Source organism: Lactuca saligna, chromosome 6 (assembly GCF_052625555.1).
Source record: "Lactuca saligna cultivar CGN05327 chromosome 6, ASM5262555v1, whole genome shotgun sequence".
Taxonomy (NCBI): Eukaryota; Viridiplantae; Streptophyta; class Magnoliopsida; order Asterales; family Asteraceae; genus Lactuca; species Lactuca saligna.
In genome coordinates this window covers 58,294,320-58,366,408 of record NC_136422.1, presented here as the reverse complement: position 1 = coordinate 58,366,408, position 72,089 = coordinate 58,294,320, and the positions used below count along the sequence as shown (strand labels likewise).

The 72,089-nt window shown below is 37.5% G+C and overlaps 3 protein-coding genes, 3 long non-coding RNA genes and 1 pseudogene across 25 annotated transcripts in view; 6 read left to right on the top strand and 1 right to left on the bottom strand.

The window, feature by feature from the left end:
- The first annotated feature begins 6,511 nt into the window (after positions 1-6,511).
- Positions 6,512-9,160, top strand: LOC145002608 (receptor-like protein EIX1). The gene has a single exon (XM_078961847.1). It carries the CDS (start codon positions 6,512-6,514, stop codon positions 9,158-9,160), a length of 2,649 nt encoding a protein of 882 aa, XP_078817973.1.
- Positions 9,161-12,345: 3,185 nt separating this feature from the next.
- Positions 12,346-16,968, bottom strand: LOC145001038 (uncharacterized). 19 transcript variants are annotated; one of them, XR_013661460.1, is made up of 10 exons: positions 16,696-16,967; positions 16,503-16,602; positions 16,189-16,327; positions 15,558-15,625; positions 14,342-15,489; positions 13,718-13,816; positions 13,367-13,623; positions 12,975-13,013; positions 12,773-12,844; positions 12,346-12,589 (listed from the first exon to the last, which is right to left on the bottom strand). It is a non-coding gene; the product is annotated as an uncharacterized LOC145001038 (long non-coding RNA). The 19 variants fall into 19 exon arrangements; XR_013661462.1 differs by having other exon boundaries at positions 16,189-16,313; XR_013661459.1 differs by having other exon boundaries at positions 16,189-16,354; positions 16,503-16,581.
- Positions 16,969-26,848: 9,880 nt separating this feature from the next.
- LOC145002606 (secreted RxLR effector protein 161 pseudogene) lies at positions 26,849-27,526 on the top strand (annotated as a pseudogene).
- A 12,526-nt stretch (positions 27,527-40,052) lies between these two features.
- On the top strand, positions 40,053-41,916 carry LOC145001973 (uncharacterized). 2 transcript variants are annotated; one of them, XR_013661764.1, is made up of 3 exons: positions 40,053-40,090; positions 41,201-41,288; positions 41,751-41,916. It is a non-coding gene; the product is annotated as an uncharacterized LOC145001973 (long non-coding RNA). The 2 variants fall into 2 exon arrangements; XR_013661763.1 differs by lacking the exon at positions 40,053-40,090 and having other exon boundaries at positions 40,921-41,288.
- A 4,257-nt stretch (positions 41,917-46,173) lies between these two features.
- On the top strand, positions 46,174-48,575 carry LOC144999882 (uncharacterized). The gene is made up of 3 exons (XR_013661030.1): positions 46,174-46,721; positions 47,740-47,827; positions 48,289-48,575. It is a non-coding gene; the product is annotated as an uncharacterized LOC144999882 (long non-coding RNA).
- Positions 48,576-69,422: 20,847 nt separating this feature from the next.
- Positions 69,423-71,511, top strand: LOC145001372 (uncharacterized). The gene has a single exon (XM_078960743.1). The coding sequence runs from the start codon at positions 69,448-69,450 to the stop codon at positions 71,128-71,130; it is 1,683 nt and encodes a 560-aa protein (XP_078816869.1). The 5' UTR covers positions 69,423-69,447; the 3' UTR covers positions 71,131-71,511.
- A 3-nt stretch (positions 71,512-71,514) lies between these two features.
- LOC145002605 (receptor-like protein EIX1) overlaps positions 71,515-72,089 on the top strand; it is a 660-nt gene continuing 85 nt past the window's right edge. Inside the window, exon 1 of the mRNA XM_078961846.1 lies at positions 71,515-72,089. This exon is cut by the window's right edge and continues 85 nt beyond it. Within this exon, the coding sequence (XP_078817972.1) occupies positions 71,515-72,089 (575 nt within the window).

Below are 72,089 nucleotides of genomic sequence, written 5' to 3'. Positions count from 1 at the left end.
ATTCGAGCATTGGTATGCCGCCCTTTGAGCTGTTATATGGTAGGAGGTGTCGGACTCCCATATGTTGGGGAGAGGTTGGGCAAAGGGTAATGGGCAGTACAGAGATCGTGAATCAGACGTCAGAGCAGATACAGCTGGTCAGGCAGAGGTTATTGACCGCTCAGAGCCGTCAGAAGAGTTACGCGGATAGACGCCGGTCCGAGCTGGAATTTCAGGTCGGCGACTTTGTTCTCCTGAAGGTCTCTCCTTGGAAAGGAGTGATCCGGTTCAGGAAGAGGGGCAAATTGGGACCCCGATTTATTGGCCGTTTCGTGTGATCGCCAGGGTGGGCCGGGTAGCCTATCGGCTGGAGTTACCAGCAGAGTTGGGACAGATTCACAACACTTTTCATGTATCGCAGTTGAGGAAATGTATAGCCGATGAGTCGGCAGTGGTTCCACTTGAGGATATTCAGGTTGATGCGAGCCTGAATTATGCGGAGAGACCAGTGGCTATTAGGGATCGGAAGATCAAGGTTTTGAGGAACAAGGAGGTACCTCTGGTATTGGTTCAGTGGCAACATCGGAAGGGATCAGAGATGACCTGGGAGCCGGAGGGTATGATGCGTGAGCAGCATCCGGAGCTGTTTTAGAGCGGGACTTCGAGGGAGAAGTCCAGTTCTAGTGGGGGAGAGTTGTAACATCCGGATTTTACCAGGTATAATGTAAGTTTAATTGTGTTATTTTGTGAGATGGACTCGGCGAGTTGGGGCTCAGACTCGCCGAGTAGGGACGCGGGATTGATCGAGGGTGCGCACTTGGACTCAGCGAGTCCAGGGTATGGACTCGGCGAGTCTGCGCTGTGTTATGAAACCCTAAATCTCCGGGTTTGTGGCCTATTTAAGGGGCCTTATGGCCGTCATTTGCGCTCACCCAACCCCCAGAGAGTGTCCCTAGAGTTCTTGAGCGTTTTGTGAAGGAAAGAGAGCCAATCTTGATCTTGTGTGTGTTGTTTAGCAAGAAGAAGGAGGCCCTAGGCAAGAGGAAGCAAAGGAGGTTGCTATTTCGTGGATTTGGAGCTTGGATCATCACTCTAGAGGTATTATTTTCGGACCATTTTCTGTTTGGTGAAACTTGATGCAAGTTAGGGCTTAATATGATCATTTATGGGGTGATTTGGTGCCCTTTGGTTCCCTCTTTGAGTTGAGACCATGGATCTGGATCCATAGAGGTCCAGAGGGCCTCACTCATCAAGCTTTATGGGTGGAAATGGAGTTCTTGGCCTTGTGTTGAAGTAGTTGAGTCAAAAACATCATTTGTGATCATGTAGTGGTTATTTATGCATCAAGGTTGTGACTTTACGTGCTAAATAAGCATGGGGGGACTGGATCTATGGATTAGTGGACTGGATCTGGCCTTTAGAGCAAGATTGAGTCAGTGCATGGCACGGACTCGCCGAGTCCGAAGAACAGACTCGGCGAGTAGCTTGAATGCTGCACGACCACTCAGCGAGTGGCCTCGCCGAGTTGGGATGAGTGAACTCAGTGGGTCAAGGGGGAGTCAGGATGGACAGGTGGACCGAGTCAAACCGGACTCGCCGAGTTGTTCTTGAGACTCGGCGAGTTGAGTCGTGGTGGCCCCACAACTCGTGCCAGGTGGAGCTCGTCGAGTTGGGAGGGGATGCTCGACGTGTCAAGAGAGGATTCCAGGGAAATTGGTGAATGCGCTCAGACTCGCCGAGTCACTATAGTGCACTCGCCGAGTCCGGTCAAGTTGACCGTTGACCAGCGTTGACCTAGATTGTCCTGTTATGGTATGGTCAACCCTAGTTGGGAAAGTGTTAATTAGAGATATATTGTGCTATAGGGGGACTTCAGCTCGGCAGATCGAGTGTTTAGCGATTTCAGGGTTACGGTTTACCGAGACACACGAGGTGAGTCTTCTCACTATACTTTACCTCGAGTAGGTAACCAGAGTTATGTGATAGAGTATTTGTATGCTATGTATGTTATGTGTTGTACTGCATTACTTTTATGTGTTTGATGCTGTGCATGTTTACAGAGTTAGAACCGGAAGGTTCACAGAGTTAGAACCTGAGGGTTCACAGAGTTTGGGTGCACGGACCCACAGAGTTATAGCCTCGAGTGGCTAATATGTGTTATATGCAGTATTTTGGGAAACTCACTAAGCCTTGTGCTTACAGTGTTGATGTTATTTGTTTCAGGTACTAGTGACGACCGTGGGAAGGCGCCGGCTTGATCCGTACACACACGTTTGGAGCTTGACATTTTGATCTTGGGATTTTGTACTATTTTGTTGAACAATTAAAAAGGGTTATTTCTATGAATATTGATGGAGTTATGTTATATAAAAATCGAAAATTTTGTTTGAAATATTAGTGTTACAACCGGGGTTCTCTAGGGTGAGAAACCTAGTCTTCTAATTCTATTTATGTGTAGTTCGCTAAGTTGTTTGTACTGTTCTGGTATCTCTATAGGTGTTTAAACTATATGGTGACCTGTTTACGGGAGTCGTACTGGGTTCTAAGTTTGTTCACATGACGATGTGATTACTCGTAGGCTTAAGCAGTTCTTCGTCCTGAAGTTCATATTAGAATTCATACATGGTTTCACAATCACAATTTCGGGTATACGAGTCGCATATGATTAAGGCTGAAAAGGTAGTCGAATAATTGATTCTTCTTTAAGCTCACATCCCATCGAGGAAAAAGAAGTTAAAGTGGAATCATCAATTCTAAACCTGTAGAAGCTTGATTATATATCGCTCCTATATATACCTTCCTTAGTGATAGATCAATCGCATGAATGCTTGGATTAAACTTGACGCATTGCACGAGTGGTACCTCGGGGATTTCTTCGGAAAGAAAATAACTAAGAGGTACTTCTGGCATGAGTACTTCGGTGTTCTGATATGACGGATTCGCTGGGAAAATTATCTAGAAGAAAGAGATGTACGTATGAAGCTGTTTTTGTGAGGATCAAATTGAATCGAGTTGTATGATAATGTCGGAATCATACTGAAACTTAAAGACATTAGATTTGAACATAAGACGTTTACAGACAAAACACAACCGTGCAACCATGAACAGAGTTACAATATCATTTATTGACTTATCTATCTACACCAAACCCATTGAAGCTATTAATGAATTGTTGCAGTTTTTTGTTAATTTTTGTATAAAATAAACTGATGGGTGATGAGTCTTTGCTTCTGTTTGTCTAATTTTTTATTTTTATTGAGTGATATGTTCCTCCATTTTGATTTTTATAGATACAATCATCGGAAAGATGAAAACCATTGATTATTTGGTGTATTTTTGGTTAATAAACTGTTGCAGGTTTTTGTAAGTTGTTTTTCTCTGTGTTTTTGGTGTTTTTTTTTTTTTTTTTTTTTTTTTTTTGTATGTCTGTAAGAACGGTAAGTTTAGTTTATAACACATTCGGCCTCCCAAATTAATTGTTCAAGCTCCGCCACTGTTTATGGAGATAACGGGTTATGTTTGGCTTAAGGTGCTTAGGCATTTTATTGGCCATTTCATTGTTAAAATCCTTACACTCCACTCATACCTATAGTTTGTAAATTGGTTTCATAACACTAAAAGCTGGAAATAGGAATTAAAAAAAAGTTAATCAATGATAAAAAAAAATTGTTGTTTTGAGTTGTAGTGTTCTAATATTTTTTGTGTTTTAATGTTACTGATATAAATAGAGGTTACTACATAATCCTTCCTAATAAATAATTTTTTTTTTGTCATATAACATGCTCTCATTCATTTTGGCAAAAGTCAATTTCTAGTAATTTACAATTAAATTATTTCCACTTGTTAGTATATAAGACAATGCCACCTAATAAAAACGTATATGATCTAAATTAAGTAAATTAAATAAATCTAGAAATTCAACCAACTTTTTTTAAACATATATTAGGAAAATCTTCAATCAAATCTTGAATTCAATTATGATCCTCCAACAATCAAGCATAAATTATAGTGTTTCTTTACAAATTTAAGCTTGATTTCATGAATCATTTATATTTCAAAACCTTTATTTGATTTGTTTCACAACTTTTACTTTATTTTTTTCAAATCTGTCAATGAAATATTTTTGTTTCTATATAAAAGAAATTATGTTCAAATTGGAGATTTATATTCAAAGAAGTATTTGGAAATTGATGATTTTTATAAATTATTTAGAATATTTCATTAATGGTTTTTTTTTTATTCAATTACATACTTATTCAATAAAGTCTTTAGTTGTATGTATTGTATTATTTTAATAATCGGTTGATGTTCAAAATTTTATATTAGTTTTTTTAACAAACCTTGTAATACACAAGTTTTATACCTAGTTTAAAAATAAACGAGAAGTCAAAATATGGTTCTATTTTTGATAAGTGAATAATAAAATATTGTATTATAAACAAGAAGAAACCCAATTGACATCTAAGAAATTACTTCGTTTGAATGGATAAAAATATTTCTGAATTAAAATTGAAAAGTGAAAATTACTTCGTTTAAATGGATAAAAATATTTCTGAGTTAAAATAAAAAGTGAAAATAGATGTCCACAATTTTTTTTTTCCGTAAATAAGTGTTTTCTAAATGACCTTTACTATTACAGTACTAGTTGTGAGATCCGTATGATATACGGGTTGAATAAAACAAAAACTAAATATAAAGGTTTAAATAAAAATTTATTTAAATTTGAAATTTAAAATTTAAAATTTGAATTTAAAAGGAAACATATTAAATACTATATGAGTTGTAGTATTGTAATTTACTGACCAATTTTTCAATTAAGGTAATTATTAATTAAGGAGTAAATGTGATGTGTTAATTAAGAAAAAAATTAAAAAAGATAAGAAAATGACAAATGTAAAATACATTTATTCGAAAATATCAAAAAATTACATGTGTCAAAGTTAATAAGAGAATGACATGTGGCAAAATTATTTTCATTTATTAAGGAGGATACTAGTATATAGCTTGCTTTTCATGGGCCAGGAGCTTGCATAACCAGCCCATGTCATGCTGTTTGTGGGCCGGGTGGCTAGCTGAGCTCTGCCATCAAATTTACACGAAAAACACTGAATTCTGACTAAGTGCACCGGTGAGTCGGTGACTGTGAAATAGAAGCTGCCAAAGAGGAATCAACACTAAAAGCCCCAAATTTAAGCATACCGTTGAAAATATTAATAGCAAGTCTCTCGTCGAAAATTCGGTATTATCTCTCTCAAATTTTATGTTTTTTTTTAGAATTAGAGGTCGTCTTCCAAAATCCATGAAGAATAACTTATGTTCATCGGTTAATTGATGCTATGAGAGACTCTTAGTTTGATTTATTGTTATATATTCCACTCTACAGCGCTTATGGATCTCATGATCATGTTCATTTAGCTTTAAGAGAATGTATCTAATCTAGCTGTTTTTCTGGACGCCTCTCTTAGATTTTAAGATCAGATCAGGTAAATCTGTCTAGAGCATTTCTTCTTACTCTACCATGGCAACCAGCTACACAATTCATTAAAAGTCTTGTTGTTCTCATTACATTGTCGAACCAACATTTTGTTCTTTTTACATATTTAGTCAAACATTTCATTCTTTTATATGAAGTACATCACATTATGGGATGTTCATATTGTGCAAGGACAATGATATGACTAAACATCTTTTATGGTTCCATGTTCTGAACTATTCATTCGTTTATATATAACAATTAAAGGTGTACTAGTGCTGTTGGCTCTTTTATATTGTTTTGTGTGTGAAAAGAAAAAAATTAATTTCTTTAACTTAATACCAATGCTAGGGAGGTGTAGAAACTGTGGTCGTCTATTCTTTAATTTTAAAGATGTTCAACTTTTTAGCATAGACTGGTTAATAAAAAGAATTCATTCAATTATTTGACAAAATATATAAATTGCAAGTTTGTTAGTGCTACCCTCTTGTTTTAGAGTCACTCCTAGTGTAGCACTTTTTACAAAAAAAATTGTTATTTTTAACCATGTAGGAGACCATGGATTATAGTTGAAAAGGACCAACTTGGCTTGTTTCTAACAAGTTTACCACTTAGTTAATTTAAGTGAGATAAGTTCATTTCATAGTCATTAAATTCTTGGACCCAAATGATATCATATCACTAGACTCACTGATATCTACTATATTTGATTCCATCAGCTCATTTTTAGGGGTTCGTTTCATATAACTAGAGGATCGAAACTATCATAAGATGGGAAAAGATATAATTCATAAATACAAATTTCCAAGACTTGTAATCTAATTTGGGCAATCTGTTTTTCCATTCATCTTTAATTTGTCTTACATTTTCATTGAAATTTCATAGAAATTACGTATCCTAGGACCCACACAAATAGGACACCAGTTTGAGGCTATTCATTCGAATCTTTCGTCTTCACAGTTGAGACTATATAAACCCTCATGAGGGGCAGTTTGAATATGCATCCCTACCAAAAAAATTAAAAAAAAAAAAAAAATCACAAAGATTTGCATTAACATAATGAATCCTTGTGTTTTTGTAATTTTCTCACTTCTCTTGCTAGATCTTGAAACTACAACTTCCAACCAATTGGGAGGAGGAGATGAAAATGGTGTTATTATGAGAAAGTGTTCTGATATGGAGAGACGTGCTCTCCTTGATTTCAAAGCTCGCCTCCAAGACCCTGATGAAACTCTTTCTACATGGAGAGCTGAAGAAGAAGAATGTTGTAACTGGAGTGGAGTCACGTGCAACAACCAAACTGGTCGTGTCATTGAGCTAAATATTAGCTCCGGTGGCCTTGAAGGTGAGATAAGCAATTATTTGCTTAACTTAAGCTATCTGACTCATCTTGATCTCTTCTCTAATTCTTTTCATGGAATTATTCCCACGTTCATTGGTTCCATGACTCGTTTAAGGTACCTTCACCTTGGTTCGAATCATTTGAATGGAACCATTCCCAGGTCTATTGGTTGTTTGACAGAATTAAGGGAGCTTTACCTTTCTGATAACTCTCTTTATGGAATCATCCCTCTAGAGTTTGGAAACCTCACAAACTTGCAAGTGCTTAATCTTGGATCCCTTGGAAAGTGTAGAGCTGGGAACCTAGAGTGGTTATCTCATCTTTCTCATTTAGTGGCACTTGAAATGGCTGGGATTTCTCTAGCCAAACAAAATTATTGGGTGGATGTGATTGTGAGTCTCCGGAAACTATCTTTTTTAAGCATAGGGGGATGTGAACTCTCACAGGTCATGTATCCATATTCTTCTTCATTTCTCAACTCCTCTTCATCTATTCAATCCCTTTATCTTGGAAACAATAGTCTCAACTCATCCATGTATCGTTGGTTGTTCCCATTAACCAGCAGTAAGCTTCGTTGTCTTGATATTTCTAGAAACATGTTAGATGGGATACCCAAATATCTTGGTAACCTCTGTAATTTGGAACGTTTGTATTTCTATAACAACTTCGCTGTTGTCAAATTTCCTGATTTTCTCAACAACTTGTCTGGATGCACATCTCTCACATTACAAGGGTTGTATGTTGGACATAACCGATTGATAGGGACACTCTCCAATGAGACCTTAAGATTTAAAAATCTTTCCATTCTTGGTATGAAATCTTGCAATCTAGGGCCTCACTTCCCCAGATGGATTCAAACTCTGAAAAATATTTCATATCTTGATATTGCCAATAATAGAATTTCAGACACAATTCCTCTAGGGTTTTGGGACATGTGGCCTTCTCAATTAACATATCTGAATCTCTCTTCCAACAACATCAGCGGGAAAGCACCAGATTTGTCATCAAAGAGTGGCTACATTTCAATGATAGATTTGAGTTCCAACAGATTTTATGGCCCAATAACTAATGTCTCTTCCACTCTGACATCACTACATCTTTCTAGAAACAAATTCTATGGTGGAATCTCCTTCTTATGCCAAATTAACCAGGGGTTTTTAGTTATTCTTGACCTCTCCCATAATTTTCTAAGCGGACAAATTCCAGACTGTTTGTGGCATTTCAAAGAACTAAAAATTCTTAATCTAGAGCACAACAATCTATCTGGAAGGCTTCCTACCTCTGTTGGATCTTTGATTAAACTTGAGTCATTGGATCTATACAAGAACAATTTCTCTGGAGAATTGCCTGTGTCTTTAAAGAGTTGCACGAGCTTAAACTCATTGAATTTGGGGGCCAACAAGTTTTGTGGTAATGTGCCTCTTTGGATTGGGGAGAACTTACTGAAATTGTATGTTCTTATCCTAAGATCAAACAACTTCTTCAGAACCATCCCTTTACAATTATGTCAACTTGAAGGTATTCGAATTCTAGACTTGTCAGTGAACAATCTCCATGGAACAATCCCCTTGTGTTTGGGTAATCTTACAAGCATGATTCAAGAAGGATTTCTACCTACACATAACGTGCATTCCTATTCAGTTAAATTTTTTTATTCTGGAGGTTATCTCTATGATGAACGTGATGATAAGTATATTGACCATGCAGTGATTGAGTGGAAAGGATATGAACGTGAATTCATTAAAAATCTGGGGTTGTTGAAGAGCATTGACTTGTCAAGCAACAACTTAACAGGACAAATCCCATATGAAGTTACCAAGCTCTATGGACTGCGTGCACTCAACTTGTCACAGAATGGTCTACATGGAGAGATTCCGGAAAAAATTGGTCAACTGAAACAACTTGAAACATTGGATTTATCTAGAAACAACTTGTCTGGAGAGATGCCATTAAGCATGTCTAGTATGAATTTTTTAAATCAGCTAGATGTGTCATATAATAGCTTGTCAGGGAGAATTCCATCCAGCACTCAACTGCAGTCTATTGATCCTTCAAGATACATTGGAAACCCGAGACTATGTGGACCTCCCCTTACTAAAAAATGTCATGGAGATGATGAATCAAAAGTACCACATGTCATTGGTGAGAGTGAGGATGGTGGGGAAGACACGGATGAATTTTGGGGGTGGTTCTATATTGGTGGAGGCACTGGTTTTGCTACTGGATTCTGGATTGCATGTGGTGCTCTACTTCTCAATCGTCGTGGGAGACATGCTTTTTTTCATTTTTATGATAGATGCAAAGATTTGGTTTATGTGAAGGTGATGGTGTTCTTTGCAAATCTGCAAAGGGTTGAACATAGATAGTCTTGTAAAATTATGCTTCACTTCTATTTGACATGGTTTTAACTTTTAAGTCCCTAATATCAATAAAATTACCACCAAAACCATGGGTGGCCTTTCTCCATTTGTGTCAACTAAGGCAACCTGAAAACTTTATATTTTAAATCTATTTAATTTATGTTGTATATTTTTAATGAACAGTTTTATAGGACAAATCTCAATGTAGGTTATCTGTGGAAGTGATACTGAAAAATGGTCCATCCATATACACTTGTTACTCACATGCTTTAACTTGTGGTTAACTTACAAAATATTGGCTAAACTGGACTAATAGATCGATAAACAAATAACATGAACTCTAAATTTGGGATTTTCAGTATAGACTTTCTATGAAAGCAAGATTTGGTTATATACTAGAATAATTATGTCTTTTTGATTGAATTTAATTGGCATACATTCGGTTTAATATAGAACTCCTCAAATCAGAGTATATTTCATACATATTATGAGGTTAAGATGTCTTTCTATGTATTTTCTCAAATTACACTTTGTGTTATAAGGTAAGAATGTTTATTGGAAAAATATATCCAAATTCCAAGTAACAATTAGATATCTGATTAGATAGCCATCATTCTAGTTATAATACCTCCCAAAAAAGTTTATTTTTTATTTTTTATTTATTTTATTGCATTTTTTATATGATACAAGTTTTTAATTTACAAAATAATAACAAACAATAATCTTAAAATGTTTGAATTTACTATTTAATCCATCATAGCCAATATTTTAAAAAATTGGATTGGTCATCTTAGTGGTTCCATGGTCAAACAGTCGGACCGGTCCAAAAACCCGGATGACATCATTATTATATATAATTAAATATAAAATTATAAAAAAAATACAAAATATAAAAATAACCTTCTTGCAGCCGGTGGATGAAACTTTCACAAAAAAAAAAAAAAAAAAAAAAAAAAAAAACTCCAGATATTGTTTTATAAGAAGAGTCATCTTTACATATTTCTATATAATGTGATTAGTGTAGTTATAAAAAAAAACATGTGAAGAGAGATCAAAGGGCATGAGATTTGTTTCAGTCTTGGTCGCTGTGATTGTTAAACGACTTCTCTCCCTCAAAAGGGAAATGTCCAAATGGTGTGGTTAAACCCATAGAAGAAAAACAGCAAACAAAAAAAATACAATGGTATGGATAAGCTCAGGCCCACCTCAAATTTTCAATTTTTTTATTTTATTTGCTTTTATAAAGGGAAAATGATTTAAAAGCTCAACGAAGTTTTCAAACCGTTTAAAAAACCTCAATCATGTTTTGTCTGTTCAAAAAAACCCAACAAACTTAACATTTTATCTAAAAAGTCCCACTAAGTTACACTTTCTCGAAAGTCAAATAAAAGAAACAGATGACGTGGCTTATTACCGTATCGGAAAAATGACTTGTTAGACCAACGAAGTTTTCAAACCGTTTAAAAAACCTCAATCATGTTTTGTCTGTTCAAAAAAACCCAACAAACTGAACATTTTATCTAAAAAGCCCCACTAAGTTACACTTTCTCGAAAGTCAAATAAGAGAAACAGATGACGTGACTTATTACCGTATCGGAAAAATGACTTGTTAGACCAACGAAGTTTCCAAAACGTTTAAAAAACTCCAATCATGTTTTGACTGTTCAAAAAAAACTCAACGAACTTAAACATAACAAAATTGGAATGTTCTGAACGGTTTAAAACTTTGTTGGACTTTTTAGATAAAAGGTCAAGTTTGTTGGGTTTTTTTGAACAAACAAAACATGATTGGGGTTTTTTGAATGGTTTGAAAACTTCGTTGAGCTTTTAAATCATTTTCCCTTTTATAAATAAGAAACCATTTGCAATTTATTTAAAAAAAAAACATTTGCGAGTAACCATGTGTATTTATTATTTAAAATAGTTTTGTCGGCGTCCACTCAGTCGAAAATGCCAAGGCACTGATGTGGCACGCCTACCTGTACTTTACCTTCTAAAAACTCAAAATGGAAAAAAGTGTGCAAAATTAAGACATTGAACATAAATTTCAATTTAAGGTAAAACCGTCCATATCTACAAAACTTAAAAGCTTTTATGAAAAAACTTTGGTTCAACGAATAATATTAAGAAAATTAATAGGCAAAAAATTGTCGAAATATGAATTTGTACAGTACCTTTTTATACAGAAAATCCTTAATGTTTGGAATTTACTCAATTACAAAAGCAATAAAAAGAACATTACTTCAAGAAATGTCGTATACATATAAACCACTAAATCAGATAATTAAGAAACAAACCCCTAATATTTAAATAAAATCTAAAGCAATACCAAAAAAAAAATCAGATAATTAATGTTTGGAATTTACTCAATTACAAAAGCAATAAAAAGAACATTACTTCAAGAAATGTCGTATACATATAAACCACTAAATCAGATAATTAAGAAACAAACCCCTAATATTTAAATAAAATCTAAAGCAATACCAAAAAAAAAACCCGATGGACATCTTAACAATTAATCCATGTTTTGAAAACCGAACCGGCTGGTTCGACCGGTTTAACCGGGAACTGGTCCCGGATCCGGTTCTTAAAGGCCAAAACTGGTATTCGTGTGAACCGGTGAAAACCGGTAAAAAACCGGTCGAACCATTAAAAACCGGTCCGGTAAAACCGGAAATTTTAAAAAAATATTTATTTTTTTTCATTTTTTGTATTTTTTATATAATTAAATATAATTGTGACATCATCCAATTTTTCCGTTTTTTGAGACTGGTCTGACTAGTTGGACCACTTGAACCGTCGAACCAGTAAGACGACTGGTTCGGTCTCCGATCCGGTTTTCAAAACCTTGCAATTAATGATTTAATTCGTTTGAAATGATACAAATATTTTTTAATCAAAATGAATATAGAAAATAGATATACATAGATTTTGTTCCATGAAAAAATGTTTTATACTAGTACTAGTTAATAACCCATAAGAACCACTTTTACAAAATTAATTAAATTTTCATAGTAAAAACTCAAAGTTATTAATAAGTTATTTTAAATAAATTATTAATTAAGAGATATTTTTTTAATTATATAAAATTATAATCATTAATTTAAATAAATACGTGACTTTATAATATATATATATATATATATATATATATATATATATATATATATATATATATATATATATAATAATTTTATCTTAATTTTTATTTTAATGTTATTAATTTAATATAATTAAAAAATTTAAAATTTGAATGAAAAATCGATATATTGATAAATGACATGATATAACTAGATGAGTAGCCTTGCTTTGCGGGGATGGATTTGGACAGCTTCGATCATTTTGGCCACTTCGCACCCCTCCTATTTTCCATGAAAACTTTGTCTGTTGTCTCTATCTTTGAAGTAGTTTGGTACACACCCTGCACATGTATTCCTGCATAAAAAATCACACCAAATAATATGTTCGGTTTGTGAAACGGCTTGATCACTACGTAAACATAAATCTGTTGTTATTGTTCCTTTGTTCTCGTTTTTTATTTTTACAAAACATTTTTTGTCCCCTGCTTCCATTACGTAAAAATAAGATAACAATACTAATGCAAATCTTAAAACACACCTGAAAAACTAATTACTTCATTTCATGTTGTTTCCCCTTCTTCAAACCATTTCTATGACATTAGGAATCAACCTTAACAGTAACAGTAAAATGCATAAAAATTCCAGAAACTGTATTTCTTACATATGATTATAAATTATAAACGATAACAATCACTATTCACCATACATGAATCATTAGAAATGAAGAATAATAAAGCTACCTGCTTTCAACATAACTGTTTGTTGACATTTCCTCAAATCTGTAATCAAAGAAAAAAGAGTATTATAATTTATACACATTCTAAAAAAATTATAGTTGATAATTGACTATATCACCCCATTTGAAGGAAGCATTGAACCTTGTGGATCCGAAATTGTATAAGATAATATCCTAATTTCTAAAGTAACATGTTAATAGCGTCCTACTTTTAAAGTAAATGCATGATATAGAGAAAATACATACAAAATAATGTTTTATGTCAAAAGTACATTTATTTTCGTAATCAAATGTGCATTGCGTGTTGTAAGCAAATTTCATTCTTTCAGTCATTAGATTTATGTCAAAAGTACACTATGGTGAATCCATAAACAAAATACTATATGTTATAATTACCATCGTTTATCTCTGAAATGGATTCTACTCTCAATATCGGTGGCCCATTTAAATCCTTAGTGTTATGTGGGATTGCTTCTACTCCTATATCACCACTTAAAAACACCTACTTTAACATTAGTAACACTACACCAGTTCCTTCAACGTATCCTTAACTTTTTCCAGTCCTCTAAATCATCAAATGTTACTCCAATGTCACTGGGAAGAATCACATATGCTACAAGCCTTTTCTCAAACTCCTTTTCCATTACAACATCCTATCATTATTATTATTATTATACAAATCAAAACTGTCAGCAAATTTCATATAAACTCCAAATCTTTTAAACAATAAGGTAAGAATAACATCACCTTGAAAGATTTCTTCAAGCTCTTGGATTCATTGTGAACCGCTTGCAGATGTTCAATACCGTATTGTATGCTGCCAAATTAATGGCATAAATTGACCCCCTACAAAAACCGATAACAAATGAGAAAGAATTGCAAACACACTCATACACAGGAGACCACTTTTGCCAACTCCTTAGGAATTTAATTCTTACCTACCTCATTCTATCTTCTAATTACTATATATACTATTACTAAAGAAAAGGAGAAAAGGGAATAACAGCTTAGCGAGGTGATATCCCCACTACTTTGAATCACTACTACCTCTAACCTGCAAAATAAATAAAAGACCAAACAACCCTCCATACACCCATTCTGGAAGTAGGCTGCAGAAGATTAGACTTTGGGCCCCTTATACAATAAACTAAGAGTCCATGGGGCTTATCAGTCCACCATAGAAGATCCAATTTATAATTACACAAAAAGTTTAATTCTTTGTACTTTTCAAATCTTTTCTTGTTAAATCAATATATTATCGAAAATCTATCCAGTTATAATTATTAATTGGTGATTTTTCAAATTAGAATGTTGTATTAAGAAAATCTGAAAGTGAAATGCTAAATAAACAAATTAATGAAAGTGAATTACCTTATTGTCATCAGATAAGCCATAATTTGAAGCTTCTCCTTCACTTATAGCCAACTCTTTTACCCCATCATATAATATCTTTTTAAAACATGAGAAAATTCACATCAACACAATAGCCAAAACATTTTCAAATTTCAACATTACAAAGATTCAAGCAATTTTTAAACTTTGAAGCGTGTACCTAAACACACCCTTTCAAGTATTGCTTACTTCTATTGTCTGATAGAAAATTTGTATTGATAACTGAGGTGTAGGTCTGAAGCTCTTTCTCATCAAAGTTGGTTTGACCTTTGAAACAATAGTTTTATCTACCAAAAAAGTTTCTCCATTCTTTAAATAGAAAATTTAAGATAAAGATTATTGCATAATGATATGCTACGTGCTTGAAAATAGTAGAGACGTCCTTGGCTCTCCCACATGTAAGCATTGTTATGTTCAATCAAAGTGCAATTTCAACTCTCATCTAATATCCATGCATAAGCTGGGTGTAAGTGAGCCGAGCTACTCGTGAGCTACTCGGGATCGACTCGTTAAAAGCTCGACTCGAGATCGAATTAAACGAGCCTGAGCCGAGCTCGAGCCTAAATATGAGGCTCGTTTATTAAATGAGCTCGAGCCGAGCTTCAATTAATGGGCTCGCGAGCCTAAACGAGCTTAAACGAGCCTCTCTCTCTCTCTCTCTCTCTCTCTATATATATATATATATATATATATATATATATATACACACACACACACACACACACATACATACACACACACACACATAGAGGCTCGTTTAGGCTCGATTAGGCTCGCGAGCCCACTAAATTATTCATGAGCCGAACTCGAGCTTCATTTTAAGGCTCGAATCGAGCTCGAGCTTCCTCAAATTAAACGAGTCGAGCTTGAGCTTTGTCAGGCTCGGGCTCGGCTCGGCTCGTTTACACCCCTACATAAGCAAACAAATCTTTCTCCTGATTTTTAACACAAAATTAGCAACATACTTTTGGTTATTTGTATATTGTAGTAGCATTCTATATTCATACATGTAACTTAGCCTCCTTTTTAAACTTATGTATTTATTTCCGAGATATTTGGCCCAGAAGGTGTAGCAATCTTCCTGAAAGTGTCGATATTCCAGAATACACATGGCAAACCTGCAAATGCTAGATATAAATTGTTACATTCACATTGGCAAATTATTCAATGAAAGAAAATAAAGTGTTACACTTACAATAGCAAGATTTAGCCGGCTAAGACAATCTTCTCTTCATTATGTGGCATCCACTTCTCAGGTTTATACTGTGAGCGAGAAATATTAGAATAAAAAAACTTATAAAGTAAAAAGAAATCTATAACAAAAGGCAGACAACCGCTCAAGCATTTTAGCAAACAGATAGAGGGCAAAAAGTAAACACACAATACTGATGAAATAATAACCTAAGTTGGAGAAACAACAATCATAAAAGTAAAAATCTCATACCCTACCAATCGATAACTTAAGAAAAAATTGGAAGAATCAATTTGAAGAAATTATTTAACTATAGGGAAGAAAGGGGAATCAAGAACAGTTTTCAGAATATTAAGAAAGGGTACAATTGGTCGGGGTGCAGAAACAATATTACTTCTTCTAAGCTATCGGCTTTTGGAAAAATCCAAATTAAGCCTTCAATAAACCTCAAAATCGACGAATAGAAACAAAAATTCCAAAACTACCAATAGTAATCAAAAAGCAGAAGCCAACGCAAAGAAACACAAACAAAACAACTACATACAATAATCAAATCGACATAGGAAAACCCAAAAGAACCCTAAACCGAACCAAGCATACGACACAATAAAAACAAAAATTAAACAGCAAAAACCTTTAAAGAATGCGATGAAGAGCAGAGTAGTGGAAAAAAATGGTATGACAACACCCAATTTCGGAGAATGGGAAGAAAAATGTTGATCCAGAAGTCGAGCTGCCTACTGTTGTTCGTCTCTCTCACTGATAAGAAGGGTCTGAAAGTGAGAAACTGCTTTCTTAGACTGAAATTAGATGGAATTCGATAAGGATTGCGAATAATGAAAAGGGAAGAACATGCTAGCGGAAGAGGTGATCGGAGAAGAAACAGAGAAGAAGCCATTTTCAATATGTATAACTAAAATCACAATAAAGCCAAAATAGAAACCATACCTAGATGAAGGATCGGGTTGTCCCTGCCAAGAAATAGAGAAACGAAGTCGCTTAAAAGAAAACCGGAAATATGTCTGATCTGAATCGGAACAGCAGCATACTGTTCCTCCGGTTAGTCCGTTATAGTAAAACAAACAAAATCAAAAACCACTGTGTAATAGAGCAACAAAATCAAATCGGTATTGGTCTGCACCTAGGTCGATGTCGCGAGAGAGAAGGGAAGCAATTGGAGGCGGTGACGAGTTCGTTTGATGTTGAAGATCGATGAGTCTGATATTGAAGAGGTTATGAGGCGGTGGGTTTCTGGGATAATGGAATGAGGAAGAATCGAGATGAGGCGGTGGGTTAAACCGGATGAAGTGGGGGCGGTTAATGGAATAAAAACGGTGATAAGAGAGATGGTGGGAAGAATCAGGATGCGGTAACCATGGTATAGAGGAGAGTAATCGGACGAACAGTACCTGGTCAGGTACTGTTCCTAAGGATTGTCCAACTTTAATATATATATATATATATATATATATATATATATATATATTAGGGGACTAATACGGCGAAAAGAAAGAATAAATCTATTTTTTTTATTAGAGTAGAATGATATGTACGGCTTGCTTTCTATGGGCTAGGACGCTTGCTTAAACAGCACAGGTTATACAGTTTGTTGGCTGGGCGGCTATCTCTGCCACGAAAATCGTTGAATTCCGACTGCAGTACAGAGGCGTCGGAGACTGTGAAACAGAAGCAGAAGCAGTCAAAGGGGAATCAATACTAAAAGCTCCAAATTCAAGCGTATTGTTGATAATATTGATAGCAAGTCTCTCGTTGAAAATCCGGTACTATCTTTTTCAATTTTTTTTTTTTTTTTTTGTTTGTATAATTAGACTCCGCCTTCCGAAATATATGAAGAATAACTTATGCTAATTGGTTAATTGATGCTATGTGAGGCTCACAGCTTTATAGATCTCATGATCATGTTCAGTTAGCTTTTTTTTTGAACGGCGAGCAAATATTATTAGCACAAAGAGAAAAAAGAGACTTAAGCGAGCAGTTGAAGCCTGATTACAAGAGAAACACAACAGAGGACACATACACCACATATACCAATCAAGATTACCTGACTTAACCCTATTTTTATCCAATTAAACGTACAGATACTAATATCATGTTCAGTTAGCTATAGGAGAATGAATCTAATCTAGATGTTTTTCTTGATGTTACTCTTAGATTTTAAGATCAGATCCAATATTGAGATCAGATCCAGTTAATCTGTCTGGAGCATTTCTTTTCACTCTAGCAGGGCCACCAGCTACACAATTCGTTAAAAGTCTTGTTGTTATCATTACATTGTTGAATCAAAAATTTTTTCTTTTTACATTATTAGTCTAACACTTCAATCATTTATAAGAAGTACATTACATTATGGTTGCATGTTTCTGAACTATTCATTAATTTATATCTGTTTTATTGTTTTGTGTGTGAAAAGAAAAAATTAATTTGTTTAACTTAGTACCAATGCTAGGTCACAATCTTCTCCTTAATATTTAGAGATGTATTTTCCTTTTATAGTTCCTGATTTCATGTTGTACATTTGGTATATATTGCTTGTAACGTATTCTGAATGAATCAATTGAATTCATATACACAAAGCTCTCTGATTCTTCACATGGTATCAGAGCTAGAATCAGATCCTCCTTCTACAAAAACCTCTTCATCAAATACACCATTAATCTCCAGAACTTCCTCATCATCACCAGGAAGCATGTCCGACTCAAACTCTCTCACTATCAATTCTTCCATGAAGGATTTGATCATCGTTAATCTTCCACCAACCCTAAAACTCACCTCCTCCAATTACCTTTCTTGGAAAACTCAAGTAGAGGCCTATCTCTACGGTCTCGATTTATACAAATACATCGACGGGATATTCCCGTCTCCTAAACCTACCGTCGGCACCGATGGTGTTCTTGTACCCCACAAAGACTTTGCTCAATGGTTTCGTCAGGACCGATTGCTCTACGGAGCTATAGTTGGAAGCTTATCCCCTCAGATTGTTCCATTGATCACCAACGCATCTTCATCTCATGATGCCAGGGAAATTTTAGCCAAGACCTATGCCTCTCCAAGTCGCGGTCACATCAAACAGTTGAAACATCGACTTAAACAAACCTCAAAGACCCCTACCCAATCCATCACAGAGTATATGCAAGCCATAAAAATCATTGTTGATGAACTTGCCATCCTAGGTAAAAAGATGGACGAAGAAGATGTCATTGATACCATACTAGCTGGACTTGATCATGCATCTTACAAACCAATTCTGGATGCTGTTCATGCCCGTGACACCCAAATATCATTCAACGAACTTCATGAAAAGCTTATAAATCATGATTTGTCTCTGGCTCAACAGGTTACTCCTGGAAACATTCATCATCCTTCTTCTGTTTTCTACATGCAACACAAGGGAAACAACAAGTCGTGGACACCTCGACAAACAAATCACTCCGGAAACAATTTTGGAAACAATCCATCCCACTCACAACATGTTGCTGCTGGTATTCTCCCCACTCCATCTGCAGGTGCTAAACCATTTCTTGGAAAGTGTCAATGGTGTTTTCAGAAAGGGCATTCTCTTAAAAAATGTTCTGTCTTCCGAACAGCCCATCCACGTGTTATAATACCCTCCTTTAATCGAGGTTCACAGGGAAACAAAGCACAGGTGCACATGATGACTACAAACAATGGTTCCACAACCAATTGGCTTTTTGATAGTGGTGCCTCTCACCACGTCACCAATGACTTGAACAACTTATCTCTTCACACCCCATACGACGGCACTGAGGAACTTGTCATCGGTGATGGTACATGTCTCAACATCACTCATATCGGTTTCCTTGTTATTAAAACTCCCAACACACCTCTAATTCTTAAAAATGTCTTGTGTGTTCCTTCTTTATCTCGCAATATAATTTCAATATCTCGCTTATGTCTTGATAACAATTTTCTCATTCAATTCTATTCTTTTATATTTGTTATCAAGGATCGGAACTCCAACATTCCACTACTCAGGGGCACAACAACACAGGGAATATATGAACTACAATTTTCTAAACCATTTTCACCTTTGGTTTGTTCCATGCATCAGACCGATTCCATGACCTGGCACCATTGACACGGCCACCCGCATAATAAAGTTTTTAAGTTTTTATCATCCTTTGTCTCCTTCAAATCTAGTTCTATTGAAAATTGTAATTCGTGCCATATTAATAAAAGTCATCGTTTACCTTTCTCCACCTCTTCTTTATCTTCTAATGCTCCCTTGGATTTAATCTTTTCTGATGTTTGGAGTTCCCCTGTTACATCCTATGATCACTACAAGTACTACATCATATTTGTTGATCATTTCACCAAATACATTTGGCTTTATCCCTTACAAAGAAAACCAGATTCCTTAACAGTTTTTATTCGTTTTCAAAACATTGTTGAAAATTATTTTAATCGGAAAATCAAACAGTTTTTTTCCGACAATGGTGGTGAATACATTAAACTTTCTTCTCATCTATCTTCCTCAGGCATCTCTCACCTAACTTCTCCGCCACACACCCCGGAACGGTTATGCGGAACGTCGTCATCGTCATATTGTCGAAACCGGTCTTGCCCTATTATCACATGCACAACTACCGGTCACATTTTGGCCTTTTGCATTCACCACTGCTGCATATCTAATCAACTGCATGCCCACTCCCACCTTAAATCATTCCTCTCCTTATTTTCGTCTGTTCCAACGTCACCCCAACTATTCAAAACTTTGAAGCTTTGGGTGTGTATGTTACCCATGGCTCCGACCCTATTCTTCAAACAAATTAGATCCAAAATCCATTCCTTGTATTTTTGTTGGATACTCTTCCACTCAAAGTGCTTACCATGCTCTTGATCCCATCACTTCCAAACTCTACACTTCACGCCACGTAACCTTTGTAGAACATGAGTTTCCTTTCACTAAACTTACCAACTCCACACATTCTCCACCTGAACCTTTTGTATGGAATCCTCTCATACTTCTCTCACCTCAAATTTCAACTTCATCAAACATGCCCACCTCCCACCTCTCTCAAAATACCCCACCTGAGCCCACATATACATTGTTACCCTCCAACTCTCTAGACACACCTTATTTCAACACTCCAAACCCATTGTCACCCCCACCCACTCCTCCTTCTCCTCCACATCCACCACCCACTCCTCCACATCCAAACCCACCACCAAAACCCACCACCAGAGCTCAACCAAAGCCAAACACCCACTATCACAATTCAGATTTTATTTTATACACCAGCACTGTTTCCGTTCCACCTGACCCGCTCACCATTACTCATGCACTTAAACAACCATTATGGCGCCATGCCATGCAAGAGGAATTTGATGCATTAACACGTAATCAAACATGGTCACTAGTTCCTTCCAATCTTGCTCCTAACCTTGTTGGCTCCAAATGGGTCTTCCGAACTAAATATAAACCTGACAGGTCGGTTGATCGACTCAAAGCTCGCTTAGTTGCCAAAGGTTTCACCCAACGTCCTGGTATTGACTATCGTGAAACTTTTAGTCCCGTTCTTAAACCGGCTACCCTTCGTCTTGTGCTTTCCATAGCTGTCTCTCAACGTTGGTCCCTTCGCCATCTGGACATTAACAATGCATTTCTCCAAGGCACGTTAAACGAGGAGGTCTTCATGGCCCAACCTCCCGGTTTTGTCGATCCTTCCTTCCCGAATCATGTTTGCAAACTAAACAAAGCAATCTATGGTCTTCGTCAAGCATCTCGTGCATGGTACGATGCGCTAAAATCATACCTCATTTCTCTTGGTTTCAAATCTACAATTTCTGACCCCTCTTTATTCATTCTCACCACCGGACACTCTCCCATTTATGTCCTTGTTTACGTTGATGATATCATTGTTACCGGTCCATCCATAAACCATATTGATCGTTTCATTCATCTTCTCGCACACAAGTTTTCTTTAAAAGACCTCGGACCTCTCTCTTTCTTTCTCGGCGTTGAAGTTCTCCCCCACTCCCATGGTCTCTTTCTTTCTCAAAAGAAATACATAACTGACATCCTTCATAAAGCTAATATGAGTGATTGCAAGTCTGTTTCCACACCGATTTCTTGTTCCGATGTGCTCACTTTACATGGCAGTAACCCGCATCCTTCTCCATCAGAATATCGCACACTTGTGGGAGCTCTACAATACTTGTCTCTCACTAGACCAGACATTGCCTTCACTGTCAACAAATTATCTCAATTTATGCATGCTCCTACTTTTCAACATTGGACTGCCTTAAAGAGACTTCTCAGATTTTTACAAGGAACCTTACATAGAGGCCTTCTCCTACGCGTGACTCTCCATTACATTTACATGCATTTACAGATGCAGATTGGGCTGGTGACAAAGACGTTTACCGTAGTACCACTGGTTACATCGTTTATCTTGGTTCAAATCCTATATCATGGAGCTCAAAGAGAGAAAGTACCCTTGCACGTAGCACTACTGAGGCTGAATTCAGGGCCGTTGCTTCCACAACAACCGAGGTCCAATGGCTATCCTCTCTTCTGTTTGAACTCGGCTATACACAATCCATTACACCAACTATATACTGTGACAATCTAAGTGCTACAACATACTCGGCGAATCCCATTTTTCATTCTCGAATGAAACACTTAGCTTTAGATTTCCATTTTGTGAGAGAAAAAGTTCAATCTGGCACCCTACGAGTTACTCACATCTCTGGTTAGTTGACTTACTCCCCAAACCCGTGCTCCGACCACGTTTCAACCTACTTTCATCCAAGATTGGTCTCACTTCAGGTTCATCCATCTTGCGGGGGAATGTTAAGTCTCAACCCTTGAACCACACCCAAAACCCAACAGATCAACAACATTCAGGGACTAAATTGAAATAACTCCAATTATTTCAATCATAGTATTCTGGTTACAGGCTGTCACCAATCAGTAGGCATCACAATCTTCTCCTTAATATTTAGAGATGTATTTTCCTTTTATAGTTCCTGATTTCATGTTGTACATTTGGTATATATTGCTTGTAACGTATTCTGAATGAATCAATTGAATTCATATACACAAAGCTCTCTGATTCTTCACACTAGGGAGGTCTAGAAACTGTGGTCGTCCATTCTTTAATTTTGTAGTTAATAAAGATGTTAAACATTTTAGTATAGACTGATTAATAAAAAGAATTCATTCAATTGTTTTTCAAAATATATAAATTGCAAGTTTATTACCCTCTTGTTTTGGAGTCAACTACTAGTGTAGCACTTTTTCAAAAAAAATGTTATTTTTAACAATGTAGGAGATCATGGATCAAGGCTGAAATCGACCAACTTGGCTTGTTTCTAACAAGTTTAGGATTTAACTAATTTAAGTGACATAAGTTCTTTTCATGGTCATTAAATTCTTGGACCCAAATGATATCATATCACTGTTCTCACTGATATCTACTATATTTGATTCCATCAGTTCGTTTTTAGGGGCTCATTTCATATAACTAGAGGATCAAAAACTACCACAGCATGGGAAAATATACAATTCATAAATACAAATTTGTTGTCAAGACCTTATTGTAGGATATGATTTATTTCCTCCCAATTTCCTTGTTTACAGGACAAATTAGCTGTAACTAGCTGTGTGTTTTCTATATTTGTGTATAAATTGTACCTTCTTCCAGAGACTGAAAACATACTGAAAATCATTCTCGTATTGAATTCTCTGTTCTTCATGGTATCAGAGCAATACCGAAAATAGAGATCTTTCTTTTCTTTCTCGAAACCTCATAACACTTGAAAAAATCTGCGCCATGTCTGAGAAAGAAACCCCTTCTGTCATTGTTCAGAATGTACAAGATGCGCCATTTCCATCCGGAATCATCTTGGATGATAAAAATTACCCATTATGGTCTCAACTCATGGAGATGCGAATTGGAGCAAGGAACAAATTAGGGTTCCTCACAGGTACCAACCCGAAGCCAACAGATGAAAAGAAGATGGAAGCGTGGGTTATTGATAATCACCGTGTTAAGAGTTGGCTCATTGATTCAATGAGTCCACCCCTGATGCAGCGATTTATTAGACTTCAGACAGCTAACGAAATTTGGGAAGCAGTTGCAAAAACCTTCTATGATGGCAACAACGAAACACAACTATTTGAATTGAATCAAAGATCCTTCACAACGCGTCAAAACGGAAGAACCCTAACTGCTTACTACAATGAACTAGTAAGTATATTTCAAGAGATTGACTCTCGTATTATGAATCAAGACAAAGATGATGTTACTGATGTCATATCACTTCACAAGACCCTAGCCCGTCTTCGAGTACATATCTTTTTGGCCGGACTTGATTCGGAGTTTAATCAAACTCGAGGTGAAATTCTCCAAAAAGATCCGCCCCTGGATTTGGAATCGTGCTATGCATATATCCTTAAAGATCAAAACTAGAGACTTACCATGGAAGAACCGAATGGAATGGTCCACCTAGCCACCCAAAATCGCCCTTTTAAAGGGAAGAATCCCAACACCAAGGGAGGCAACTAGACTTGTACCCACTGTGGAGAAGAAGGTCACTCCAAGCAAAGATGTTATGAAATTATTGGGTACCTTGACTGGTGGGATTTTTCGAAAAAACCAAGGAAGAAGATCAGTTGCTACTGTAGCTGCTTCAAAATCTGAAGAAACCTCAAAACTTGTGGCTACTCATGTGAAAAAAGTAGATGATACTGAGAAATCAAAAGGTAATCTTAATAATACTTGGATTATTGATACAGGTGCATCAGACCACATGACTAATGATTCCTCAAAACTAACTTCTTTGTGCTCTCCATCACAATCCAATATTCTCACTGCTAATGCGGGAGAAGCAAAGGTCATCTGTGAGGGATCTGCTCATATATCCAACTCTATGAATTTGGATATCGTTTTAATTGTTCCATCTCTATCCTCAAATCTTCTATCCATCAATCAGATCACAAAAACCACGAACTGTTTTGTAACATTTTCGCCTGATGAGTGTGTTTTTCAGGACATTTCGACTCGTTGGATTCTTGGCTATGGTATTAGGAGAGAGAAGTTGTACTACCTTGAAGGAAAACCACACGGTGAAGCTTACAGTACTAGAATAAATCAAGGAAGTAAAGAGTTAGCATGGTTATGGCATCGTCGCTTGGGTCATTTATCATTTAGTTATCTTCGAAAATTGAAACTGTATTTGTTTTTACATACAAAAAATATTGATTTTAAGTGTGATGTTTGTGAAATGGCAAAAAAGCCATAGGATTTCATATGATCCTAGTTTTAATAAAAGTTTATTTCCCTTCATGACTATTCACTCTGATGTTCGTGGACCGGCTCGAATCCCCACACCTACTGGTGCTCGTTTGTTTGTCACATTTATTGATGAGTGCACAAGAATGACCTGGATATCTCTTCTTAAAACCAAAGGAGAAGTTGGTTTGGTGTTCAGGAACTATATGCAATGGTAAAATCCCAATACAAATGCAACATACACGTCCTACAAACTGATAATGGGGGTGAGTATGTGAATCATGAAATGGAGTGTTTTTGTAAAAAAAAAAAAAAACTCCATTAAACACCAAACTTTGTGTGCCAATACACCGCAACAGAATGGATTGGCTGAACGAAAGAATCGACACATTCTTGAAATTTTTCGAGCCTCCCTATTTGACATGAATGTTCCATGAGAATATTGGGGGGAAGTTGTTCGCTCCGCTACATACCTCATGAATCGAATTCCATCTCAAGTCATTGATTTCAAGACACCCATTGAAAAACTTCACGAACAAGTTGTTACTCCAACGACTCTAAACTTGGAACCACGCGTGTTTGGATGTACATCATATGTACATCAGAACATAGGAAAGTTAGAGCCACGAGAAGTAAGATGCGTATTTCCTGGATATGCTGATCTCAAAAAGGGTTATCGGTGTTATGGTCCTAAAAGAAAAAAGATGTATGTCTCCCGAGATGTTGTCTTTCATGAGAACATCGCATTTTTCAAACATGAATGCTCTCTTCAGGGGGTGAAAAAACCTAACACTGAAGAAGAGATCACTCATGAACATCCCTCAGAAGTTGTTCAATCAACCGACACTATGCCTGTTTCCAACGATATCAATTTTGAACCTGTGTCTCCTGTCCCTTCTTCTGACTCTCCTGATGATGCTGAGTTTGTGGAAAATAATGATGAAGAAAGCAACCAGCACCTTAGTGAAGATATGGGTCAGAACGATCATCATGAACATCACAAATGTACAACTTCCTCAGCTACTCCTATTACCATCGAGAATCTGGAGTCTTCACCTCAGACCAACTCCCCTATTTTACATGATCAAATTCATGAACCAAGGTATCCCACCAGACAAAATAAGGGCGTTCCAAAGAAACAATACCACCCAGATCTCAATTCTAAGGCGAAATACCCTATAAACAATTATGTCTCATCTCATCGCCTTTCGAAAACTCATGTCTTTGCTGTGAATCAACTATCATCCGTATCTATTCCTAGTGATGTACAGGATGCTTTGAAGGAATACAAGTGGAAGGAAGCTATGAACGACGAAATGAAAGCCTTACAAAGGAACCATACATGGGAATTAACGTCACTCCTACCGGGAAAGAAGACTGCCGGATGCAGATGGATATACTCTATAAAGCTTGATTCAAATGGAAATATTGATAGATACAAAGCAAGGCTTGTCGCCAAAGGGTACACTCAAAAATATGGAATTGATTATGGAGACACATTTGACCTAGTTGCAAAAATGAACACCATTCGTATTCTCATCTCCATAGCAGCAAACAAAGACTGGCCCTTGAAACAATTTGACGTAATGAATGCATTCCTTAATGGGGTTTTAGAAGAAGAAGTCTACATGGAACCTCCTCCAGGCATAAATTTTCATGGAAAGGTGTGTAAGTTGAAGAAGGCATTATACTGTTTAAAACAATCTCCGAGAGTCTGGTTTAGAAGATTTTCAAACTTCATGAAAAAAAATTGGTTATAAACAAAGTGATGCAGATCACACCCTCTTCGTGAAGCAGAATGGAAAAAAATTTGACTACCCTTATAGTGTATGTGGATGACATGGTAGTTACAGGAGATGACCCAGATGAAATGACCAACCTTCAAGAAGTCCTCACAAAAGAGTTTGAATTGAAGGACCTAGGAAATCTGAAGTATTTCTTAGGTATCAAAGTAGCTAGATCAAGCAGGGAATCTCCATGTGCCAACGAAAATATGTGTTGGACTTACTCACTGAAATGGGCATGCTAAATTGTAAACCTATGGAGACTCCTATTGAAGTGAATCATGGTTTGACTGTTCATCTAGATCAGATTCCAACTAATAAAGAGAGGTATCAAAGGCTGATTGGGAAACTCATATACTTGTCTCACACAAGACCAGATATCGCATATGTTGTAAGTATCGTAAGCCGATTCATGCATGCACCAAGCGAAGATCACATGCGAAAAGTCTACTATATACTGCAATATCTTAAATCATCACCAGGAAAAGGGTTGTTTTTTGCTAGGAATCGAAGTGAAGAGATAAAAGGGTATACAGACGCAGATTGGGCTAGAAGTAAAACTGATGGTAAGTCCACTTCAGGATACTTCACTTTTGTAGGAGGTAACCTGGTGACATGGAGAAGTAAAAAACAAAAGGTTGTTGCTAGATCAAGTGCGGAGTCAGAGTTTCGAGGAATGGTACATGGAGTGCGTGAATTACTTTGGATAAAAAGAATCTTGAGGGATCTTGCAATTAATCAAACTGATGCAATTATGTTACACTGTGACAACCAAGCAGCTATGAAAATTGCAAATAATCCCGTGCAACATGATAGAAGAAAACATGTAGAAGTTGATCGACATTTTATTAAAGATCATCTTGAAAAAGGCTATTGGTGGGGAATGATAAACATCCATTCTCCACCTTGAGGGGGAGTGTTGTCAAGAGATTATTTTAGGATATGATTTATTTCCTCCCAATTTCCTTGTTTACAGGACAAATTAGCTGTAATTAGTAGCTGTAATTAGCTGCGTGTTTTCTGTATTTGTGTATAAATTGTACCTTCTTCCAGAGATTGAAAATATACTGAAAATCATTCTCCTATTGAATTCTCTGTTCTTCAAAATTTCCAAGACTTGTAAGTCTTTAAACGTCTAATTTGGGGCAATATGTTTTTCAATTCATCTTTAATTTGTCTTACATTTTCATTGAAATTTCATAGAAATTACAGATTGTAGGCCCCAAACAAACAGGCCACCAGATCAGCATTATCAATAGCGACTATGTGGACCACCCCTTACCACAACATGTCCTGGAGATGAAGAATCGGAAGTACAACCTGCCAAAATTAAGTGAAAGTGATGGTGATGGGGAAGACATGGATGAAGTGTGGGGATGGTTCTATATTAGTGGGGGAACTGGTTTTGTTACTGGATTTTGGATAGCATGTGGCACTCTACTTCTCAACCGTCATGGGTTGTGTGAAATAATTCATATTTAGGCAGCATATAAACACGAGATCAAAATGTAGTTAACCTTGTATCTTTTAATAAACTATTTTTCTATAACAATTCTTGATGTAGATTATTTGCAAAATTAGTGCTTAAAACTTAAAAGAGATACATGCATTTTTTACTTGTTACTATGATGCTTTTGTTTGTAGGTTATATAAAAAAAATTGGCCAAAATAAAGAGGGAAGGTGAGAAAATAACAGCTGACTGAAGTTCTTTAAAAGGGAATAATTTGACCGATCTACCTCTTCAAGCGGACTAGCCTGTCCATGTAATTCACACCATTAAATCTAGCCCAATAAACTTTTGGAAGATGGTCTTTACGAATTATCTCTTGATTATGATCTAGTCAATTGTTATCTCTTGATTGAATATGATCTTTACGAATTATCTCCTAGATAAGAGCTAAGATTAGATATAGTTTCCATAAATATTTATGTTTTCTAGATTAGAAATTTATGGAGATTGTTTTTAGTTACAATGATTTGTGATAAATCAAAAAAGCAAAGACTATTCGCCATTGTGTTCTTCGTGACATACCGGTTATTGTTGCCACATCTTTCTGTCATTAAGGGCATCCACAATCCATTGAACTCTATAGAGTTCAGTGGATTGCCACATCATTCATTAAACATCTATACAACATCACTCACAACCCATTAAACACCTATTCAATCCTAATCACCATTTTATTCCTTCTATTGAACCATTCAATGATCATTGAACTCCTCCATTCAACTCTACTCCATGTCATCACCCACACTCCATTCAACTCTTATTCAATTCTAATCACCACCCTATTCAACTCTTATACTACTTGCATTGTGGATGCTCTAAGTTGTATCAGAGCCAATAAATTAAATTTCATTTTCTCTTCATCTTTATTCATTTTTACAGTAATTTATAGTGCATAATAGCAGCACATAAGAAGTTTTGGTGCCTACAAATAGAGATCTTGATAATAGTCACCACAGTCAGTTAAAAACTCTAAAAATCATGCTACCAACATCCAAAAACGAACTAAACGAAAAATTCTGTTGATTCAAGAAACAAAACCATTATTAATTCAATGACATGTAAATGTAATCATATACGCTAGTTGACACTTGCTTACATAGATACATAAATCACCATATCAACTTATCAAGCATACAATCATTTATTTTAACTAACTTTCACTCGAGCATTTCTACAAACACATTGTATGCTTATCAAAGTTCCACAAGACCTAAAATGTTATTCATACAATTGCCACAAAAATGTATCGAGAACACATTTAATTAGTTAATTTTGTCTGAAAAAAGAAAGAAAGAAAGACTATGTACCTTCTGAAATCGCAAATATGCAATAGATTGTGTACTTCTCAGTCACTTCTCATCTGTGAATGTGTGAGGAATATTAAACATGAAACATTGAAACCTTTTGGATGAAAACAAGAACAAAAGGAAGAACTACCGACATGCCAAATCAATAGGCACTTCTTTGAAATGACCTAAAAGCAGATTATAAAGGTTAGAACTAGCAGCATCAACATGTATTAGTGATACTAACAATAACCAATAAATAACTAACTGCTAAATGAAGAAGCAATCCATAAGTAAGAACGACATAGTGATTATTAGTGCTTACACATTTTTGGTTCTTTGTGTTGGGGATGCAGTAAGGTGATATATAACATCCATCTAGCTTCATTTCCTCAGCCTTTCCATTCATTGTAAAATCGTTTCCAATCATGCAAGAAATCCAGAATGTGTCTAAATGATTGAAAAAACAATTTATTAGCAACCAAAGAGAAGTGTATGCTAGGCATTTTTAAATTATTTGATAAGAGTTTAGGCCTAGAAGGACTCAAGCACCGATAACTATTTACGAATAATAAAATAGGGTGTGTGATTGTAACCTATGTGTATGTTTGGTGTTTGTTTAGCTAGTACGAACTTAACCTAATTCTATTTTTCTTCATTAATTCATTTAACTAGGTTTTGTAATCTTGATTAATTCCTATGCCTACCTTTATGAGTTTTACTTTGTAATTTTTCATATGGTGTTCTTTGTTTATCAAATTACTTGTGCTAATTAGAGTTTGTAACTTTGATGGTGAATATAATTTTTGTATTGAGTTGTTGATAATATAAAACATGTTTCTCATTTTCATTTTGTCTTTCGCTTGAACAATTTGCCCTGATATTATTAACTAGTATATAGAAATGTTAACGAATTGTTTGTGCATACATCAGTTAAAGTTCTATGTTGGTTAAATGAATTATATTTATAATATTTTTGGTTATATAATTAATACAATATTATGTTTTAAAAATGTGCCATTCATATATATATATATATATATATATATATATATATATATATATATATATATATATATATATGCCTAGGTTATAATATGGATGGTAAGTATTGTGTGGATGTAGGGATGAATATGTACCAAGAGTTTAAAATACACATTCTAATAGAATACATATTTTGATTGAATACAAATTCTGAGAGAATACATATTCTGATTAAATGAACATCTTGAAGACTAACAAATTTTTGAAATATGAGTTGAAAAATAACAACATTCTTAAAGAATAATCATCTATTATTAATATTATTGAAGAATCTAAGGTCCAAAAATCAACAAAAAATAGTTTTTATTGTTACATTCTATAAAAATACAATGTCATCTTTTGAATTTTTGCCACGTTCTATAAGAATACAAGCTGTATAGTAAGTCGTTCTTAAAAAGATATTCATTCTATAAGAATACAGTCATTCATGAAAGATTCTTCATTCTCATTCTTCTTAGAAGGGAATTTATTTCCTTTGACTTTAGATCTTCAACTAACGAGTAAAACAAAGCCCTTTATTAAAAAAAAAACAGAAATAAGCATGGGAATATGATTATACAAATAACATGACTATTATATTATGATGTGCTTAAAACCAAATATGTTCAAGCAAAAGGAATCAAGATATTTGAAAATTAAAGAGACAGAAAAAGACTAAATCACATACATTAAACTTAGGATTAAAAAAAATAGAGAAATGCTTGTAGAGTTTAAGTAGAGAATAAGGGACCAACCTTGTTTGTAGATATTTTGAATTCATTATCACTATTGAATTCTCATCTGTGAATACTAAATCAACCCTTCAGAACTTAGGACTAAAAAAAGAAATAGACAAATGCTTGTATCAAATTTATCTCCTACATACTCATTCCAAATCGATTAGAGAATATCACTTACAAAAGTCAATTTCAAATAATAAACGGATTTCACAAATGATAAGAAAAGCAATAAAATCGATTTCAAAAAATCAATTTTTAAGAAGAAAGAAATTGATTCCAGAGATGGAGAAAATCAATTTATGAAAGTAAAGTCATGTTTTGAGAAAAAAGAAAATCGATATTATCGACAATGGCAGAGGAACTCATGATACTGATGGAGGCTAAAGCATTGTTGGAGACACACGTCGATTAAACGAGCCCTGGAGTATTGGTTCCCGATTCAGATTTCGATTTTGAAGTTATTCCCTACGACGATCTTGTCATCTTCGAATGCATATCAATTGAACGAGCTCTGAAGGGTTAGTTCCCAATTTTGATTTTCGATTTTGAATCCATTCACTCCGATGATCTTGACATCTTTGATGGAAGCGGGAGGCGATTTTGTGGGTGTGGATGAAACAGACGGTAGGATTTTAAATAAAGTAATTTCCCTAAATTAAAGGGTAAATGATTTAATTAATTATTTATTAAAATTAAAAAAAAATACTTGACCCAAATTAATCCTTGCATCCACACAATATTTGTTAATCCACATTTGAACCTACCCCTCTCTCTCTATATATATATATATATATATACACACACACACACTAAAGTATTACATCTTTAGATCTTATATTTTAGTACTTTTACTAATTTATTGAAGTGCAGATATAAATTATATTATTTGAGACAATGAAAACTAACAAAGGAAATGTTTCATGACTATCAGGCTTTTTAGCAGTTTCGTGAACAGATATTTACCATTTGTTATTTTCTTGAACAAGTATGATATCGAATCATGATGTAGCGTACAGCTCATGCTCTCATAATACACATGACAATCTCTTCTAAGTTCATGTTGATTCAACAGTTACTTTGGATTTGGGATTCACAAAATTTGGAAATAAACATCAACTTTCATAAAATTGATGAATGACCATCCAGATTACAACATCACCACCTTAGTAGGAATTAATAATTTAGACGGCCTAAACTACTCCATGGGCCGGACACAAGCCCAAAAATATCCCAAAAAAGATAAACACTTCTACAACTTCATTTAGGTGTTGTTTGTTTTTTTGAAGCAAAAATTCATAAAGTCTGTGGATTACCTCTACAACTATATAGAAAAGGTAGACCAAATGGCTGCAAATTTTAACAAGAAGCGTGTTTGTTTTTTAACATCTATATGATGCTGCAGATATTAAAAAAATAAAATAAATTGATTTTATATAACGAAAATAATTTTTTAATACCAAAAATTTAACAATGTATGAAATGTCAACAAAAAAAAAATGACATTTCAACAAAAAATAATGATATTTCAGCAGGAAATTATCATTATTCAATATAAAAAAACGAAAAAAAAATCAGTTAGCAAGAATAAACAAAAAAACGAAAAAAAAGAAGATGAAACAAGATTTCAACAACATATAATAAAAATCCATCAAGATTTCAACAAGAAAAAAGAAGATGTTGGAAGAGACAATACAAGTGATGCTTCAAGTAGAACACACGCAAAAGTTTTTTACTCCGAAGACTTCTAAAAAACAAATAGTGTGAAATGAAAAGTGTTGCGTGTGTACTGCCCCACGCAACAATAATTGGTTTGAAGAGATTTTTTTACAAAAAATAAACAACACCTTAGAAATTGTAACATCCCAATTTTTTACAATAAATTTTTTATTTTTAATAAGATAAATACTATTTCAGAAAATCATAATCAAGATTAAACCACTTGTTCATAAAACCATAATCCAAAATCCAAGATCAGAGTATAAATAAAAATCATTGCAGAAGTCTCAAAACATAAAAGTTATTGATGTTTAGGTAGAGTCACGTCTTTGCCTCCCGCCTCCCCTTTCAAAGGATATACCTAAAAAACATTTAATTCACAACTATAGTGAGTTCCCAAAAATACCTCATGTCATAATACACATACATTGCATGCAAGTAATGGCCTTTATCACATGGTTGGTCCACAATTGGCCTTCAATATATAGTTGGTCAACCCCTTGGCCTTCAACATATAGTTGGTCCACCCCTTGGCCTTCAACTGATAGTTGGTCTGCCCTCAACCTCCAAATATATTATGTGAACATATACAAACATAAAGATAAACTTCCAACAACAATAGGCAAATGACTAAGTTACTCGACTTACATAACATCATATCTACAACCTAACATACAGATACATAATGTAGCATATAGTGTCCTGAGTAAACTCACTTGAGCCCCAGATGGAACTCAACATCATCCTCTGAGATGAAACAACAAGTGAATGGTTAATACTTAATTCCATCAAGGTTTGACCCAAAAGTCAAGCCGGTCAAAAGCCAATGGTTAATGCTCAAATTCAACAACCCACAAGTGAATAGAAAATATCACCCCCGCGCGGGGGGGGGGGGGGGGGGGGGCGCCCTTTCTTGGATGGCCATAGTTTACAAAATGACAAAGTAGTTAACTTCAACTTAAGTCTGGCGTGATTTAGAAAAACTCAGAGACACTCCACAAACTTCATAAGTTCACCTCCCTTTATATCTAAATTTTATTTTGACTTAAACCATTAAGCCAAGGGCTTGAACTATCAAATCTAATTCCTACTATATTGTCAGCAAGTCCTAAGTGAGTCGACTAGAAGTACAATGCTAACAAACATGCATATCCCGGGGTGGTTCAATAATCATCACATAACATGAATACAATAAATCACATTGCACATCGTCACACACTTCGCAATTTCATCATATGAACTATCATTATGGCCTACTTGTAATGCCCGTAGATTCGGGCTAGTCAATTTACAGATACTAAATGTGAAAATATGACTCTTTGATGGAAGACTATTTAGAATGAATAATCTTAACCAAGTTATAGCATATGTCACAAGGGTTCCGCACATATAAAGAACGCCGAAATCCGAGTTATAACGAAGAAGTTATGGCCCATCGAAGTTTTACGGCAAAACCGACGCAACACCGCGTAACGTAAAAAATGAATTTTTGATAAACTACTTTTTAGCCTTAGAGATCTAAATGAAATTTGTATTATACATTAAACCGAGAGCGTGCAAAAAAAGAACGCCCAAATCTGACTTCGTATGAGGAAGTTATGATTTTCTAAGATTTGGCATGGCAATGTACAACCCAGAATTCGAATTTTAGATCAATCCATTTTTAGCCAACGTAACCTAAATGAGGATTTAATATCTGATTAATAGGAGCTCAACGATAAAAAAACAGACGAAAACTGAGTCTGTATGCAGAAGTTATGAATTTTACGCAGTCATTTAACAGTGTAATTTCTCATAGTGTTAAATTTAAAATCGGTCGAGAATTAGCCAATGGAGTCAAAAGGAAAGTTGTAGATCCTGTCTTTACCTATGCGTGGATATAAAGAACGTCAAAAACAGATTTCGTATGCGAAAGTTATGAATTTTTAAAGATTGGTTGTTTTACTTGCATCATGTGCCACATGTTTGCACTAGGCTTCGCCTTAGTGCCTACGCAAGGATCACAACGTGAACACCGTTTCTCACGACATGAGAGGCTCCAGACAGCCTAACAATAGAGTCGTAAAGCACCCCCAAAACTCACACCAGAACCATTCTTTCTCTCCCATTACCCCCAGACCTCTTTTCCTTTCCCTAGCACCTCCTAGGTTCTAGAGGCGAGTCCCGGGGAGCAAGAAGGCTCTGAGATTAAGAGCTTTCGGCTGAACAGTTCTACCACTGCAGAGCCTGGCTCCTAGCCAAACCCCCTCATAGGTAAGATATGCTTACCCTGCTTTAAGTATAGCTTATATTTAATATTAATATTGTTATTATGAACTTATAATAAGTATTTGTGCTATTATTGTGGCTTATATAAGTGTCGTTATAATATCTTTTCAACTACTTGTGGTACACGGAATCTGGTTTGAAGGGCCGCCTGGGTTGTTGGATTTCAGAATGGATTAATTGCTAAAATGGTCCTACCCTCCGGTGTTTCATGTCTGGCCCCTGTCTGTATATGGTGGTTGAAAAGTATTGTTTAAATGCTTATATAATAATAATAATAATAATAATAATAATAATAATAATAATAATAATAATAATAATAATAATAATAATAATAATAATAATAAGACTATTAATTAGTCACGATGAACATCAGACTAAAATCTAGTGGTAATAATACTAGGTTTCATCGAACGAAAATTGTTTTTAAGAAAGAGAAGCGTTGTTTGAGTTCAGAATCACCGCCTTTACAGGTAAGTGCATAGCTATTTTCATCTTACACATAGATATCAAATATGTTATATGAATTACGTGCTATGTGTGCATATTATCTATATACTTTCTATCTATTTGGATGAACAATTTTATACATGTTTTAAATGATTTAAATTGTATATGTATTTTATATCTACAAAATGTGTTGGGTAAAACATGGGTAGATGTAATAGTTGCTGTGTGATGAAATAAAATAATGAGAGGCCTCGATGTTCTTGTTGATCCAGTCATCTAGCGGAGTATAGATGACGACTACGGACATCTCTAGACAGTCCAATAGAACGCTGGCAAGCTCGCAACCTGTAGATGTTTATTAGAACTCAGTGTTCGCCAGTAGTACTCCAACCCCCACATGGTTGCCTTATTTGACATAAATTGCTGAGGAACCCCCAAAGTAGTGTTGTCGCCCCGCTGAAAATCCTTAGGCTAGGTTCCTTGTACTAGATGTTTTAGGGACGTAAAGTGAGGATAACGGGAACGGGTAATTGGGTTTGTTTGGTTGATGAAAATAATAAACTTATTTATTGTGGGTTGAAAACTCTATGTGCTCACCAGGTTCCCAAGCCTGACCCACTCAGTTTCATGTATTACAAGTAGTGGAACGAGAACATAGTTGGATGACTTGATGAGGGATAAGGGATTATACCCTTGTAGATACGAATAAACGTTGTAAGGCTTATATTGTACTGTTTATGCTTTTGATCTGTATCGAATATGACATCCTGATGTTTTAATATAATGAAACACATTTCTTCAGAAATGCTTTGATAAATCTTTATCGTATTTTATTTTGTGAACAAAGTCCGCAACACTTTTATTTAAAATGTTACTCTGATTTTCAAACAAAGCATAAACAAATCAGTATTTTCTGGTCGTGAAAATGAGGATGTCACACTACCTTTATTATTCATTTTATTAATATTTATTAAATATTAATTATCATTATTACCTCACATAGGCCCATCACTAACCCAAAAGGTAGACACCCACCCGTTGGTCCGTCACAAATCCAAAAGCAATGCCCATGCATTACTAAGTCACTGTCACACCCCAGCCGAGGCGGCGGAACATGTCGGGCTGTGCGACTTATTTCATGGATCTCAGGTAAATTGAATATTTAGCACAAGTACAACGATAAACAAAACAATAATTATATTCCATCTTGAAGTTTGAATACAAGGTTTTTACAGATAATAATAAAGTACATGGATTACCTTAACCAGATAAGCAGATATTACAAAAACTAGAAAATTAGGTCGCCTGAAATCCATGACAATTCCTTCATCTGAAATGTTGGTTTAGAGATTTCCTGAGAATACAGGTAGTTTATAAGTTCAACAAACAGTTGGTGAGAGTTACAGGTTTTTTCTGCTAGCAACAGTAATGATACTTTTAAAATGTTCAAAAAGCATTTTTTTTTGTAAGTAAAACCATACTTAAAAAGTGTTTGTAAAGATCCTTTAAATAACTTTGAAAACCAAAAGGTGTTTTCCATAAGTAAAACCATACTTATAACTATTCTGAAGTAAGAGAAACCAAGTCCATGCTTTGTGGAGAGAGAGAGAGAGAGAGAGAGAGTTAATGTTTATAGCGAGTCCTATAACCTAGCTATGTGATTGAAGTACTCCCTACAATGCTTCATTGGACGTCGTAGAAATGAATAACATACTAATAAACCAAATTGAATGAGAGGTTGTGATGTTCGAATTGTGCAATAGCAAATGATAAAAGAGAGTGACACAATGGTTTACAAGGAAATCCCTTGATCCTTGCTAGGATCTTCGGCACAAAACCTTGGGAGGTGACAATGGTCACCTGCCATGATGATTTTATTAATGTAAAATAACAGTTACAGAGAATACTTTAGTGAGAACAATTGAATGATTTCGTAAAGTAAGCTCAGAGAAAAAACAGTGTGTTGTGTGTGAGATACATGTAACGTCCCGAAAATCTTAACAAATTGAAACTTTTCAAAGCGATCCTTTTACTAATAAAATGTTTACAAAAATAGTGTTCTCAAACATCATTTGAAAATTAGAGTCTCCCAAGATCCAATCTGTTGTAAAACCAATTATGTGTACGGTCACGCCTTCGCCTTGCCAAAATCATTAGGAGCACCTAAAACAATAAACTAAAATGTAAGCGTAAAGCTTAGTGAGTTTCCCCCAAAATACAACCACACAATAGATAACATATACCAACAAACAAACAACATGCATATAGATTCTACAGTATGATTGATCCACCCTCACCGGGCTTGCAGTTTATCTGGCCCACTCTCAGAACCTTAAGCATGTCTGGTCCGCTCTCCTGGGCCTTTAGCCTGTCTGAATGATTCTCTGGGCCTTCGACCTAACTGATATGCCCTAATGGGTCTGCAGTCTATCTAGTCTGCCCTGGGTTTGTTAGCCTTCAACACAAAGCAGAACCGCCTCAACCCAACCAAACACAATATGTCAACATATAAACAATCATGATCAAGTGGGCATATAATACAGGCAAACAACAATCATACAGCTCACTATTGCCTACTAATCCTCTCACAACATACAATCTCGCTACCAGCTAATCCGCATAGTATGTGTAACCATAAGTAACAAGAGGTGAGGTAGCCACCCGAATAGATAGTCATACTCTAGAGCCACAACCAAACATGGAACAAACAAGAGAGCCTAGACCAAGAGTTCTTAGGCTATCCTACATGACCACCGATAGTCCCTAAGGGCACTCCATAGATGATAACCAACAAGCACATCTAACATACAGTTCTACATGTTATTACGACAAAGCAACAGACCCCATACCAGGAGATAGATCTAACCGATCACTACAGCATATCAGCATACTCAATACCAGAACACAGATCTAGCACATCACTACTGCATAATAGCATACTCAATACCATAACACAAATCTAATAGATCACTACAACATAACAACATACTAAATATCAACAATCCAAAGAATGCATAACGGTATATACTCAGAGGTGAGATAGTCACCCATATAGGTGATCCTACTCTAAAACCACAACCAAACAAGAAACATGTAAGAAAGCTTAGATCAAGAGTCCTTAGTCTATCCTACATGACTATATACAATCCTTAGAGCATCCCTCTACTAGCAGATAATCAATACTAGTGGGCCGGCATTGGTGTCTTCGACCCACGGGTACAGTGAGGCGAAAATCACCTCGATGTGCGTGTTGAAACCACTATAGCAATGAAGGACTCTACCAGCTTCTATGTAGGAAAAGATAGGATGCTACCATGTAGAAATAGTATTTGTATGCCAACGATGTAGAAATGGTATTAGTATGCCAACAATGTAGAAATTGTACGAGTGTACCAACGATGTAGTCACTTAGCAGAGTACACATGATAACCAACAGACTATTCATGATCATCATGTTAAGCATAGGAAGGTTTATAACCTGTAAGTGATGGACTTCATGGTCATTTGATGTACTCTACCTTACTGACCCATACTACGGAGAAATCCTTGTAACAATACTATGAGTAATGATGATTAAGATGATCCTTAGGACAGATCCTTATGAAAAAAAATAGAAAGAAACCTACTGATACGTATTTTAGGGAAATCCCTCTAACAATATTGTCAGCAATGATGACCGTTTGGATAAACCCTTAAGAAAGAATATGTAACACCCGTTTATTTATTAAGTTAAATAAATAAATTAATGAATGAATAGTAGCCCTAAAATAAATAATTATATAACAAGGTGTTGTTCTCGAAGAGCTAATTGCCACCATTTTAGAAGTCGAGGGTTAAAAGTGTAATTTTCGAACTCAGTTTATATTTATTTATGAAGATAGGGGCTATGTGGTAATTATTTGAATTTAATTTAAAAGGAATTGAAGGGGCAGGGTTTAAATGGAAATTTATAGACTCTTAATGAAAGGATTTATGTGAGGAGGGGCTGAAGATGGACATTTGGATTAAAGTTTAGAGGAACACGGGATCTACACGGTAACCTCTTCATTGCAAAAATCCTAACTCATCCCTAACCCTATTCACGTATGAAGCAGCCGCCACTTCTCTCCACCCTTATGCCCCCTCACCGATGCCGCCATCATTCCGGATCCTTCCTACCGCCGTTCGTCAACCTCTAGCCGACATCATTTGTTCTTTGTTCGGATCCGACGAGTTCCAGCCCACTGTTGTTGCTGCTCACCTCCGTGAAGAAGACGAAGATCGAATGAACGCCCTCCTCCGTCGCTGATGTTACTGTTGCTCGTTTCATTCTCTCTTCTCGGATCTTCGGTGCTTCACACAGTCATGACTCGCCGCTGTCGCCTGTGCAACTCTCATGTGCTCCGGTCACCATTTATCGCCCCAAAGGACTGCCATGATTGTGTTTCTCATGTGTTCGAGTGTGCTGTTGTTTCAAGTCCGAGTAGTGTGCGTTATTTCGTGGGTATGTAGTCGAGTGTTCATGTAGTTGTTGTATTGTGAGGATTATTGGAGCGATCTTGGTCGGAAAACCCCCTGCCGCCACTCGCTACCGCCGGCCACCATAGGTGGTTGTGTGTGTGTGTTTAGTCTAGTTATGTGTGTGTTATTTTAGAGATTAGCATTGTAAAATGTAACCGGAAAGAAAAATAATGAAAAGAAACTAAAAACCACCACCGTAGGGTGGTGGCTGCCGCCACCGGACGCTGTGTCGGGTGGCGGTGTGCTTGTCTTGTGAGTTGACTCGGTTGGGGATGCTAGAAACCTAATGGGCCTTGTTAGCCTAATGGTCCCAATGAAGCCAAATGGGCTTAATGAAAACCCTAGAGTCTAATGGACTCTAATTGGCCCAATAAAACCCTAATGGGCTCAATGATATTCTAGTGGGCTTAGTAGGCCCAATAAAGCCCTAACTAATAATGGGCCAACAAATTAATAATGGGCTAGTATTTGTGTTGGAAAAACCCTAATGCCAATAAATCTTAATTTGGGGAATTAAGCGTGACACACGAGAATTATTTAATAACTTGGAATATTAATTAATAATCATTGGCGGATACTAATCTAAGTAATATTGGACTTAATGGATTATGTCCTTAATGGATTAAGTCCTTAATGGGTTAAGTAGGAAACTTAACCCTAATCATCATTTTATGTGAAACCCTAATTTCACTTGGGTTTATTGTTGGGCCTTTCTATTGGTCCTTGATGATCGGATTAATAATGGGCCATCCAAGAATAATTATATGGACTAAAATGATTTAATGGGCCTAGGGTAAGTCCCACGTAAGGGGTTGGGCCCAATTTGGAAAATTGGGCCATAGATGGACCATAGTTGGGCCTTAATGATTGTATGATGTTGGGCCTTAGAATAAGACCATGTATAGGCCTGGGCCCAATTTGGAAAATTGGGCCATATGTTGGGCTTTGATTCCTAGTTCGCTTTGGGCCTATGGTTTGGGCCTTGGACTTGAATAAAGCCAATCTTAGGGTAATGTAGTAATTATCCAAGTATGTATTTATGGTTATGTGTTGGGACCCAATTATTAATTGGGTGTTATTTTGGTGTTGACAGTTCGGGAATCTGTCCTTCAGCAGCTGGGGTTGAGTCTGCGGGACTTCAGCAGTGTGAGGTTGTGTCTACGGGACTTCATCAGTATGAGGTGAGTTTCCTTCCAGTAGTAACGGGTCTAAGGCACCAAGGCCGGCCCCGTATAGACGAGACGTTAGTATTAGATTGTGGGTCGAGCCCGTATCTCTTAGTTGAGTTGATTATGATATATGCCAGTATGATAGAGTTATTTACACTTGTTGTCTGTGCGATACTTGTATGATATGAGTTGACGGTTGAGTGTGGGCAAGGCCCGTATCTCTCCGAGAGTGGAGTGTGGGCTAGGCTCGTATCTCCCAGATAGCGAAGTGTGGGCGGGGCCCGTATCTTCACGAGTGTGGGCGAGGCCCGTATCTCCCAGAAAGCGAAGTGTGGGCGGGGCCCGTATCTTCACGAGTGTGGGCGTGGCCCGTATCTCCTAATTGAATGTTGTTTGTTATATGCTTGCATGGTATGGGGTATTATGGGGGAACTCACTAAGCTTCGTGCTTACGGTTTTCAGTTTTGGTTTCAGGTACTTCGTGTTCAAAGGAAAGGAGCCGGCTTGATCGCAACGCATCACACTATGGTTTTCCGCACACGAGATCTTTGGGATTACACTCTGATATTGTTTTATGATAACATGTTTAATTATCCCTACTTTGGTTTTGACATGACATGACATTACAAATGTTTTATTACACTGTTGGTTTTCTAATGACGTATTTAAAAGTGAAATTTTTGGCTTGTATTTTTGGGATGTTACAAGTTGGTATCAGAGCCTTGGTTTGAGGGATTCGGACATACTCTCGGGCATGTTTGAACTCAAACTAAGGGATTGGTACAAAAGTTTTCAAAAGTAAAACCATTTTTTTTAAAAGGAGTTTGAAAAGGATCTGAAAAGAGAAAAGAACTTTGAGAAGAACAAAGTGTGTGATGCGTGCAATCAGCCGAGCTCAAGTAAGTTTTCCCCAAGATACCCATACATGTTATGATATGATATGATATGATATGATATGCTTATGAGAACTGCATGCTAGATTAGGGCTAAGGATCTAGGAGGATACCTTATATGCCTATTATATGTGAGCTTGTAGACTTGCATGCTAGTACTGATCAGTCAGTGATAGGATAGCCTATTTAGGTTATGCCTGAATGTATGAGCCTTTTAATTGCATGTACAGATTCCTGATTAGAGGATAAAATGATTTGATTGGAATATGATGGTTAGATTTTTTCCATTGTCTGAATGTTGCTTGTTTTGTGCTTTGTGGGACTCTTAGTGATGTGAGTTAGCTATTAAGTGAATATGCTAAGTCACATGTGACACAGGCTGGATAATCTCAAAGTGATAGATTTGATCCTATTGCGCAGCTCTCGTTTGAGTCTAACCGTTATAGGGATGAGTATGTTACTTGAAGGATTATTTGATCTCTGTTGCATGTGGCTATATTCATGAGGTAGCTAATTGACATTACTGGGAATCTTTCAGCAGCTGAGGACTGGGTGAGTTCGGGAACCTAGGGAAACCTAGGATATATTTAAGTGAATTAGTAGTGAGGCTCAGTTAGACTTGGGTGTACCAGTTGAGGAAGTGACTTGGAGGATCCAGGAGGATTGCTGAGGAAAGTATGGATAGGTGTGGAAGGTAGTATTGGGCCCGTACTACTGAAAGAACAGGATCCATGCTCGAATCAGTGAGAGTCTTGGAGAATCTAAGAAGCTTCAGGGAAGAGTTTGTGACCCAGTTTGGGGACAGAGGATGTTCCAGTTGTTGCATCTTAGCCGTTGGCAAGCGAGCTAGTGAGCGTGATAGGGTGTCAGACCCTGAAGGATATGATTTCTAAGAGTTTCAGATGCGAGATCGATTTGGGAGCACCCTGGAAGGAAAGGTGTGTGCCAGGTGCGTATAGTAGGGGTCTCGGGAAGAGACCCATGATTTCTGATCATCGGGTAATGGGCCAGCATGGTCAGAGTCAGTGTAGCACGTACATGATAGTGTACAAGGGAGTTTGTCACTCCAAGGGTTTAGTCTGCTACAGGGTAGCGGGGTTAATCATGTCAGCAGAAGGTGATCAGTATTCCTCCAAGATGTTGTGGGTATGTCATCTTCTATTGCTATTAGATGGACGTTGGGAATACGAATCGCGTTGGAGTTATGAGTAAGTTTGGATAAGTTAGATCTCGGGTCGGTTTTTCTACTCGTGTTTGGTTACCAAGGATCACATATGCCATCTTGCATGCCAAATGGTCCTTGATGAACCCAAAGAGGGACGCATCTTGCGGAGTGGGTTCCGCACATACCGTTATCATTTCGGATCTTTGTCGGGATCTATGCAGGAGTATTATTTAGAGGATACTCGATCAGGGTTGGAGTGATTGTTCTCCGATAAAGTCAGCGTTCAGAGGTTCTATCATTTTTCAGGTATGGTCGGTAATTGTTTATGGATGAACTTTGGAGTTCAAGGCACTACCGTTGCTAGGACAGAACTGGTGACAGGAAGAGGGTAGTATCAGTCGCAGGTGCTAGATGCATAAGTGGTTGGTCATTGGATGTTCAAGAGGATTGTGTTTTAGCATGGGCTGTGTCCGGTCAGAGTTCAATGGTACTACAAGAATGGGAGTGGGAACGAGGATTCGTCAGCTAGAGTGAAGATTAAGGTCTTCAATTGACAGTATGTTAGATGGATCGAGGTGTCAGACTGGATCAGATTTCAAGAGTACTCATCGATATTTTCAAGGATAGGAGATCTCAGGGTTTAATCGGTGATTAAACGCTAGCATTGACGAGCACATGTGGTCATCAGTGGTATATTAGAAAGCAAGAAGGATTGGGAATCCTTCAATTCTCATGTACTGTGAAGACTTAGTCGAATCTAAGTGGGGGAGAGACTTTTTATAAAGTTCTCCCAACTGTGACTTATGGTTGCGCAAGGTGCAATCTCTTGGCCACCTTGTCAACCAGAAGGGTATTCTAGTTGATTCGGCCAAGATAGAGGCCGTGATGTAGTGGGAGATTCCGAGGTCTCCATCTGAGATTCGGAATTCCCTGGGTATGGTGGGTTATTGCCGGAGATTTATACGGGACTTCTCCGAGATTGAGGTTCCTTTGAACCGACTGACCAAGAAGTCGGTGGCCTTCCGTTGGGGGCCTGGGCAGCAGGCAACCTTCGAGACTCTCAGACAGTGGTTGTGCGAGGCACTGATTCTCACTATGCCAGAGGGTGTAGATGATTTTGTGGGTTAGTATGACGCTTTGATCACTGGAATGGGTTGTGGTACTGATAGAGTGGGGTCATATGATAGCAAGTTTTGGGAACCAGGTTAGAGTCATGGTTAGGACTCAAGTTCAGTGGTATGTTAGGACGAGTGTGTGTTCGACCCGGTTTGGAAAGTGTTGTAAGACTACGGGGGTAGCCATAGCATTAACTAGCGATCAGGTAGTATGGAAAGTGTTGTAAGTCTGCGGGTGTAGCCGTAGCATTCACCAGGCAGTCAGATAGTGCTAGATTGTTGTAAGTCTACGGGTGTAGCCGTAGCATTCACTAGCAGCTAGATAGTGATAGAGTGTTGTAAGTCTACGAGTGTAGCCGTAGCATTCACTAGGTTGATAGATGGCATGAGCGTGTTGTTAGAATGAGGAAGGAACAGCAGTACCCACCAGTTCGGGTGCAGTAGTGAGGATAAGGAAATCCACGGATTGGATTTCGGAATTACCCAGATGGATTAGATCTGGTTGAGTCAGTGATAGGACTGTAGGAGCGTCACTACAGTTACGGGATCAGGAAAGCAATGGACTGTACAAGATTGCGTGTGAGATAAGGCTACCATTGGTCCGGTAGCAATCACTTCCAGTCTTGGATTTGATGATGAAAGGATTCGATGTATGGACCCGATCGGTTAGATCAGAAAGTAGTAGAGTCACACTAACATGATAACTAGTGGCAACTAGTTCCAGAGAAGGATCGTTCAGAAGTCGTGTGAGGCGACTAAGTGGGGAGTCCTTTGGCTCCACAGTCGGGTGGAAACCCAGTATTTCAGAGGTTTGGCAAGCGAACTAAGACCCAGGAGGTCTTGGTAGCTTTTGGTAAGCAGCTACGTAGCAACATATGCTGCCTTAGGCGGTTCAGTGTACGACCAGTTTCAACGTTTGGGCAGTGATAGTATGTGTGTTTTAGTTGTATATGCGCACGGAATAGCTGGCTTATTGGGGAGTGGCAAGTCACCCACAGTGGGATTAGCTGAGCCTTAGCTGAGAATAAGTGATCTGCAGAGGTAATTGGATTTGTCACCTAGGTTTATGGCGGGAACCACATGCTATCAGAAGTTAAGTAGTCAGTTGAGGGACGAACAGACTAGATTCATCGATAATAATTTGGTATGAGTGGTCTGTCAGGGATTCAGACCATCTCGAGATAACAGATTTCGGATAGATTACATGTGGTCTTGTTGCAAGAAATTCGTTCACCTACATATTGTAGGGCTTTAAGAAGATTGGTCACGACTACCCTGGGAAGGCTAGGGTGTGCCCAGGAAGATGATTATGTTACTAGAATGATTGGGTGTGTAAGGAATGGTAAGGAATGATTTCGAGGACGAAATCTAATTTAAGTGGGGGAGAGTTGTAACACCCGTTTATTTATTAAGTTAAATAAATAAATTAATGAACGAATAGTAGCCCTAAAATAAATAATTATATAACAAGGTGTTGGTCTCGAAGAGCTAATTGCCACCATTTTAGAAGTCGAGGGTTAAAAGTGTAATTTTCGAACTCAGTTTATATTTATTTATGAAGATAGGGGCTATGTGGTAATTATTTGAATTTAATTTAAAAGGAATTGAAGGGGCAGGGTTTAAATGGAAATTTATAGACTCTTAATGAAAGGATTTATGTGAGGAGGGACTGAAGATGGACATTTGGATTAAAGTTTAGAGGAACACGGGATATACACGGTAACCTCTTCATTGCAAAAATCCTAACTCATCCCTAACCCTATTCACGTATGAAGCAGCCGCCACTTCTCTCCACCCTTATGCCCCCTCACCGATGCCGCCATCATTCAGGATCCTTCCTACCGCCATTCGTCAACCTCTAGCCGACGAGTTCTTTGTTCTTTGTTCGGATCCGACGAGTTCCAGCCCACTGTTGTTGCTGCTCGCCTCCGTGAAGAATACGAAGATCGAACGAACGCCCTCCTCCGTTGCTGATGTTACTGTTGCTCGTTTCATTCTCTCTTCTCGGATCTTCGGTGCTTCACACAGTCACGACTCGCCGCTGTCGCCTGTGCAACTCTCATGTGCTCCGGTCACCATTTATCGCCCCAAAGGACTGCCATGATTGTGTTTCTCATGCGTTCGAGTGTGTTGTTGTTTCAAGTCCGAGTAGTGTGCGTTATTTCGTGGGTATGTAGTCGAGTGTTCATGTAGTTGTTGTATTGTGAGGATTATTGGAGCGATCTTGGTCGGAAAACCCCCTACCGCCACTTGCTACCGCCGGCCACCACAGGTGGTTGTGTGTGTGTGTTTAGTCTAGTTATGTGTGTGTTATTTTAGAGATTAGCATTGTAAAATGTAACCGGAAAGAAAAATAATGAAAAAAAACTAAAAACCACCACCGTAGGGTGGTGGCTGCTGCCTCCTGCCGCCACCGGACGCTGTGTCGGGTGGCGGTGTGCTTGTCTTGTGAGTTGACTCGGTTGGGGATGCTAGAAACCCTAATGGGCCTTGTTAGCCTAATGGTCCCAATGAAGCCAAATGGGCTTAGTGAAAACCCTACAGTCTAATGGACTCTAATTGGCCCAATAAAACCCTAATGGGCTCAATGATATTCTAGTGGGCTTAGTAGGCCCAATAAAACCCTAACTAATAATGGGCCAACAAATTAATAATGGGCTAGTATTTGTGTTGGAAAAATCCTAATGCCAATAAATCTTAATTTGGGGAATTAAGCGTGACACACGAGAATTATTTAATAACTTGGAATATTAATTAATAATCATTGGCGGATACTAATCTAAGTAATATTGGACTTAATGGATTATGTCCTTAATGGATTAAGTCCTTAATGGGTTAAGTAGGAAACTTAACCCTAATCATCATTTTATGTGAAACCCTAATTTCACTTGGGTTTATTGTTGGGCCTTTCTATTGGTCCTTGATGATCGGATTAATAATGGACCATCCAAGAATAATTATATGGACTAAAATGATTTAATGGGCCTAGGGTAAGTCCTACGTAAGGGGTTGGGCCCAATTTGGAAAATTGGGCCATAGATGGACCATAGTTGGGCCTTAATGATTGTATGATGTTGGGCCTTAGAATAAGACCATGTATAGGCCTGGGCCCAATTTGGAAAATTGGGCCATATGTTGGGCTTTGATTCCTAGTTCGCTTTGGGCCTATGGTTTGGGCCTTGGACTTGAATAAAGCCAATCTTAGGGTAATGTAGTAATTATCCAAGTATGTATTTATGGTTATGTGTTGGGACCCAATTATTAATTGGGTGTTATTTTGGTGTTGACAGTTCGGGAATCTGTCCTTCAGCAGCTGGGGTTGAGTCTGCGGGACTTCAGCAGTGTGAGGTTGTGTCTACGGGACTTCATCAGTATGAGGTGAGTTTCCTTCTAGTAGTAACGGGTCTAAGGCACCAAGGCCGGCCCGTATAGACGAGATGTTAGTATTAGAGTGTGGACCGAGCCCGTATCTCTTAGTTGAGTTGATTATGATATATGCCAGTATGATAGAGTTATTTACACTTGTTGTCTGTGCGATACTTGTATGATATGAGTTGGCGGTTGAGTGTGGGCAAGGCCCGTATCTCTCCGAGAGTGGAGTGTGGGCTAGGCTCGTATCTCCCAGATAGCGAAGTGTGGGCGGGGCCCGTATCTTCACGAGTGTGGGCGAGGCCCGTATCTCCCAGAAAGCGAAGTGTGGGCGGGGCCCGTATCTTCACGAGTGTGGGCGTGGCCCGTATCTCCTAATTGAATGTTGTTTGTTATATGCTTGCATGGTATGGGGTATTATGGGGGAACTCACTAAGCTTCGTGCTTACGGTTTTCAGTTTTGGTTTCAGGTACTTCGTGTTCAAAGGAAAGGAGCCGGCTTGATCGCAACGCATCACACTATGGTTTTCCGCACACGAGATCTTTGGGATTACACTCTGATATTGTTTTATGATAACATGTTTAATTATCCCTACTTTGGTTTTGACATGACATGACATTACAAATGTTTTATTACACTGTTGGTTTTCTAATGACGTATTTAAAAGTGAAATTTTTGGCTTGTATTTTTGGGATGTTACAGAATAAATAAGATAACGGGGATGGATAATCGGGTTAATTGTTTGGTAATTAAACATATTAATTGTATTATTGTGGATTGAAAACTCTATGTGCTCATTCGGTTACCCAACCTGAACCACTCAGCATCTAGTATCACAGGTAGTGATACAAAGTTACATGCATGATGAGAGATTCAAGGAAATGTAGACTGATGGTATAAGATAACGTAAGGCTAATTTATGCTTATGTTTTGTATTAGTTGTGACATTACAAGCTTTTATAAATCAATGAAAACGTTTCTTATGAAATGCCTTTATTTGATATTATATCATGTCAATGATATTTTTGGGACCAATTTCGCAATAAAAGAAATACTCTGTTTTAAATAAAGTATAAACAAAAGGTTTTAAAATAGCCGTAAATTTAGGGATGTCACACCATTTGAGGTAGGATAATACGTCATTTCTGAGATTGAGGTTGAGTAAGGCTCTTAAAAATGTTTTTGAGACATTTAAGCAACGAAGATATTGTAAAACTTTGATTATATGATGTAGATGTGGTGCCGCTTCAAATGCAGAGGAGTGGGTTATCTTCTAAAGGCTCATGATAATGATTTTAATGAAAGTCCATATTAGCGCTCTGTGAGAAGTTAAAGATGGCAGATGATGTCTGGGGGTAAACCGAGGAGGTCACAATATTCTTGGTTTAAACTTATAAGGATACCAGATATTTAGTATCCTCTTGTTTTTCCACTTAAACAAGTGTCTAATCTTTATGACACCCAAGTGACATCATCCGTAAGAGCAAAATGAAACCTTCCAACTTAATGGGGGGTGTGTTGGAAATTGTAGTGGGAAATGCAAGTTGGCTAGTTTTAATTTATCCCACATAGGTGGGGAAGAAACATTAAGTGGGTTGATAATGATTTTCTGTTAATAAGACTTCAAAGGATTTAAGTGGATCAAGAGATTGGCCAAGCCTACACATGCGTCTAGCCTAACTGTCCGCAAACGCACAAAATGGCACGATGTAGGTGCACTTGGGACTTGGCACGACACATTGGTAGATGTGAGCTGTGGAGATTTTATTTTTCACAGGTTCGGGATCAGTCAAGGTGGACCGACCTGATTCATGGATTCCGCATCACAAATGGTGGGCTTTACCCTACGTCCTGTATCACACAAAAATGATACACAAGAATTTTCTTGACGACCCAGAAAACATGTTGCTTGGTGAGTGAGGCATCACACTAGAGTTTCTTAGGGACGACCATATGGGAGGTTTTTGGTTGCCTTCTAGAGACGTATTCCTGCACCGAAAAATTCATTTTCTCTCTCTCTCTCTCTCTCTCTCACTCTCTCATCTTTGATTTTTGCAACTATAAAATGTAGGGTTCTTCAACTTTTGTAACATCCATAAAATTCGAGCCAATTTAAAACTTTTTAAATTGTTTAAAACCATTCAATTATTACAATTTGTTTTCAAAATAGTTTAAACAACAAAGTTCCCAGAAATTATAATCGTCAATCGAGGAAAAGGACGGTCACGCCTTCTCCTTCGCGCGGCCATCTGCTGAACCTGAAATAATAAACTGAAACTGTAAGCCCGAAACGTTAGTGAGTTACCACCAAAATACCAACATCAGACTGATAGCCATATCATATAAACATATAAGTAACAGAACAACCATGCATTACGAGTCTACAGTGTGACTGGTTCGCCCGCACCGGGCCTTCAGTCCACCTGGTCCACTCTCTGAGTCTATAGTATGACTGGACCGCCCGCATCGTGACTTCAGTCTATCTGGCCCACTCTCCAAGCCTCGGCACGTCTAGACCGCCCTCTCCAGGCCTTCAGCCTACCCGGACCACTCCTCGGGCCTTCGGCCTGACTAGGTGCCCTCCTGGGCCTGCAGTCTATGCGGTCTGCCCTAGGTATATTGGCCTACAACACGAAGCAGGACCCGCCTCAACCAATCCCCCATACTAATCAAACAATCATTTGCACATAAATATCATACGTTGGTATGTATATAACAAATAATCATACCAATCTAACAGATCACTAACACAGTAGCCATCCTATAACCAAGATACCGACCTAACCGGTCACTAACATAAAATCATCCTATGTACGAGGACACCAACCTAAACCAAGCCACCAATATAATACCATCCTATCTACCAGCATGTAGATCTAACATATCGATAAACATATCAAGTAAATACCCAGATCCAAATCCGATAAAGGGTCGGCCTTGGTGCCATAGACCCTGTTGATATAGTCAGGATAACTCACCTTGCAATGCCAGACTGAACCACAAAATCACGCTCCCGAAACACTTCCCCAAACTCCAACACCTATAACCATCAATGATCTAATTCATAAATACCCGCTAACCAATTATCCTCAAAAGTCAAACCAGTCAACCCTTGGTCAATGTCAAAGTTAACGGTCAAGGTCAATAGTCCATGTTGACCTCAACTCGTCGAGTACCCTTAGCTACTTGCCGAGTTCCTTGCATAACTATCCAACTCGCCGAGTCACTAGAGTGACCCAGTTGAGTTTCCAAGGTTGGAGGTCGTAAACTCATTGGCCGACTCGTCGAGTCTCCCTTCCAACTTGCCTAGTTCATACATGTCTAAAGGTTGGGAAAACCCTAGCCAACTCGCTGAGTCACTCATCTAACTCGTCGAGTCCACGATAATCTTCATCGTACATGTCGAGTTGACCATGCAACTCGCCGAGTCCCATCAGTTCTTCACCCATATAGAAGCTTCTTCGTGAAACCAAGGCTCCAAACTGTAGATCTAGACTCCTAAGGTGTTGTTATCATGTAAAGTTGCTAACTTTACGTGCATGCAAGGCTCTATGGAACTAAAACACTCATAACTAGCATTAGGAGAGGGTTTTGGACATGAAGGAGGGTCAAAGCTTCATAAAGCTTGAGGCTTTCTGTCCACAAAGCCTAAGGGAGTTAAGATCTGAAACTTTTCCCTTGTGACAAGCTCAAAACTGGAAATGACTCTATCTTGCCCTAGAAATGACCATTTTCTTCCACAAAGGGGAGATCTAAGCAGTGAAAAGTAAAGGTGGTAGCTTTATACCTTAATCTTGATGCCACAATACTGGAAAGGCTGGATCTACAAGCTCTTTCTTGTCCCAAGCTCTCAACTGTTCAAGAAATGCTCCAATACACTCTCTTTTGGTCTCACACACTCAAGAATAGAGACTAGCTGGCTATTAGGATTTCTCTAGATGTGAAGGTGACAAGGGAGGCTGGGAAGGAAGGTTAAGGACCTTTAAATAGGGTGCAAAACCCCAGAATTAGGAATTCATCCTCCAGCTCCTACTCATCGAGTCCCTTCTTGGACTCAGTGAGTAGGTCACTTGAACACGTAGACCAACCCGCTGCTACTCGGCGAGTAAGGCAACTAACTCGTCGAGTAGACCTTAAAATCATGAGAAACAATAACCACAAATTAAGAATCGGGAATCAGGGCGTTACAATTCTCCCTCACTTGAACTAGACTTCGTCCTCGAAGTCTGCTGCGCTGAACAACCTTGGATAGTGCTCACGCATCTCTGCCTTTGGCTCCCACGTCCACTCGGACCCCTTTGGGGCTCCCACTGTATGTTTTCCAAAGGTACCTCCTTGTTCCACAGCACCTTCACCCTTCTCTCCAGAATGGCCACATGCCTCTTAACATAACAAAGGTGCTCACCGACCTGAATGTCATCCAACAATACTACCGCCTCCTAATCCATGATGCACTTTCGCAACTGCGAAATGTGAAAGATGATGTGAAACCCAACCGAACCTTTTAAAAAGGTCTATCCTACAAGCCACTTTTCCAACTGACATAATCCTGATGATCCAACGTATCAGAAACCCAACTTTCCATCTTCATGAGGTGAACCCTTTGTGCTAACGGGACATTTGTCCCACATCATGATACAAAAATCAATCCACTGAAACACAAACACCCATGCCTGGCCCAATTATCCTCTAGATGGAATACCAGGCATGCCTACGATAGGTCCAGTCATGCGTAGGATGGAATACCCTAGCATCCTACACACGAATCCCAAATCATACACCCACTTCAACTCTTCCTGCTACCATATGATGTTTCCTAGACGAAGTCGAAACCTCCCTGGTCACACTTGTCTGTCCACTACCCGCAACACCGGATGCCTCACCGATTACTAAACCAAAAGACCCACACAAACAGCAGTCCCATGCGTGTCCCGAAAAGAAAACTGACTGGCTGGACTTGCTTCCACACCCTGCTATTAGCCTCTGCTAACACAATGAACACTACATGATCCACAACAGCCTCATCTCCTACCTGATCTCCAGCGAGCCATCTCCTCCTCACTTCAGACACACTATGGCTCTTCCACAGATGAAATCAACCCAAGACACGTCACAATAACTCGAACCATCATCAACATACCTACAACTACTGGCCCACCAGTACGCCACTCATATGTAGCCCATACCAACCTTCGGGCGGGAATACCAATATGCCAAGTCCAATTGATCATAGGGTCCGGTCATCCTCAGGATGGAATACCCTAGATTGGAATACCAACATGTGAAATCAATTCAACTATTGAGTTGGAATTCTTAGGGTTTGTTGGCCTACCGCCTCAACCCCACCGCTCCTTTTGAGCCTCCGTGCCTACGACTTTTAGTCGGCCCGTACTGGGTATCTTGACCTACTGTATAGGGCAGGACCGCCTCAACCCTACTCACATAACACATATACACTCAGAAACTGATCATATAACTATCAAAAACCCACACAAAGCCTTCAGCATAATCCTGTTGGAATAGTGTCTAAGGCTGCAACTATAATAGGCAAGTATTTGACCCGATTGTGCATGGTCCTTTTGGGTTGCCTTCACCATAGCAACTTGATAGGATGATTAAGAGAGAGTAAATATTATTAATATATTATGAGAATAATATATTGTTATTTAATTAATATAAGTCATAGAATTAATTGGAATTAATTTGGTGACCTAAAGAGATTAATTAAATAAAAGGGTATAAACTGTCAATTGTTTGATAGTTAAGCTTTAGACTGTAAATCCTTATAGATATACAAGGGACGAATTCTAGAAGCTAAAGGATAGCTAAATTCGTCCAAGGCTTATCTATGGAAAGGATTTGGATAGCCTTAAGAGAAGATTATCCAATTAGGGTTTAGGTTGTAACCCTTAAGGAGTCTACAAGTATAAATAGACCCTATGGCTGATGGAATTCAATACTTCACCTAAAGTAGAGAATCACTGGTCGAATTCCATCCCCTCTCCTCTCTCCCAAATCATCCTCCTTGCTTTGGTGTTTGTAAGCCATTAGAGGAGTGACATTTGTGACTCTAGAAGCTCCAAAACAACAAGATCAACAAGGAACTCAAAGGTATGGTTCTAGATCTGTTTCAATGTTGTTATTTAGCCTAAATAGTTATTAGAAGTCTTGGATTAATAGCATGTTTAATTAGAAAGCCTAGATCCGAGCATTAGGGTTTTGCATGCGAACATAGGAAAGTTCTTATGGCTAAAACCCATTAAATCCATCAGCGTGTTCAATACTTGCGGACAGACCTACTGATTGCTAGAGCGTAGCAGCATGCTCAATACCTGCACACAAATCTACAAACACATACAAAGTCTTCAGCATGACTGGACTGCCTTACCAGGTCTTCAGTCTATTTGGACCACTCTCAGAACTTTCAACATGTCTGGGCCGCCCCTCCGGGCCTTCACCCTACTTGGACCGTTCTCCGAGCCTTCGGCCTAACTAGTACGCCCCACCGACCTTCAGTCTATCCAGACCGCTCTAAATTGTTGAGCATCTCCTTGGACCACCTCTCCTGGTGGTCCTTCCCATGCAGACTGCTCTCACCCACTTGGGGTTCCAAACTCTTGATCCATTCCGTGGACTCTAACCCCGGCTTAAGCCTCGGCCTCATGTCGATTGTCCATCATGGCTGCAAACTCCTTGGGTCGTAAACATCATGGCCGTGAACTCCATGTGTGGCCATAAACCCCTCTATGTGCAATTACAAGTGATTATAACACTTCCATTAAAGTGTTTCCTAGTCCCTAAGGTGTTTCCTTGCATGATTAAGTTATATAAACACTAATTATATCCATATATGTGTCATTATATGCTAAATATGGTCCGTGTGTGCTCGAGTCTACACTTGACACTTAGCAACCTATATAATCTTTCATTTGCATCACTCACTTCAGGTGAGTTCATACCCCTAACTAACCTTTTAAATAATTTTAAATGCTTTTATGGGGGGTGGAGATACAATTTGAAACATTATAGTTATTATATCAATCACATGTGATTAATAACTATCAAATAGATGAATTCCTTATACTTCAAATCTATGTTATCAAACAACTATTTCGAAACATTGTATCAAACTCTTTTAAAGCTTATATATATATATATATATATATATATATATATATATATATATATATATATATATATATATATATATATATATATATATATATATATATATATAGTCAAAATCACGTCTATTCGGATATAGTAATATAAATAAGGTTGAAAGGACCTAGGACTGATAACTTGCTTTATTTCCTGTTCCTTGCTTGGTTGTGGACTTAGGGTATCGGTTGTTTGTCCGAATGCCATTTGAATCTTAGTTATATATCATGTATATATGTATAGATATAAAAGTTCTTACATTGGTTCAATGCTTTTAGATAACAAATGAGTACAAACATACTCAATCATTCAAACAACATTACTAGTAAACTATAATAGGTATAGTTTAGGAGATTACTACTCACTACTTCTAGTACAATAAAAAATACAAGAGTCAGTTCATACATGAGTCAGTCCAAACATACTATAACAAGAAACAAGGTGGAACCTACTATACACTATACAAAGAGAACGTACTACATACTATTCAATAAGAACATACAATACACTAGAACAGATGGATCATACTATACAAATACAAGAATACTATAACGTAAATGTGAGCCACTACTTCGGGGCATGGCATCATATTGTTGTGTCTCGTTTTCTAACCAGAGTCTCCTGGAGGGAGAGCGTGAATTTCTGTATAGATCTGTACTGGACTAACCATCCTACACCTTGTTGCTAGCTACAGTGGGACTTGTAGGTCTACGGGTGACGAATGTCATAACTTTTCGACGCCTTCGAGCGTCATGTTTACCACTAGTCGATCAAGCATGGTTAGAATCATATCACATTATACCTTAATTAATAATTGATTTAAGGTAGTTAGTACAACAGTAGTTACTATATACAACACTACGGTACTTAATTATTTTCCCATTGCATTCACATTGTGATCTTCTCACATAAATGATAATGTAAAACTATACTTGATAATGATAGTCACACTTGGGAAAAACACACACTCTTACGAGATACACACATTTAGAACACTCAGGTCTTTGTAGAAAGTTGCATTTCACTAGAAAATATAGGATTTTCTAAGAGATTTCAAACATTTACAGCAAACTTTCATTTCAAACATTTACAGATATTTACAACATATACAAACACTTTTCTTCAAACTTATACAACGTTTGACACTAAATGCTTATGAACTCAGCAACTTAAACGTTGATCCTCTCTTTCAAAATAACAACTTGTATTCTCAGGTCATTAGTAGACAGGTACCGATGGCAGGTTTTGAGAAGATGGAGCACTTTCAGATTCGTCTTTATTTTAATCATGGGAAAACTACAATAAAGTCCCTACATATTGGCCTCATAATCGATTTAGTCCTTATATATATTTTTTATTCAATTAAGTCCCAAATACCGGTAATCGTATTCAATTTAACCCTTTGACCCGGTCAACAGGTCATCCAACTTTCAAAAATTACATTTTCGGCCCAGATTTCAAAACTTTTTACAAATTTGGTCCAAAATTTACATTTTTGGCCCAAATTTTAATTTTTTTTTTACAAATTTGGTCTAAAATTTACACTTTTTGCCCAAATTTTAGAATTTTATTATGAATTCATCCTAACTTTAGTCTTTTTTACAACTTTTTTTCTCAAAAGTTTGTTTCTAATATGTTTTTTCTTTAAAACTCATATTTATACAAAAAAAAACATATTTTCACATAAAAATCTTATTTTTTCTATATAAAAACTTTCTTGTATATGAAATACCAAATTATCAAAATAGGTTTGGATTATTTGTGTGAATTCTCTTAAAAAATCAATTAAGAAATTAAAAGTAACCCTAAATTATACTATTAAATTATAGTTTGTCAAAAACTAGTTACACTAAATTAAAAGTAACCCTAAATTATACTATTAGTATAGAGATTTTAATATGTGCTCTATTTAGTGTGTATTCTTTTTTCTATGAGATTTTAATATAGTTGTTTATATGTATTTTTTCAATCTGTTGCATCTTCATAAATTAAATCATACATTCGATCACATATATATGACAAAAGGTATGTAAAGTTGTTCTAATCTCATATATGACAATCCATATTGATTTCAGTAGGAGTTGTAACTATCAACGTTTGTAATACTTTTTTACATTTGTTAAATGCCATTTTCTGCCAAAAACCTTCTTATCGACAAATGACAATTGCTCCTTTCTAGATAGTTTTTTTTGTTATTTCAACAAACAAAATTGACACATGAATTCGATTTTACAAAGAAGTTTAAATAAAGAAATCCAAAGTGATGATGAACTATATGTATGAACATGTATTCAGCGAGAAACAAAAAATATGAAGTTTTCAACATGTAACATCTTCTATTATTTAAACTTTTCCTATAAATGTGATTAAAGAACAAATAAATAATATTAAAATGAGTGTAACTAGTTTTTGACAAACTATAATTTAATAGTATAATTTAGGCTTACTTTTAATTTCTTAATTGATTTTTTAAGAGAAATCACACAAATGATCCAAACCTATTTTTATAATTAGATATTTCATATACAAAAAAGTTTTTTAAAAAAGTTTTTATATAGAAAAAATAAGATTTTTATGTGAAAATATGTTTTTTCTTTTGTATAAATATGAGTTTTAAAGAAAAAACATATTAGAAACAAACATTTGAGAAAAAAAGTTGTAAAGAAAACTAAAGTTAGGATGGATTCATAATAAAAATCCTAAAATTTGGGCAAAAAGGGTAAATTTTGGACTAAATTTGTAAAAAAAAATTAAAATCTGGGCCAAAAGTGTAAATTTTGGACCAAATTTGTAATAAATTTTGAAATCTACGCCGAAAATGTAATTTTTAAAAGTTGGATGACCTGTTGACCGGGTCAAAGGGTTAAATTGAATACGATTACCGGTATTTGGGACTTAATTGAAAAAAAATATATATAAGGGCTAAATCGATTATGAGGCCAATATGTAGGGACTTTATTGCAGTTTTCCCTTTAATCATTTATTTTTAGTGTCTTTTTATTATTACACAGAACACACTTGTATTGAATTATACTATTAATGCAATGGATGATGTTGTTGCTTGTTTACTATGATGCATTTTTGTGATACGGTACATGACGTCCTCCGCCCCCGAATGTTTCTACCAATTCGGTTTGGGGGTTTGACACCATATCCCGGCTGAACACTTTTGTATCTTCGTTTCACCACTAATTCCCTTGGAATGGTGATCCTCTATCCTAACTCCCCATTCCCAACGCCCTTGGAGACTAACCATCTCTAACCCCTCGATACTAAACTCCTCTAACCTTACTATATTCTAATGACACATGCAGAATGAGGAGGAAAATTTTCACAATAGAATCATAAACAGTAAGATAAGAATAGAAACATACCTGCCGCCACATTTGGTGCTGACTCGACCTCCTCTGCCGTAAGTTGGAAGGAACGTCCCTGAGCCCTCGAAGGCTCTGCTCTCCCCTGACCCGTAATAGTAGTCCTCAAGGTGGAAAGCTGTGGATAGTTGGTCTTTAGGTGACCAACCTGATGGCAGTGATAACTAATCCTCACGTCCTGAACTGGGGCCAACTATCGACAATCCCTCGCATTATGCCCCTCCCATCTTCACTTGTGACACGCACCACCAGACTTGCAAACTCCGGTATGAACCTTCCCGCACTTCGCACGAGTGCGACTGCTCTGTTCTCCAATCCTAGAATCATCGGTCTTGGACCGCTTCGGCGCCGGCTGAGACTGCACCGGGGACTGCCTCTGCTCACGCAACTATAACTCATTCTCCATCTCCCGCCGCCTGGCGGCCTCCTATAAATCCAATAACGTATCACATCGCTAGCTAGCAACGAATTGTCTAATGTCAGTCTTAAGCATGCTCAGATATCGTGTCATCTGAGCCGGCTCGGAAGCAAAGTCTGGGCAAAACATCGCCCTCTCAGTGAACATACAGGTGATCTCCGTCACCGACTCCGAGTCCTGCTTCAACTCCAAGAACTCTTGAGCTAGCTGCTCACACTCGACCCGGGGAATGTAACGGGAGCAGAACATCTCCGTATACTGGTCCCAAGAAACTGCAGCTCTCCGCTCATCCGAATAAGGCCTTGTCATCAACCTCCACCAGTCCTTCACCCCGGACCTCAACATGTTTAGGGCACACCTGACCTTCTGGTCAGTCAAGCAGGAACATGTGAAACAGCACCCCTCGATGTCCGATAGCCACCTCATGGCTATTATAGGGTCCTGAATCCCATCAAAATTTGACGGCTTCGTGTTGTCGAAGTCCCGGTACTGGAAGCCCTGACCGGCTCCTCCCCCTGCCGCTGTAGCTGCCATGGAAACTGTCTCAACTAGAGCTACGTATCTGCCATCAAAATACTCCATCATAGCGGTCTTGATAGACCCAAACAACTCCGGAATCTTCCTCCAAACAATCTCAACCACCTCCTCCTAGATGATCTCCCTGACTCGATCCTCTGTCAATGCTAGTCCATCCTGACTGATGACCTCGGGTGGTGTCGGGGCACCCTGATCGTCCTGTCTTGATCCTGATCCAGATCCCATCACGAAACACCTTGTAACCACCATACTGAAAATGTAACAGGAAGATATCAGGCATTGCGCACAAAGACGGGGAATCTAACCCTAACCACACCATAGGGGTTGTGACTTCCTTGCTATGCGTATGGGTCTTGTGCTTTCAGTAGTACTGGCCCATAGTACCTTCCACACCTACCCATATTTGTCTCAAGTATCATCACAACACCCTAACAAAATACATAAACATAGCGAGCGCTCAACCCTCACTCCTAGAGGAAGGCTAACTGTCTCACAACTAATCTACCAGTGCTACACAATCCACCCCTCCATGAAACTTCCACTAAGCCTGTAGCACTAGTGTATGCTAGCCATACATAATGTTGGACCCTATAGACTTTCGAATATCCAATCCTACCCTAAGTCCCCAATCAAAAAAGAACAGAACATAAGGCCAAATCAAACATTCTCAGGCTATAAGATCTTAATTATGTATAACCGTGATGCATACACTAAATAACTACAGTAATGATGTTAATCTCATATAAAGGAAACCTTAGGCTAACATGCATCATGTGATCAAGCAATTCTTATCATGCAATTCCTGAAGTTCCCTAGCCTAGTACTAGCATGCTATTCTAACATATCATAATATCAAATAACCGTATGGTATTTTGGGATCTACTTACTGACTCCGGTTGATCGTACACTTTGCATCCTCTTTTACTTATTTTGAAAACCATTTAAAAATCATTTTGAAATCCTTTCCTTGACTTGAGACTGGATTCACACGAATGTTCCTCTTATTCACTCAAACCAAGGCTCTGATACCAACTTGTAACATCCATAAAATTCGATCCAATTTAAAACTATTTAAATCGTTTAAAACCATTCAATTAATACAATTTGTTTTCAAAATAGGTTAAACATCAGAGTTCCCGGAAATCATAACCGTCAATTGAGAAGTGTACGGTCATGCCTTCGCCTTCCCACAACTATCCGCGGAACCTGAAACAATAAACTGAAACTGTAAGCCCAAAAGTTTATTGAGTTACCCCCAAAATACCAACGCCATATAGACAACAATATCATATAAACATATAAGTAACAGAACAACCATTAATCACGAGTCTACAGTGTGACTGGTCCACCCGCACCGGGTCTTCAGTCCACCTAGTCCACTTTCTGAGTCTACTGGACCGCCTGCACCGGGCCTTCAGTCTATCTGGCCCACTCTCTGAGCCTCGGCACTATAACATCCCAAAAATTCAAGTCTAAAAATTTCATTTTTAATTAATTAACTCATAAAACATTCACTAGAAAATATTGTATAAACAGGTCATCTCATAAAATCAAGTATCATGTTTGAAACCCACAACATAAACAAATATCATATCAGAGTACAATCCTAGAAATCGTCGTGCGGAAAATCAGATGTGTGTGTGATGTTATGCTATGCCGCCGGCTCTTCCCCTTAGATGAAGAGGTACCTAAAACCAAAAACTGAAACCGTAAGCACAAAGCTTAGTGAGTTCCCCCATCATACCACATACCATACAATACCATCGATATCTTTCAACCGGTAATCATCATCGGTATCTTTCAACCAATCATCCTCATCGGTATCTTTCAACCGGTAACTGGGGACTATTCCACCCCTTACCACTAGAATTCAATAACAAGATATAAGCATACAGTCAGACATATCCGGGTACTGATCTACCCCTTGGTCTTAAGGACCACTATCCGTATCATGCACGTAACATATCGTACACATATAACTCATAACCAAGAACATACCAGACCAAGATAATTATCACAAAGACAATCATCTTCTAAATACTCCTCATTGGTGGGCCGACATTGTGGCCTTAGACCCACCCCTACTGGAAGGTAACTCACCTCATACAGGTAGCTGCTGATAATTAGTGCGGGAAACCTCCGTCCACTGCTGCTCCGGAAATCCTCCGGCTACAAACCCCACAAATACTCGGTTAGAAACTGATTTCTATACTCTTAGGGTAAAATGACCATTTTACCCCCAACCAAGTCAAGTCAAAGTCAAAGTCAAAGTCAACTTCCAGTTGACCCGACTCGCTGAGTTGGGACAACAACTTGCCGAGTCCCTCAATCTCTACTCGTCCTCATCCACGACCCTACTCATCGAGTTGGGTCGTCAACTCGACGAGTTCTTCTCTCATCCGAACGCCCCATGAAACCTCATCTGACTCGCCGAGTTGATGAACAAATCATCGAGTTAGCCTTCATCTAATGAACCATATCCGTCCTCAACTCGCCGAGTTCTAACGAGATTGCATTGGACTCGCCGAGTCCGTTCATGCACTCGCCGAGTACCATGAATTTCCAGAACAATTTGCTTAGTCCAGAATGTTGGGTCACTCCCAGGGACTCCCTAAAACCTTTCCACAGTCAACTGGTCCTTTTAACCCTCACTGATATGGGATAGACCTCTTGGACTCGTCGAGTTGGTCACATCCCCTCCTTAAAACTTCAATTTCTGATGTACAACACTTGTCCAAAAGATAGATCCAAGCCCCTAAACTCGATCTAGCACGTAAAGTTACAAAATTTACGTGCATGCATGGGACTTTTGAGCTTAAAAGGCTCTAAAATGGTCCCTTTGTTGCATGGGGCCTTCCTTGGGTGCAAAAGCAACCCAAATCTGTCTTGTGACTCCAATAATGACATGATCCAAAAGCTCAAACCCCCAACCATGTTTGCAAACATGGTTGGCCACCAAAAATGGCTTATAAAAGCCCTAAATAACCTCAAAGAGGGATCTAACAAATGAATGAGCAGGGTTCAGACTTTATACCATCTGTAGACTGCAAATGATGAACCAAACTCGAATCCTTTAGTCTCCTCTTGATCCTTCTATGCTCTTCCTTCTTCCTTGAGGTCAAAACTCACAACAATCACTCAAAACCCTTAGATTTTCTCAAGAACGACTAGGGTTTGCTATGAGAAGTGTTTGGGAGCATAAAGGGGGAATGGAGGCTGCATAAGGCTGCTTAAATAGGGTGCAAACCCCTGGATTAGGGTTTTAATCCAAACAGCAGCTACTCGCCGAGTCCGGGACCCGACTCGGCGAGTCCATGACTTAAACTCCGTGCCTCATCCCGCTTCTACTCGGCGAGTTGGTCCTTCAACTCACCGAGTCCAAGACCAAAAATGAAAAATAAATAAAGATTTAATAACAAAATACATACCAAGAACCAGGTGCTACATGCACGTATGGACCACCCTCTCAGGGCCTTCAGCCTACCCGGACCGCTCGTCGGGCCTGCGGCCTGACTAGGTGCCCTCCTGGGCCTGCAGTCTATCCAGTCCGCCCTAGGTATGTTGGCCTACATCACGAAGCAGTACCCGCCTCAACCCATCCCCCATACTAATCAAACAATCATGTGTACATAAATATCATATGTTGGCATGTATATAACATATAATCATACTAATCTAACAAATCACTAACACAGTAACCATTCTATAACCATGATACCGACCTAACCTGTCACTACCATAACATCATCCTATATACCAGGATACCAACCTAAACCAAGCCACTAATATAATACCATCTTATCTACCAGGATGCAGATCCAACATATCAATAAACATATCGAGCAAATACCCAGATACAAATCCGATAAAGGGCCGACCTTGGTGCCTTAGATCCTATTGATAAGGTAAGGATGACTTACCTTGCAATGCCAGACTGAACCACAAAATCACGCTCCCGAAACACTGCCCCAAACTCCAACACCTATAACCATCAATGATCCATTTCAAAAATACCCGCTTACCAATTATCCTCAAAAGTCAAACCGGTCAACCTTGGTCAAAGTCAAAATTAACGGTCAAGGTCAATAGTCTATGTTGACCTCAACTCGTCGAGTACCCTTAGTTACTCGCCAAGTTCCTTTCATAACTCGCCGAGTCACTAGAGTAACTCGTCGAGTTCCCAAGGTTTATGGTCGTAAACTCCTTGGCCGACTCGTCGAGTCTCCCTTGCAACTTGCCTTGTTCATACATGTCCAAAGGTTGGGAAAACCCTAGCCGACTCACCGAGTCACTCATCTGACTCGCCGAGTCCACGACAATCTTCATCGGACTCGTCGAGTTGACCATGCAACTCGCCGAGTCCATTCAGTCCTTCATCCATACAAAAGCTTCTTCGTGAAATCAAGGCTCCAAATTGTAGATCTAGGCTCCTAGGGTGTTGTTATTACATAAAGTTGCTAACTTTACGTGCATGCAAGGCTCTACGGAACTAAAACACTTATAACTAGCATTAAGAGAAGGTTTTAGACATGAAGGAGGGTCAAAGCTTCATAAAGCTTGAGGCTTTCTGTCCACAAAGCCTAAGGGAGTCAAGATCTGAAACTTTGCCCTTGTGACAAGCTCAAAACCGGAAATGACTCTATCTTGCCCTAGAAATGACCATTTTCTTCCACAAAGGGGAGATCTAAGCAGTGAAAAGTAAAGGTGGTAGCTTTATACCTTAATCTTGATGCCACAATACTGGAAAGGCTGGATCTACAAGCTCTTTCTTGTCCCAAGCTCTCAACTGTTCAAGAAATGCTCCAATACACTCTCTTTTGGTTTCACACACTTAAGAATAGAGACTAGCTGCCTATTAGGGTTTCTCTAGATGTGAAGGTGACAAGGGAGGTTGGGAAGGAAAGTTAAGGACCTTTAAATAGGGTACAAAACCATAGAATTAGGGTTTCATCCTCCAGCTCCTACTCGTCGAGTCCCTTCTTGGACTCGACGAGTAGGTCACTTAAACACGTGGACCAACCCGCTGCTATTCGGCGAGTCAGGTAACTAACTCGTCGAGTAGATCTTGAAATCATGAGAAATAATAACCACAAATTGATACTCGGGAATTAGGGCGTTACATTTTACGAGTAATCGCTTTGCATTTATTCCTTATTCCATAGATGTTGGAACGAAGAATAATCTGCATCAAATCTTGGGTGTTTATGGTGAGATTTGCAACTACGAGGATGGTTTAAAGACTTGGTTCTTCCGTGTAGTCGTTTACTAGTCTTTACTACGAGGTTGGTTTTACTTTATTGTTATGTCTGTTAATTTTGTTCTATAACGGGACATTCTACTTCTTCCCTTATAACCACATCTAATCGCGACGAATCGATCTTTGCTTCGAGGACGAAACTCGGTATTTGTATTAATAATAATTTAATTTATTATTTGCAACTAATCGACATATAATTCTCAATATTATTTTTCGGTTTTGTTGCATGTCTGTTGGATATGATCTTCAACAATTAACTATTAGATTTCTCTCGATTTTAGCCCCAAAAATGACTTCGTTACTATAGAAGAAAATTAATCAAAACGGTATGGTTAAACCCATAGAATAAAAAAATAATAAACAAAACACTACCAATATTCTATTTATTTATTTATTTATTTATTTATTTATTTTATTTTATTTCTCAAGGGACTTGAACCATCGATATCAAGGAGGAGGGAAGGCAACACCGGATATCACTGAGCCATTTGGTCAATGTATGAGTTTATACTCAAATTAACATACTTACAAGACATTTTAAGGTATTTACTCAATTATAAAAGCAAAAAAAATCGTTGGTACAAGAAAAAGTGTATCCATATAAACCATTAAGTTGATAAAAATTATTTGATTGATGGATTAGCTATTTAAATAAAAAACTAAAGCAGTAACAAAAATTATCTGATTGATGGATTAGCTATTAATTCACTTAAGTTGATAAAAATATATTTAGCAAAAATCGTAATGAAAGTGGACATACTTGACATAAATCTTCCCACAATCAAGTGGATTCAAAGTGGGCCTTTACAAACACATGGCTTTTCTTAAGAGGTCCCCATTAGTTTTGTTGTTGTACATGACACTACAAGGAAAAAGGCTATTACCCGCGATAAAAGTCGCCGGTAAAAGTCCCAAAAGTTGCCGGTACTAATAATAGCGGCGACGCGTCGCCGGTACTGAGTCGCCGCTACTACATCGCCGCTATTGATCAGTTTGTCGCCGCTAATGATAATAGTCGCCGCTATTAGTATGTCGCCGCTAATGACTATTGTCGCCGCTAATAATGTTGTCGTCGGGAATGACGTATGTCGCCAGTAAAAGGGTCGCCGACAAAAGTGTGAGCTCTGTCGCCGGTATAATTTCTACTAATATACCACATATACATCAAACACACATACATTGGAATATATATACCAAATTCACATATATTCAAACAAATACGGAATATACAATCTAATTTTCACATATGACAATTTTCACATAATTTCACATATAAATACAACTTGAAGCTATACAACTAATTGCAATTAAATAACCACAAACAAAAAATTGAATAACTTGCTTCTAATCCAAAACAACACCACCAAAAACAAGAATATGAACAATTTATTATTATTCAATCACTACATAAAGCTACAAATCGAAATTCATACAAAATAAAAATGAAATCATAAAAAAAAACTTACATTTCTTCAAGAAATGGAGGTACCTAGAAATTGATCCCAAAGCTTTAACCACAGAGACACTTGCTTGGAACAATGCTTCTAATCCAAAACAACACCACCAAAAATAAAGAATATGAGCAATTTATTATCATTCAATCACTACATAAAGCTACAAATCGAAATTCATACAAAATAAAAATGAAATCATCAAAAATAAACTTACCTTTCTTCAAGAAATGGAGGTAGAAATTGATCCCAAAGCTTTAACCACATCTAGAGACACTTGCTTGGAACAATGTGGGGAGAAATTTGCTTGGAAGAAGCAGATTGAAGAGGAAATCGGCGAGATGGTGAAGGAAATTGGAAGCAAACAGAAAGGAAAATGAAAAAGGGAGGTTATTTGCGTGCGTTTTTTTTTTTTTTTTTTACTGTGACAGGCAATAGCGGCGACGCCAGGGGCATTACCGGCGACAATGAGTAATAGCGGCGACAAACTGGAGGGAAGGGTACCGCGTCATTTTTAGCAGACTATTAGCGGCGACTTTTCTTAACCTTTAGCGGCGACATCAGTGTCGCCGGTATTAGGTTAGACAGGATAAGGCACCCCACCCGTTGGATTGGATATCTCATTGAACGGTTGAGATGCAATAGAGGGGGAAAGTGCGGATTCAGGTGACAACCCTTTAGTGGCGACACTATTAGCGGCGACAAGGGGCTTTACCGGCGACTTTAGATAAAGTCGCCGGTAAAGCCCCTTATCGCCGGTAATAGTGTCGCCGCTAAAGAGTATATTTCTTGTAGTGTGAGTATATGTACGGCTTGCCTTCATAGAGGTTGCCTAACAACCCAGGTTACACTGTTTGTGGGCCGACTCTGCTGCTTCTGGTTTGAGAATTGGAAGATGAAAATTAACGATGAATTTCGGCTACAGAGGTGTCGGTGATTGTGAAGGAGAAACAGAAGCAATAGCAGGCAAAAGAGAAATCAGCACTAAAAATCTCTTCTTGAGGTTCTGGCTCAAACTTTATGTTTCTTTCTTTGTAAAATGAGAGGCCACTTAATTCATGAAGAATTACCTGTGTTCACTGGTTAATTATGCTATGTGAGACTCTTACTTTGATTTATTTTATGTATTCCGTAGTACAACTCTTATAGGTTTCATGACTATGTTTAGTTAGCTATAAGGCTAGACGGAGTGGGTGCGGGAAAGAGGTGAGGGAAGCTTCCCTCACTCCTGCACACCACTCAGTGGGTGAGGGAAAGAAACGCGGGAAAAGAGGTGGGGGGAGGGGGTGTCGTACTCTCTCTCCTCACGCTATTGGCCAGCTTTTTTTTTTTTAATCTTTTTTAATATTTATAAAATTATATACCTACTATAAAAATATAAAAAATATATCAAAATTTATGGTTTTTAATTCCCTACAAAATGAGTATAATATATGTATGAAATATATTTAAAAAAAAGTGAAGGAACGGCTCCCACCCATTCCTTGACTTATAGGTGAGGGAAAGAGGGGTATGATCCACCAAAAGTGAGGGAAGAGTCCCTCCCACACCCTCCGGTCTAAGATGCCTGTTTGGGATTGAGTTTTAGTTTTTCGAAAAGTCTACAAGCTTAAAAAAGTGTTGTTTTGGAAAATAGAAAAATAATTTTGAAAACAAGTTTACAAAGTCATCATCCACATTTGAAAAGTTCTTATGACTTTATCACTAAAAATAATTATAAAACCACTATAAGTTAATTCAAACAATTTTTTTAAAATGATTTATTAAGTTATATACTAGTTTTGAAACCCATGTATTACATGAGCTAATTAAAAAAAATAAGTATAAATGTTAAAATATTTCAGAACTTTGAATTTTGAAGAAAATAAGAAAAATAATAAATTATTATAATTGAAATGTTTTTTATCTTTTAAATTTAAACAAATAATTTAAATAAATAAACAAAAAAACTAATGAATTTTAATTTGAAAATTTTGAAATTAAAATGTAAGTTTATTAATGAAATTGATATCAATTTATTACTATATTTATTGCAATTATTATATTACAATATTATGTAAATTTAATAAAATAGAAAAACTCATAAAATGACATATGGAAAAAAAATAATTCAAAATACCCACAAAATAACATTTATCAAAATGCATAAGAATATAACACGTGACAAAAAAATCTTTATTTATTAGAATAAGATTAATGTTTTATGTTACCACATAAGTTAAACCAAACATTTTGTTAGAAACATTTTTATTACTACATAACGTAATAAGTACTTTTACCAAAAAAATGTTTATTGAGTTAAACAAGAAATCCCAAATACCCTTTAGAATCTAGCTGTTTTACTTGATTTTTCTCCTAGAAATTAGTATAAGATGTGGTTATTGAGAAGGAAGTTTTCTTAAAAGATATAGAAAAAGTTGTTGCGTAGTCCCTGTCTGTCTAGAGGGTTTCTTCTCACTTTGGGCCAGCAACTACAGTTAATTAAATGTCTTGTTGCTCTCATTATTACATTGTTGAATCAACATAGCATTCTGTTTGCATTATTAATCAAGATTTCATACTTTTCTACGAAATAAATTATGGGATGTTCATAGTCTGCAACAATAAAAATATGGTCGGATATTTTTTATGGTTGCATTTTAGAACTATTTATTTATTTATATGTATATAACAATGTATGATATTAGTTCCGGTCGCTATTTTATATATTGTTTTGTGTATGAAAAAAATAATTTGTTTAACATAGTGCTAAAGCTAAGGAGGTCCAGAAAGTGTGATTGTCCACTCATTAACTTATCGAGTTAGTAAAAATGTTATTTGTTTTTTGGTAGAGATGGTTAATGAAAAGAATACATTCAATTGTTTTTGAAGTTATAATAATCAGTGGATTTCTTACCCTTTTCTAATGTTGCTACTATTGTAGCTCTTTTAACAAACATATGCATTTTTAACAATGGAGTAATACTCTTCACCAACTCCACTTCTTTTGCACTAAAAATGGAGTTACTCCAAAATTTGTGTTATGGTTGGCGACGGTCTAACAAGTTCACAACTTAATTAATTTAAGTGAGAAAAGTTAATTTCATAGTCATTAAATTCTTAGACGCAGATAATATCATATCACGTATCTGATGGATATATATATATATATATATATATATATATATATATATATATATATATATATATATATATATATATATATATATATATATATATATATACACTATAATTCAATTCATCATCTTTAATTTGTCTTGTGGTTTTGCTTAAATTCCATATTGTATGCCCCACACAAATAGGCCATCCATTTGAGGCTGTTCACTTGAGTCCTTCATCTTCTCAATCGAGAGTATATAAACCCTCATGAGGGGCAGTTCATATATGCTTCAATAGAATCAAAAAAATCCCCAAGATTTGCTTTAACATAATGAATCCTTGTGTTTTTATAGTTTTCTCATTTCTCTTGATATGCCTTGAGACTACAACTGCCAACCCATTGGTAGCAACGGGAGGAGGAGATGATAATGGTGTCGTGAAGAAGTGTTTGGATAAGGAGAGACATGCTCTTCTTGATTTCAAAGCTCACCTCCAAGACCCCTATGAAACTCTCTCTACATGGAGAGTTGAAGAAGAAGAAGATTGCTGTAAATGGAGAGGAGTCACATGCAACAACCAAACAGGTCGTGTCATTGTGCTAAGTATTAGCTCTGGTGGCCTTAAAGGTGAGATTAGCGATGCTTTGCATAACTTAAGCTACTTGACTCATCTTGATCTTCACTCAAATTCTTTTCATGGAGTTATTCCCACCTTCATTGGTTCCATGACCGAATTAAGGTACCTTGACCTTATTAATAACTCTCTTCATGGAACCATTCCCTGGTCAATTGGTTCCCTGACCAAATTAAGGTACCTCAAACTTGGCAGCAATTATCTTAGTGGAACCATTCCCAGGTCCATTGGTTCCTTGACAGAATTAAGGGTTCTTGGCCTTTCTCATAACTCTCTTTCTGGAACCATTCCTCCAGAATTGGGAAACCTCACCAATTTGCAATGGCTTATCCTTCAATCTGTTGGAAGATGTAGAGTTGAGAACCTAGAGTGGCTGTCTCATCTATCTCATTTGCAACAACTTGTTATGGATGGGATTTCCCTAGCCAAACAAAATCATTGGGTGGATGTAATTTTGAGCCTCCGGAAACTATCAGTTTTAAGTTTAATAGGATGTGAGCTGTCACAAGTCATGTATCCATATTCTTCACATCTCAATTCTTCTTCATCTATTCTTTACCTTTATCTTGGAAACAACCGTCTCAACTCATCAATGTATCATTGGCTGTTTCCGTTAACCAGCAATAGCCTTCTCCGTCTTGGTCTCGCTATAAACATGTTAGATGGGATTCCAAAATATCTTGGTAGCCTCTGTAGCTTGAAAAGTTTGTACTTCTATAACAACTCTGCAGTGGTTGAATTTCCTGTTTTTCTGAAAAATTTGTCTGGATGCACATCGCTTGCATTACAATACTTGGATACCTCTCATACCCAATTTACAGGTTCACCGTCCGATGAGATCCAAACACTGAAAAATCTTACCTATCTTTTTATGAGTTCGTGTAATCTTGGGCCTCGCTTTCTTAAATGGACTCAAACACTAAACAGTCTTCAGTATCTTAATATTGCCAATAATGGAATTTCAGACACTATTCCTCTGGATTTTTGGGATAAGTGGCCTTCTCAATTAAGATATATAAATCTCTCTTTAAACAACATCAGCGGGAACCTACCAGATTTATCAACAAAATTTGACAACAATTCAGTGATAGATTTGAGTTCCAACAATTTTTATGGTCAAATAACTGATGTGTCTTCCACCGTGGCATTGTTAAATCTTTCCAGAAACAAATTACATGGAGGAATCTCTTTCTTATGCCAAGTTGTCCATGGGCTTTTAGTGAGTCTTGACCTATCCTATAACTTGTTAAGCGGACGACTACCAGATTGTTTGTGGCATTTTAACGAACTAAAAGTTCTTATTCTAGAACACAACAATCTATCTGGAAGGCTTCCTACCTCTGTTGGATCTCTGATTAAACTTGAGACATTGAATTTATAGCAGAACAATTTCTCTGAAGAGTTACCATTGTCTTTAAAGAATTGCACGGGCTTAAACTCATTGAATTTGGGATTCAACAAGTTTACTGGTAAAGTGCCTGCTTGGATTGGGGAAAACTTATCAGGGTTGTATTTTCTTTTCCTAGAATCAAACAACTTCTTGGGAACCATCCCCTTGCAATTATGTCAATTACCAAATCTTCAGTTCCTAGACTTGTCACTGAATCATCTCCATGGAACTATCCCCTCGTGTTTGGATAATCTTACAAGCATTGTTCAAGAAGGATCCTTACCGACAAAAAACGTACATTCCTATTCATTTCAATGGTTTTATTCTGAAGGTGGTGTTTATGACGAACTTTATGATGAGTATGTTGACCGTGCAATGATCAAGTGGAAAGGACATTTACGTGAATTCACCCGTAATCTGGGATTGTTGAAGAGCATTGACTTGTCAAGCAACAACTTAACAGGAAAAATCCCATATGAAGTTACCAATCTTTATGGACTGCGTGTACTCAACTTGTCAAAGAATGCTCTACATGGAGAGATTCCGAAAAAAATTGGTCAAATGCGACAGCTTGAAACTTTGGATTTATCTAGAAACAACTTGTCAGGAGAGATGCCATCAAGTATGTCTAGTTTGACTTCATTAAGTTATCTAAACGTATCATACAATAGCTTGTCAGGGAGAATTCCATCCGGCACTCAACTGCAGTCTTTTGAACCGTCAAGATACAACGGAAACCCGCGACTATGTGGACCCCCACTTACCAAAAAATGCCCAGGAAATGATGAATCAGAAGTACCATTGGTCGTTGGTCAAAGTGAGGGTGATGGGGAAGAGATAGATGAACTTGAAATATGGTTCTATATTTGTGGGGCCAGTGGTTTTGTTACTGGATTTTGGATAGCATGTGGCACTTTACTTGTCAGCCGTCGTGGGAGATGTTCATTTTT

What these genes read in the sequence shown, in the direction of transcription:
- LOC145001372 (XM_078960743.1), top strand. Translation starts at nt 69,448, where the DNA reads ATGAATCCTTGTGTTTTTATAGTTTTCTCATTTCTCTTGATATGCCTT.
- LOC145002608 (XM_078961847.1), top strand. Translation starts at nt 6,512, where the DNA reads ATGAATCCTTGTGTTTTTGTAATTTTCTCACTTCTCTTGCTAGATCTT.